Source organism: Ictidomys tridecemlineatus, chromosome X (genome assembly GCF_052094955.1).
Source record: "Ictidomys tridecemlineatus isolate mIctTri1 chromosome X, mIctTri1.hap1, whole genome shotgun sequence".
NCBI classification, from domain to species: Eukaryota; Metazoa; Chordata; class Mammalia; order Rodentia; family Sciuridae; genus Ictidomys; species Ictidomys tridecemlineatus.
The window spans coordinates 14,973,165-15,045,253 of NC_135493.1; the positions used below are offsets into that span (position 1 = coordinate 14,973,165).

General features: G+C 42.8%; 1 protein-coding gene and 1 long non-coding RNA gene across 4 annotated transcripts; one reads left to right on the forward strand and one right to left on the reverse strand.

Annotated features, from left to right (window-relative positions):
• Positions 1 to 23,139: 23,139 nt before the first annotated feature.
• On the reverse strand, positions 23,140 to 34,631 carry Zic3 (Zic family zinc finger 3). 3 transcript variants are annotated; one of them, XM_005325162.5, is made up of 4 exons: positions 34,371 to 34,630; positions 32,946 to 34,169; positions 31,692 to 31,855; positions 28,681 to 30,866 (listed from the first exon to the last, which is right to left on the reverse strand). In XM_005325162.5, exons 2-4 carry the CDS (start codon positions 34,000 to 34,002, stop codon positions 30,687 to 30,689), a joined length of 1,401 nt encoding a protein of 466 aa, XP_005325219.2. In that variant the 5' UTR covers positions 34,003 to 34,169; positions 34,371 to 34,630; the 3' UTR covers positions 28,681 to 30,686. The 3 variants fall into 3 exon arrangements, with proteins under 3 accessions (XP_005325220.2, XP_005325219.2, XP_077890339.1); XM_005325163.4 differs by lacking the exon at positions 28,681 to 30,866 and adding an exon at positions 23,140 to 23,704 and having other exon boundaries at positions 32,946 to 34,631; XM_078034213.1 differs by having other exon boundaries at positions 32,946 to 34,630.
• On the forward strand, positions 34,589 to 37,819 carry LOC144371682 (uncharacterized). The gene is made up of 2 exons (XR_013431659.1): positions 34,589 to 34,758; positions 37,652 to 37,819. It is a non-coding gene; the product is annotated as an uncharacterized LOC144371682 (long non-coding RNA).
• Positions 37,820 to 72,089: the final 34,270 nt, after the last annotated feature.

The window sequence follows — 72,089 nt, forward strand, 5'->3', positions numbered from 1 at the left end:
CTGGCATGCGTGAGGCCCGGGTTCGATCCTCAGCACCACATACAAACAAAGATGTTATGTCCGCCGAAAACTAAAAAATAAATATTAAAAGTTCTCTCTCTTTAAAAAAAAAAAAAAAAAAGAATGAGGTATAACAATGAACTTAAAGTTGACCTATTTGTTGACATGATGGAGAACTTACACAGGTTGTTGGCTTCTTCTGAACTCAACCCTGAAGATGATGCAGAAGTACATATGTGTTGAAGAAAGGGAGGCTGTGAGATCCCAGAATCCAAAATAAAGACTGTGAGGAGCCAGACACTGTGGTGCACACCTGTAATTCCAGCAGCTCAGGAGGCTGAGACAAGAGGATTGTGAATCCAAAACCAGCCTTAGCAACTTAGAGAGGCCCTAAGCAATTAAGTGAGGCCCTGTCTCTAAATACAATATTAAAAAGGGTTGGGGAGGTGGCTCACTGATTGAGTGCCCCTGAGTTCAATTCCTGGTACCAAAACAAAACCTGGGAGGAATCCTTAAGGTCAGAAAAAGTGGTTGCATTCCTTTGCTAAACATGGAGATGGGGTTGACCCTAGAACAACCATCACAACATATTACCATGAATTAATATTTCAATTTTTTCTCCATTTTAATTTCTTTCTTTATTTTTTGTTCTTTTTTTTTTTTTTGTACTGGGGATTGAACTCAGGTGTACCTGACCACTGAGCCACATCCCCAGCCCTATTTTGTATTTTATTTAGAGACAGGGTCTCATTGAGTTGCTTAAAGTCTTGCTAAGTTGCCGAGGCTGGCTTTGAACTTGTGTTCCTCCTGCCTCAGCCTCCTGAGTCGCTGGGATTACAGGCGTGCGCCACTGCTCCTGGCTTCCATTTTAATTTCTAATAGGACAAATATCAATTAATATAACCAACATGAACCAAAGCTCTCTCGAGTCGTTGATGGTTTTTAAGGTACAAAGCCATCCTGAAGACAAAAAGTTTGAAAACAAGTACATCATCACACTAAGCTGCCTCCCATGAGAGATGATATATATCATGTATCACATATATATGTACTAGGATTGAACCCAGGGCACTCAACCACTGAGCCACATTCCCAGCCCTTCTTATTTTCCTCCTTAATATTGTTCTTGTCAGATCTTTTGGTCAACAGCAATGAAAAAGCTGACTAAAACAGTGCCCCTGGCCCTAAGCAACTCAGTGAGACCCTGTCTCTGAATAACATATAAAAAGGGCTGGGGAGGTGGCTCAGTGGTGAAGTGTCCCTGGGTTCAATAACTACCACCACTACCCAAATAAAATAAAACAGCGTCCCTCCCCCACAAATCCATATGGTGGAAAACAGCTATAACATTATGGTGTTAAGAGGTGGGGCCATTTGGAGGTAATTATGTTATGAGGGCTTGCCCTCATAAGTGACATTAGTATCCATAAAAAGAGGTTTCAGGACTGGAGATGTAGCTCAGGGGTAGAGCACTTACCTAGTGTGTGTGAGGCCCTGGGTTCCATCCCCAGTACTGGGGAAAAACAAACAAACAAACAAACAAAAAACAGGCTTGGTGGGGAAGGGTAGTCCTGTCTGAAGGAACCCTGGGCCTTGCACTTTCTACACAAGTGCTCTACCACTGAGCTACATCCCCAGCCCTTCAGAGAGACCTTTTGCTCCTGGGTTACATGAGGAATTTGCAAGAAAGCACCATCTCTGAAGATTCAGCCCTCACTAGTCACTGAATTTTGCCAGTGCCTTGATCTTGATTCCACAAATCCAGAACTATAAGCAATAAGTTTTTTGTTGTTTATAAATTATGTAATTTGGGGCTGGGGTGATATGGCTCAAGTGGTAGCGCGCTCGCCTGGCATGCATGGGGCACTGGGTTCGATTCTCAGCACCATGTAAAAAAAGTGAAATAAAGATATTGTGTCCACCTAAAGCTAAAAATAAATATTTAAAAAATTACATAATTTATTGTATTTTGTTATAGCAGCCTGAATGGACAAAACACTGTTAACAAGGTACTTAAACACTGCCTGTAAAGTGTGTATAGTATCGTTTGAAATTGAACTGTAAACTCTAGGGCAACCAATTAAAAAGTAAGGAAAGGAGCTGGGGCTGGGGCTCAGAGGTAGAGTGCTCACCTGCCATGCGTGAGGCACTGGGTTCCATCCTCAGCACCACATAAATATAAAAATAAAGATATTGTGTCCACCTATAACTAAAACTAAATATTTTAAAAAGTAAGGAAAAAAGAATTATAATTGATATGCTAAGAGAGGAGACAAAATGCAATGATATAACACGTTCAGTTGAAACTGGAAAGGAGGCTGGAGATGTGGCTCAGTGATAGAGCACTTGCCTGACATGAGTGAGGACGTGGGTTCCATCATCCTCAGCATGGTGGGGGATGACCTGGAAAGGGTGGTAATGGTGGCCCACGCCTGTAATCCCAATGACTCAGGAGGCTGAGGCAGGAGAATCACAAGTTCAAGACCAGCCTCAGCAATCTAATGAGACCCTGCCTTAAAGTAAAAATAAAAAGAACTGGGAGGGCTGGGGTTGTGGCTCAGTGACAGAGTACTTGCCTAGCACGTGTGAGGCAATGGGTTCGATTCTCAGCACCACATATGAGTAAATGAATAAAATAAAGGTCCATCAACAACTAAAAAAATATTTAAAAAAAAAAAAAGAACTGGGAATATAGATCAGTAGTAGAGCACCCTGGGTTCAATTATCAGTACTGCTAAATAAATAAATAAAAGCAAAAAGGACAGAAAAAGGGATTAAGACACTATTTGCCCTTATTTTCAGGTGATGGTTGAGCACAGTGGCATATAACTATAAACCCAGGCATGTGGGAGACTGAGGCAGGAGGATTACAAGTTTGAGGCCAGCCTCAGCAACTCAGTGAGAGCTTGTCTTAAATAAGAAAAAAAAAAAAAAAAACTAAAAGATCTGGTGTACCTTAGTGGTAGAGTTGTCCTGAGTTAGTATCCAGTACCAAAAACAAAACAATCAACAAAAACCAAAAATAAAACCAGAAACACAACCTGCATAATGGTTCTAATAAATGCATCAAAGTATTTATTATAATTTCAATATTGTGTCACTTTGGCCCTGGAATCTGATGATCATTTCAGTTTTTTCCCTAGCAAGTGAAGGTTCTTGGTTTTTCATATGCTGAGTCATTTTCAATTACATCCTGAACATATTGAATATTAAAACATGGGACTCTGAATGTTGTTTGATTTCTTGGAAAAATATAAGTTTGGTACCCTTATGTTTCTTTTCTGTTTGTTTTGTTTTTACTTAAGACTGCACTATATCTAGTTAGGATCAGGCTGCAAGTTCTAACCCATCTTTTCTGAGCTGTAGTTTCAGTGTTAGCTCAGTTTTTGGAATGTTGACGGTTGTTATTTTAATCTTCCTTCTATATATACCACACGATGTCTAGTCTGACTAGGAAGTGGTCATACTCCTAGTTCGATTCTTAGAGTCTGGTTTACAACTCAGATGTGCCTAAATGTTCAAAATCCACTTTCTAGAATCTCTTCCTTGAGCTCCCTCAGCATAGTGATCTCCCTGATAACATTCTGGCTCTTCAGGGCCTTTCTTACCAGTCCTTTGGCCAGGAGGCTGGGGCAGGAGAATCAGAACAGTTCTGTTCTGGTGCAGCACTTGCTATCTTCAATATATGGTGCTAAAAGGTAGGAGTGTACCTGAGTGAGTGGGGCAGTGTATGCCTATGATCCCAGGTTCTTAGAAGGCTGAGGCAGGAGAAGGTCATCTGAGTAATCTAGGCAACTAGCAAGACCCTGCCTCAAGAAAATAAATTAAGAATAAATTTAAAAGGACTAGGGATGTAGCTCAGCCGTAGAACATTTGCCTAGCATGTTCAAAAGTCTGGGTTCAATCTTCAGGACTACAAAAAATGCTAGCTATTTTATAAAATATATTTTTCTTAAATTTTAATGTAAAAGTTCTAACATGGATTTAAATAGTCACATAATACATATTCAGACAAGCTTATGTATCCTACTGTATGCATGAATTTGAATCAAGTGTCTAATCTAACTTCAAACTTATAGAATCTGAATAGAGGAGGACTCTATTTGCATTCCTTACATTTCTTTTTTGTATTTTTTTTAAAGAGAGAGAGAATTTTATTTTATTTTATTTTTATTTTTTTTTATAAGAAGAGACTTTTTTTTAAGAGAGAGTGAGAGAGGAGAGAGAGAGAGAGAGAGAGAGAGAGAGAGAGAGAGAATTTTTTTTAATATTTATTTTTTAGTTCTTGGCAGACACAACATCTTTGTTGGTATGTGGTGCTGAGGATCGAACCCGGGCCGCACGCATGCCAGGCGAGCGCGCTACCGCTTGAGCCACATCCCCAGCCCCAAGAGAGAATTTTATTTTTAATATTTATTTTTTAGTTCTCGGCAGACACAACATCTTTGTTGGTATGTGGTGATGAGGATCGAACCCGAGCCGCACGCACGCCAGGCGAGCGCGCTACCCCTTGAGCCACATCCCCAGCCCTCTTTTTTGTATTTTTTCATTCATTCATTCATCATTCTTTCTTTTTTTTTTTTTTTTGGCACTAGGGATTGAACCCAGAGATGCTTTATCACTGAGCTACATCCCAAACCTCTTTTTTTCTTTCAAAGCAGGGTCTCTCTAAACTACTTAGGGCCCTCACGAATATACTGAGGCTGGTCTTGAACTTGTGATACTCTTGTTTCAGCCTCCTAAGCTGCATCTCATAAGCTGCACCATGAGGCCCAGCACACTATATTTCAAAGAATGAATTTCAGTGATAAACTTTATTTCATAGAGATTGCAAATGTATTATGATTGCATTGAATTCATTTAATTCTTATTTGAGATTTAGCTATGTGTATATTTATTTTTCATTTCAAGGCAATATTCTTTTTAGCAAGATACAAAATCCAGAATGATTTAAAGAAGTATAGGTGATATGATATTGATCTTTGTGCTTCTGGAACACAACTCAGTATTAGTAATAATAACAAATTACATTTGAATAAGACTTTCATAATTTCCAAAAGCACTTTAAAAAGCACATCTCTCTTTTGGCCTTGAATTTATGATCCTCCTGCCTCAGCTTCCCGAGTCACTGGAATTACAGGTATGCATCACTGTGCCCAACTCTGTGCTGGATCCCTGTTGCCTACAAATATGATCCATTCACTTGTTATATTATGTTCTCTATCTGCAGATCTAGTCTGATCTCCTATTGTTTCCCTCCTCAAGTCTACCTAGACTGTTCTGGAATCTTTGTTCTGTGGACACAATCGTGTCTCCCTCTTTGCTCATGTGGTTTCCTTTGCTGGAAATGTTCTATGTTTGTCCAATCTACCTGTGGAATCCCACCAACTTTTTAAATAAAATGAGTATTTTTGAATCCTCATGGGTTCCATGAGTCATAAATAGAGACAAGGCAAGGCAGGGATGCCTCATCTCTGTCAGGGATATCGGGAAGCCTTGGATGCCTGGGGTGATTCAATGACTGGGGAGTTTTCTCCATCTGCTTTGGTTCCATATTCATTTTCTATTTACTTTCATATTCATCCTATGTGCCTGTTTCCTATGAGCACCATGAGGGCAAGAACAGGGTTTACTCATCCATTTATTCCCTGAAGCAATTAATAAGGTACTTTCCAGCCAGGTGTCTTGGCCCTTGCCTATAATCCCAACAACTCAGGAGCCTGAAGCAAGAGGATCACAAGTTCAAGGCCAGCCTCGGTAACTCAGTGAGACTGTCTCAAGACAAAACGAAAAGGGCTGAATGGGGATGTGTCTCAGTGGTAGAGTGCTCCTGGGTTCAATTCCCATTATTGCTAAAAAACAAAAACATAACAAAAATCTCTTCTTAGTATATTATACATGCTCCACAGATATCTGTTAAATGAAAAAGAAAACAGAAGTTAGTTTCCTAGTCCTCTATTAAGCATTTTTCAATTTCTAAAATACCCACTAGGGAGAAAACAACACTTTTATTTGACATATACATGTGTTCTGGAGTATCACGACTTATGTTAAACCATAATAACAATAATACAAACAAGAATAGTATTTGGCAGTTGGCAGAGAAGAATCGGGTAACTACTGTGAAGTGGTTATTTCCCATCAGCCATGCATCCATGGATGGTTTGTGAACCATGGTTAATTTAATATCCACACATGCTTATTAGAAGTATTCAGCCTCTTGCTATAATCAACTTGTTTATATATTTACAAGTAATGATTTTCTGGTTATTTTAATTAAGAAACCCTTCATTCATTAAGATCTGTTGACTAATATAATCCCTTCCAATGGGGCAAACTAGTATTTACTGCAGTTGCAGGAAGAGTAGGTTGACAAATTGCCACAGACATCCAGGAAGAGGTCTTGATTAACCTATTATTGGAAGAATTAAATCAGATCAACGTTTTGGAGAGCAGTTTTGCAATATGAATCAAATGATGATAAACTGTGCCTATCCTTTGCCCCACCAATTTATCTTTAGGTATGTATAGTGCAGCAGTTGCTCAAGTATACGAACATAGTGTGAATCAAAGTAGATATGTTTGGAAGATATGTTTGAAAACGACACAAAAAGATGTGTATCCTTGGAGCACTAGTAAAATAAATGATGGTATAGCCAACGAATGGACTGCTACATAGCTGTTAAAAAGAATGAGGAAGATCTCTAAGCAATGACACTGGAAGAAATCCGTGGTATCTTGTTAATCAAAGCAAGTTGCAGGACCATATGTATATCATGCTGTCATTGGTGTTAAAAACAGAAAGACCAACATGTGTTTATAATAAATTGTAGACATTTCAGCAGGACGGGGGGAAGGGAGGGACGGAGGAAAGTGGCAGGGAGAGCTGGGCCCCTGCAGTCTGCTTGCACAAAGCTCTCAGAACTTTCTTTTCTTTAGCACATTCCTACTCTTTTGGAGGCAGATGAGCAGACGGGTACCCTCTGTCTCACACCAAGCCGGGTCTACAGTTCCAGGAGCCCACAGGGTGAGGGGCTGACCCTTCCTCACCGTGAGGATCCGCAGCTGGCAGGCCCTTAGAATGCTCATCCTTCAGTCCCCACCTGCAGCACCATGACAACCCTCTCATTTTTACTGCCCTCAGCTATGCCTTCCTCAAGAAATTCCTCCAAATCCTTGTTTGTCCCTTTTTAGAATTCTGCTATTATTGCCCTGTGTGCAAGTCCCTAAGATGCACGTGGAAGCTTGGAACAGTGGAAATCATGTGTCTTCCACTGGCTGATTGATTATGGAAAGTGAATTTCTTCAGGCTTTGCCAGACCGTGGTTCCAATAGGGTCACAGATCTATACTTCCCTGACATTTGTCCTCAGCTGCTCCTGTGGGACTCTATTCTCCCACAAAGTGCCCCTTGAGTCTTTCTGGGAGGCTCCAAGCAGCACCTCTCTGGTGCTCATGCCTGAGCCCCTCAGCTTTCCAGGTCTGCTACCATGTGGCACACACCATTTCTTTCCTCATTTCCTGCTCTTGCCCCCTGCAGGCACCAATGCCCCCCACTGGGCACCACTGCTGCTTCCACTGGATACCACCGTGTTCACTAGGCACCAGCCTCCTGCAGACACCACTACAATTATATTTCTTTCTGCTTGCCACACTGCTGTGAACCTATCAGTCTCTCGCAGACATTAGCTGTTGAATGAAGGATGACATTCACTAGGACATGCTTTGATTTGCTTTTTCAGTGGTGGAGATAGGTTGCACTGATTTAGCCTCACGCTCTCTCCAGTCACCCTTGGGACCGACGGCAGACATTTGTGAAGTGATTTTTCAAGGCTCTGGGTCCATGGTCCGGAGCTATTGAGTAAAGTAATCCTACCTGCCAGAGTTGCCAGCCCAAATCAGTGGTTCCTGCTCTGATGTGTTTTGATCCTTTTATGGAAACTTCCTATCTCTGGGTCTTCAAAGTTCAAATCCAAGTAGGAGTGGATCTCAAATTTCAAGCAAGTTCAACTCACACCTCAGACAAAGTTGCTTTGTGCCCATCTGCTTGTCCAAGGAGAGTTCCCTAACTCAGTTCTCACAAGGGCAGAATTGGGCAATGAAAGCCATAGAGGGAGGGAATGCTTTGCTTGTAAGGGCTGGCAGGGAAGTGCAGTTAGGAGTGTGAATGGACAAATGCCCCACAAAGCCAAGTGTGGAGGAAGAATGGTCAGAAGATACTTTATGAGTGTTTGTTTCTTAGGCCCGGTGCTTAATAATATTACCGTTCAGATGGTTCCCAGAGGCTTTGAAGTTAATAGCTCCTGGGAAAGAAGTGTTCACACTTGGAGTTCCAATCCACTAGACCCAAGGTCAAGTAAACCTGGTGGTGTGAAAGGCTTATGATAGAGGCTCAAATGGTAGGCAATCTACCTAGGGTTCCTTTTAAAATATCTGACAGAATATTGTATCTTTATAAAAAGCAAAGTAAGTTTTGCATGTTATTCAATAGTCTTAGGAAAAGAAGCACTTTTCAAATCATATAAATTATCAACTTTCTGTGACATCTACTCATTGATAAGATGTGACATCTGTAAGAAAAAAAGTCGATGGGCTGAAATACAATGACACTTTAGCAGCAGACATAACTTTAGAAGTTTCTAAAAGGTAATAGGTGTCAAATTTTCTCAAAGTCTACTCTCATATAAATTTTTTAAAACTTTCAAGACATGTTTGTTCTGTTATGAGTCTTACTCAAGGCAAATACCATAAATAATTATGTTTCCACAGGAATGACAAATATGGAGGGATTGTTTGCCTAACAAAAGATCTTCATCCCCTATAAGTATTTAAAATATATGAGACCCAATTTACACAAAAGTAATTTTTCATCAGTTTCCTCTTTCTATATTTTTTAATAAATATTTTTTTAGTAGGTGGACACAATACGCTTATTTTTATTTATTTATATGTGGTGCTGAGAATTGAACCCAGGGCCTCACACGTGCTAGGCAAGCGCTCTACCACTAAACCATTCCTCTTTCTATGTTTTAAAGATCCCATTTTAAGGGGCTGAGGATGTGATTCAGTGGTTGAGCAGTTGCCTAGCATGCACAGATGCAAAAAAAAAAAAATCGCTCTTTCATAGATTCCTTTTGGCTTTAAAAAATAATGCTCTTCTTTTGGCAGTTTGCACTATTTAAGCCTTCCCATGTGTTCCTCAATTGGTTATGACAGACTGAAGAAGGTGGCAAAGGCAGAATTTACCTCTATTTCATTTCATCTTCACTGATTTTGATTTTTATTTTTTTAAATAAAAGGGGGACTTTTATTAAATAAACTTGGATTTGAACTTTGAAGACCCAGTGCCTCACATGTGCTAGGCAAGCACTCTACCACTGAGCTACAGCCCCAACCTTTGCCAGCCGTTTTTAATATTTTATTTAGAGAAAAGATCTTGCTAAATTGCTGAGGCTGGCCTCAAACTTGTGATCCTTCTGCCTTAGCCTCCCGAGGTGCTGGGATTACAGGTGTGCACCACCACCCCTGTTGTAAAATATCACAATGACTCGAAGTCTAATATGGATGTCTCTCTTTGCCTACATATCACTTTCACATCTTCTGCCTATCAATTTAAAGATATTCTAACATTTCATAGAAAAAACACACACCTATAATCCCAGCAACTCAGGAGGCTGAGGCAGGAGGATCACAAGTTCAAGGCCAGCCTAGGCAATTTAGTGGGAGTGCCTGTCTCAAAATAAAAAGCTACCACTGGGTTGTAGCTCAGTGGAAGAGCACGTGTCTAGCATGGACAAGACCGGGGTTCAATCTTGAGTGCTGCAAAAAACAAAAACATCAAAAAACAAAAGAAAATACTAAGGAGTGGTAGTAATACTTTCACCCTAGAGAACTGGATTCTAACCTGTGTTTCAGAGTTTGACATAAATACAGATTCCAGAAGCTCACCACAGACCTACTGAATCAGAATCTTTGGGAGTATGTGTTGGGGCTCAGAACACGATACCCCCCAAATACCTTGACATGCTGAGTATTTTAAGCTGAAGGAAATAGAGAAAACCACAGAAGGGAAAAGATCTCCCAGATCTTCTATTTTGAAGACCCTCTATGCCTGGAGGAAAAGAATGTTCTATATAAATATATGTATGTGTGTGTGTGTGTATATATATATATATATATCCCCAGTCCTTTTTATTTTTCATTTTGAGACAGGGTCTTGCTAAATTTCTGAGGCTGACCTAAACTTGCAATCAGAGTCACTAGGATTGCAGACATGTGCTACCGTGCCTGGCAGAAAAGAACGTTCTACAGAGAGGCCAAGAAGAATCTGAAGAGTTTCTTCCCACCCTGCCTACTGATGATTCATTGGCCTGATTCTCCACTCAGAGGGATTGACAGTGAGATTCTTCATTTCCTTCTGGGGGAAATCTCACCTCTCATCTCCAGATAACATGACCCAGTCACAGAATCACTAGAGTCTAGAGTCCGTTTGCCAAAAGCTTACTTATTTAATCTGGAGTGATACCAGGTGAGGCCACCTTTCATCTAGTCTAGCCAGCACTAAGCCAAGTACAGCTCTGGTGCCTGTCATAGCCTTTCTTCCAATTTAAGGCACATATCCTTTGCCTCTCCACCCCACATCTATTGGTAGAAAATCCCTCAGCAAAAAGACAAGCTCGTCTCCCCCCCAAAATAAATCCAAGCTTAAGCCATCTTTAGAAAAGGCAAGTTTTCTAACAGTAGGAGCGAATACTTTGTTGAAACCCAATTTACATCACCAAACGTCTCAATTAGCATCTCACTCTCAAGCAAATTTCCTCCAGAACAAAGACTGAAGGCTTTAATGACAAAAGAAGCTCATTGAAATGGAGTCCCCCAAATCAGGCCAGGACCTGAATTAAGTCCCTCATTTAACCTCCTTTCTCAAACCTACTAGTTCAAATCCGTCTTCTTCCCCAACCATCCCTGATTATCCTGAACCACCCGGATGGCTCTTTCCAATGTATTACAGAAGATACTATCTCCACTGTTCACCTGCCCATTTCTCATACAGGGATGGCCTTGAGATTGTTATTTTTAAAATATTTTTTTAGTTGTAGATGGACACCTTTATTTATTCATTCATTCATTCATTCATTTATTTTTATGTGGTGCTGAGGATTCAATCCAGTGCCTCACACGTGCCAGGCAATCGCTCTACCACAGAGCTACAGCCCCAGACCTTGAGATAATTTTTTTTTAAAGAGAGAGAGAGAGAAAGAGAAAGAATTTTAATATTTATTTTTTTAGTTATCGGCGGACACAACATCTTTGTTTGTATGTGGTGCTGAGGATCGAACCCGGGCCACACGCATGCCAGGCGAGCGCGCTACCGCTTGAGCCACATCCCCAGCCCTGAGATAATTTTTGTATTACTGATTGGATCTGAACTTTGAGTTCTTTTGTTATTTAACTTTGTGTATGAATGTCTGTCACCTCCACCAAGGCCACCCCCATTTGATTGTGGTGAGCTGTTTAAGGAATGCAAATGACAGCTTCTTTCCGGCCTTCCACACCCAGTTCTGTCTGTGCTTATCACCCAAGTAATGGGTGAGAGCAACTGACAGAAATAATCTAAAATGCCCTGCTGCTCCCCAAAATGTCTGTGAATTTTATGTCATCAGTTCAATTCTCCCTGAGGCCACCAGCGTGAGGCCACTTGCAACTTTGATCTGACTACCAAGGAATGGGTGCTCCAGTCACTTTTATTTTAAACTACTTCCCAAGGAGTGCATTTCAACTGAGAGTGTGCAATGCATGGAAAAGTAATTAAGTTCCATAATTAAGTTGCAGGCAAGTGAGGAGGGACCTAAGTATCAAGCTAAGAAATTTGGACAGAATTTGATAAACAATAGGGAGCCATTGAAGGTTCTTAAGCAAAGAGATGTCTGAATCAGTGTGGAATGTTAGGAAGATTAATATGATAGCAGGATTTAAAACAAGAGAGTCCAACTTTGTGGTGCAAGCCTGTAATCCCAACTACTTGGGAACCTGAGGTAGGAAGATGGCAAATTTGACGCCAGCTTGGGCAACAAGGGAGGCTCTATCTCTGAAAAAAAACTAAAAATGGCTAGGGATGTGGCTCAGTGATAAGAGTGTCCCTGGATTCATTCCCCACTACCAGGGATGGGGTGGGGGTGGGGGTGGGGGTGGGGTGGTGGTGAATAGAATGGAGACTCAAAGCAGGAATTGGGAGCAACCAAAGACAATAGTGTAGGTAAAACACTAGTTAGACTGAAGGAAGGAGGTGGAAAGACAGAAGAGAAGGGAATTAATTATAAAAATATTGAGAAGAAATGTCAGCGTAATCCTCAAGTCAATTCCTAAAGTCAAATAAATAAAATAGATAAAATGTCTTTTTCCCCCCTTGTGACAGAGCTACTGTCACCTTACATGGACTCTTCCATTAGATGTTTAATTTTTTTCTAAGGAGCACAAGTATTTAAAAGTCATAACTAGAATTATTCAAGCTTGGAGCACAGTCACAATATTATATGTTCAGGGCTGAAATATAGTAAAACATACCTAGTGTCTCCTTCTGGTTTGGACATTTCAGCTTGAAGAATGCCTAATGCCAAAAAAAACTGAAATTAGGTTGCTGTGGGTGTAGTGTAGAGGTGAAGCTCTTGCTTAGCAGGCCTGAGATCTTGGGTTTTAGCCCCAGCACCCCTCCACACACAATTGAAATTAGAGACCAATTTGAATCAGGGACCAATTTTTTGTTTTTGAGCTGAGGATCAAACCCACCAGCTAAGCACTTAGCTACACTCCCAGCCCCAGGAACCACTTTTTAAAGTAGCATGTTATAGAATATAAGAGATATTTAACTTGTGGTCAACACAGGAGTTTGGACCAAACCTGGAAATTTATTTATTTATTTTTATTTTTAATTTTTTTTTACAGAGAGAGAGAGAATTTTTTAATATTTATTTTTTAGTTTTTGGCGGACACAACATCTTTGTTGGTATGTGGTGCTGAGGATTGAACCCGGGCCGCACGCATGCCAGGCAAGCGCGCCACCGCTTGAGCCACATCCCCAGCCCAAAACCTGGAAATTTAAACAAAAAAAAAGGGGGGGGATTGCACGTATCTTTTGCTTCTTAACAAAGAACTACTAATTTTAAAAATATCTACATATCTACATCAACTTTTCAAAACCCTGATGCAAAAACACAAGTCATTTTCATTCTTCACTCTGCCCTTCCCCATCAACTCTCCTGTAGCTGTAATTTTTAATTCTAGATCTCTCTGGATTATTTTCATTTTTATACCTCCAGGAGCATGGTTAGATGCTATTCATAGACATTTTATCCTATGACACCCCCCACCCAAATAACAGACTTACTGTGTACTGTGTTTTACACATCAAATGTCTTTCAATAGCTTCAAATATTGGGTCCCCTGAGATTCCTAATGTTCCAATAATGCATTAAGCACATTGTGGAGGTACTGAAACCACAAGAAAGGAATTATGACATTATTAATACAGGATTGAAGATGTGTTCTTCCATTGAGGGGAGGAAATGCAAGCTTATAAGGCACATATGCTCCACTTAATTCTCTGATACCAAGGAATCCTGGAGGCCTCACCATTCATAATTAGCATAGGGCCTGGCTCCTCAGAGCACCCCTCCGACTCTCCTGGGGGTTTTCTCCTATTCCAGTAAGTAGAAGGGCTAAAACCGAAAAGGTTTGCAGTTGAAATGGGAAGTTGTCCTGTTTTACTGCATTCTGGAAGCCCTACTGTACAGTGCCTCCACTTGGTGTGCCTATTGTAATCAAAGCCATGTGTGAATGTTTATATTTTAAAGATGTTGTACTCCAATATGTTCCAAGTTAGGGCTTTTGAAAATACTGTTGTAGATTCCATACAAAGCTAAAGGAAAGCCTCATCTTCCCATTGTTACATTTTAATTAGTGAGACCTGTCATTACAACTTTTTATGATGGAAAGTATCAGGCTTTTATCTTACTTTTGAGCCCTATTCTGAAAACAGCAGAAAAGGAACTGAAAAGACAAAGGAAATTGCATTTTATGGAACAATAAGGAGAGTCTTTAAAAATCTGGGGAACTTCACAAACTGCCAATGAAAACACTTGGAGGCAGCTCCTCTAAGAAGGGGGCCAGTTTACAATATTAGCAGTTGTCCACTTTCATAATCCTCTCCAGAATCCAAGGGACAAGATTTCATAGCAACAGACTGCTTGTAAAGGTGACTTTTCAATTGCATCTCTTAAGATGTACGGATTTAAAGATGAATTCCAAAGCTATTAGAAAGGCCTTGGTTTATCATACCTATGTTGTATTTAACATCAGGTTGGAGTTAAGTAACAAATACTTATTGCATTTTATTGCAAATTCAACATATTTATTTCACTATTTGCTTTATTTAAAATATTGCTTTGAGGGGCTGGGGTTGTGGCTCAGAGGGAGAGTGCTTTCCTAGCATGCATGAGGCACTGGGTTCGATCCTCAGCACCACATAAAAATAAAATAAAGGTATTGTGTCCACCTACAACTAAAAAATAAATATTAAAAATATTGCTTTGATTAGCCAGGTACAGTGGAGCATACCTGTAACCCCAGAGACTCCGGAGGCTGGGGTGGGATGATTCCAAATTCGAAACCAACCTCAGCAATTTAGGGAAGCCCTTTCTCAAATGAACAAATGAAAAATAAAAAGAGCTGGGAATGTAGTTCAGTGGTTAAGTGCCCTTAAATTCAATCCCCAAGTCAAAGAAAGGAAAAAAAAAATGAGGACAAACAGGTATTAAAAAATTGGAAGATTTACAGAATTAGCCAGTTGAGGCACTCTGATTAGATGAGCTGGATTTAGCTGACTTGACATTTAAGCAAATAATGCACTCAAAATGTTCTCAGGAAATGGTAACATTTTTTAAGAGCTAAAGAAGTCAGAAGCCACAGACTAAAATAGGACTTGCTTTCTGATTTGGTACAATTCTTTTCTGCAAACACTATTTATGTAAACATTATTGTACTTTGTCCTCAAGAGAGAAGAGGCCTGATAGGAATTAAGGTGCTGTTTGGAGGAAATGTGTTTTCAGAGCACAGGAGACAAAAATACTAACACCAGGTGGACAGTTCAGTTTTTGTTTGGGGAGTAAATATGATTGCTTAATGCTAAATAAAATAAAATAAAATAATACAAACCTATGTTCCTTTATTGGAGTGAAAAATAACTGGCTCCTTCTAAAATACTTTTCCTTAATTTTTCCATTATTATTTAATTTTGTTGGTTTACTTCACATCTCTCTTGGACATCAGAGTTTTAAACTTAGGTAAGGGGGAGCTTTAGGGCTGGGGCTGGGGCTCAGTGGTAGAGCGCTTTCCTAGCATGTGTGAGGCACTGGGTTTGATCCTCAGCACCACATAAAATAAATAAAGTTATTTAAAAATTTGCAAAAAAAAAAAAAAAAAGGAAGCTTTACAAAGAGGAACAGAAGAACTGGAAGGGGGTGGCCAGGGGTGGCCAGGGGTGGTTCATGAAAACAGATAAACCAGTCTGATGTGTGTGTGTGTGTGTGTGTGTGTGTGTGTGTGTGTGTGTTTGCTGGAAATGGAACCTAGGGCCTCCAGTATAGTAGGCAAGCACTCTACCTACCAGCCCATTTTATGTTTCATTTTGAAACAGGGTCTCACTAAATTGCTGAGGCTATCCTTGAACTTGCCATCCTCCTGTCTCAGCTACTGTTACATTTCAGCACCACCACACCCAGCCACTTGGTTATCATACCATCATCTGACTACGTTGTGAGTTAAAATAGAGAAGAATAAAAGAAACTTTCTGTGACGTTAATTCAGGGTCCCTGACTATCACTGATCCTGCAGAGAAATTTTGGTATGTAGCTCATTATTTATCCAAACTGCCTGTATTGAAAAGACACTGCAGAAAGCACTCTGTTGCTTAGAAAATGCACATAAGCAAAGGAAGAGTCTCTACTTGCTGCATTCAAACAAGTATTTTCTTTTAACATATTAGAAAAAAAAATCCTTTGAGCACCCATAATGTGAAAAGTTAACTTTAGAATTGGCTTTTCCTTCCAACTCACACTGTTGTAATGTCTGTCTAATAGAAGTATACAGGAATGTGAAAGAATTACCGTTCTTAATCATTACAGAAAAAGCAAGGGCATTATTTTCCGATTCAGGAAGTGCTAGGAATGTGTAAGACAGCACAGTATTTATAATGTTACCATTTTTTAATATGTCATGATCATTGACACAGAAAGCTGCAGAAACCTGGAGGAGGACTTTTGGCATAATAAATGGGAAATGATCAGGAATACAAAAAGGCTTGGATTTTGCATTTAAGTTAAATGTTAAATCAAACAAACACATGCTGAGGAATCTACCCCCTGCTTGTGGATACCAATTTGTCCCCAGATCTACTCTATGTGTCTCTGAGTGGTTGGCAGGTAACACTGGCAAAATTAGGTAAAAAGAATTGAAACAATTGCTCTTACTGGAAAAAAAAATTGCCTCAGACAAAAGTCATTTTGTAGTTTGCCAATTGAATAGACCACTGGATATACTGAGTCTTAAACTAACCAGTGAACAAATAGCTAAATGGATAGTAAAGTTCAGGAATTTTGATTTTTATCACTTTTTATAAAACATTAGTTCCAAACTTTTGTAGCAGATTCACCTGAAACCATTGTCTAAAAGCAAGACCTGTAGACCTTGTCAGTTAAAAGTTTGTTTTCATTTATTTATGCTTAGTTCAAGGAATTTTGATGTAGGTAACCCATAGCCCACAAGTCAGGCTAAACCATTACCATTATACTTCTGTGGAAATATATAAATAAGCAAAAAGTAAATGTTAACTAAGGTACACAGTATATTCTATGAAAACAAACTGAAGGCATTCATTCATTCAACACTTGGTTATTGGTGGACATTGCAACAACACAAGAACAGAGTAGGTGCAAAATTCACACTTTCTTTTTTCAGTACTGAGGATTGAACCCAGGGCCTCCAACATGCTAGGGAAGCACTCTACTGCTGAGCTCCAGCTCCAGCACTTTTAAAAAATTTTGAGCCAAGCATGGTGGTGCACCCCTGTAATCCCAGCAATTATGGTGGCTGAGGCAGGAGGATTGCAAATTCAAGCCCAGCCTTAACAATTTAGGGATACCCTGTCTCAAAATAACAAAACGCATCCCCAGGGAAACTGGGATGTAGGTCAGTGGTAAAGTGCTCCCGGGTTCAATCTCCAGTAGAAAAAAATTAATAATAAATAAATAAAATAAATTTTATTTTGAGCTGGAATTTCACTAAATTGCACAGGCTGGCCTGGGACTTTCTACCCTACATCTGGTATTACAGGAACACTTTTTTTCCTTATTCATTCATTTATTTATGGTATTAGGGATTGAATCCAGAGGTTCCCTACCACTGAGCTACATCTCCAACTCTTTTTATTTAATCTTGCTGAGTTTCCGAGGTAGTCCTTGAACTTACAATTTTTCTGCCTCCTAGCAATATTTATACGGACAAAAATGAAGTTGAAAGTTAAGAAGTTATACAAATAGCTGTGTGTTATAAAAACAAAGAAAGAAGAAGAAGAAGAGGAGGAGGAGAAGGAGAATGAGAATGAAGCTGGTGTGGTGGTGCACACCTGCAATCCCTGCTACTCAGGAGGCTGAGGCAGGAGGATTTCAAATTCAAGGCCAGCCTCAGTAATTTAGCCAGACACCTATCTCAAAAAAAAAAAAAAGCTGTTATCATTATACAACACCAAAACATCAAGTTGATTTAATGAATTACCCATTTTAAATGTATATAATAACTTCATGACTAATATTGAATGATTCCTGACATGACTGATGTCTAAGCTTCCATTAGATAGAACTAGAGTTTTTAGACTAGCTAATGAATTCAAGGAGGAACATAGTGAAAGTGTTCACTGAGAACACTCTTCAAAACTTAAACTAAATCAGTTCCTGGAATGGTACTCACATTGTGCCATGAATTTAACCACTCTAGAGAGCAGGGAAGCCCATGACACACATACACACACAAATGGGCCTACATACGACTCAAGCTTGAGGCCAAAATTCAACATGAGGATCAATGAGGATCCCTGCTTCTTTCATTCTAATCAATACTTTAAAAAATCTACCATAAATATTTAAATCACTCAGTATACACTTCCCAGAGTAGTTGTTACATTTTTCTAGCTCTGAAGAGATGGGCTTTATTTCCATTTTAGCTAAGCAATTCTCTTTCTTGACTACCAGAGATATCAGTTTTGAATACTAGACTACTCGAATGTGTACTTTTAATCTAGGCTAATGTATATGTGTGTATACACAGCCACAAGACTTTTATTTAACATCACATATGCACCAAGTGAGTTTCAATTAGTGCAGGCTACAGAAGGGACCCTCCCCCATCCCAACAACAACAAAAAATGCCCAAGGCCAAACCCTTAAAGAAATGAGTGCAAATTAAAAACAAATGCACAATTACCTTTTCAAACTGATTTCATTTTAATTAACATATTTATACTGTATAGAGATACTCAATTTATAATACATAGAAGCAAGTGAAGATTTCATAAAATATTTACTGTGCATCAAGATTTGGCATTTATCAATTATAATTTATTTTCTGTCTTAATATTTGTCTAATAGAAAACTATACTGGCTGGGCATGGTGACATACTCCTGTAATCCTAGGGACTGGCTGAGGCAGGAAGATTGAAAGAAAGTCCCAGGCCAGCCTCGGTAATTTAGGGAGACCCTGTGTCTAAATGAAAAGGGCTGGGGGTGTGACTCAGTGGTAGAGCCTCCTTGTTCAATCCCCAACACTCACACACACACACACACACACTAAAAAGAAGAAGAAGAAAGAAAACCATACTGGCCTTTTTAAAACATAAATGTATTTTGGGTTCTGTGTGTTTCACAGTGCTGGGACTCAAACCCAGGACCTGACACATGTGAGGCAAGTGCTCTACCACTGAGCCACAACTCCAGCTCTCAAATGTGCTTTTAAACTTTTTTCTTTCAAAATACAGAAGTGGTTATTGTCCTGCATTCTAACTTTCAAGTAGTCTATTCCTAGTGTTCACTTATCCAAACTGATTACACTGTTAATAGGAGCATTAGGGTTTAAATTCAGTGTTAAAATAGTTGTATTATGAAATTAATCAATATGTAATTACAGGGAATCTAATGGAGCCAGATGCATGCAACCCAGACACATGCAAATCAGAGATTAAGACTTCCTCAGTTTTATGCATATAAGCAAATTATGCAGTTAAGCAGAGCTCTCTAGTGAATGAATTGCATCCATTTTTACCAGTTGGACCATGTAATTTTTCATTTCACCGGTTCAGAGAGATGCTTTGCAACACTGAAATCGGTGTGAAGTTTCAAGAACCCATAACAAAGATAATAAAAAAAAAAGTCCTTAATGTTTTTCCTAAATTAGGACTTCATTGCCCTTCCCCACTCAATTTCTTTCACAACATGGTCTCATCGGAAAGTCTTCTGAGGATGCTTCCTTGCAGTCTCATTCAGAAGATTAAACCTAGTGCCTTGGACATAAAGATTGTGTTTCAGTGTTCAGTAATGTAACACTCAATGGAAGAAGCCTCATTTTCCATCCCTGAGATAACAGCGAATCAAGCTCAAAAATCATGGAAGGCTCAGAAATGATCAAGGAATAGACGTCTGATGGAACAGATGCGCAGATGCTATGCTAGAAGAAAAGACGAATGCTGAAGTGCATAATGATTTTGAAAAGATTTCTTTATCAAACATGTCATTTGTTTGAAAGACCTGAGTTGTTGGTATCAGATGTGGGATATCAGCTTGTTAGCAAAGTGAAACATGATGGCAGCTAGATGCTGGCGATTGATGAGTCAATTGAAATCACTGATGCTCAACTGAGTGTCTTCATTTAATATGTCATTGGTCAGAAGTTAACTAAACACCTTCTGTTTTCGGTGATCACCACAGCCAATAATGTGTCACATCTCAGTGTGGCTAAGGATTTTTTTGCAAATGATACTAAAGTCTCCAAAGAAATGATATTGACCGGCCAACAAATTACATACTCTGTTGGTGATTAGCTACAGAGATATGAGTGTGGCTTTTCTGTGTAAGTTCTGACTGGGTAACATTAGGGAATCATTTATGAACAATTTTCATAGCCTGGATTGTACCACAAATAGCCTTTTATTATTGACTTGGGGTTTACAGAGGAAATTGTTGGCTATAACATTTTCATCATTTCACCAATGAAGTTTCTGAGAACCTGATTTAAAAAAAAAATTAAAATGACAACAGGAACAGGCACACTTCTCAAGCTCTGAGGGTGTTCTGCTGTCCCCTGTTCTAAGGGAAAAGGCTGTGCTGATCGACTTGACCCCTGGGACTTGGTGAGATCTCACCTACAGGACTATTCAGCCATGAGTGGTACTCCAGCACTGCATGAGACAGAGACATTCATTTTGAAATTGGTCATTTATTATAACCTTGCTCATACTTGGTAACAACAACAAAGACTCAAGGAAGTTGAACATGGCTGACCCCCATATCTAATGGGCAGGATAAATATGAGGTCAAGAAGAAAGAAATAGGCAGGCAATAAACTAGGGACAAAAGTCATAATGAAAAGTCCCTTTGGTCTCTGGACAAAAGCCTTTATTATCATTCAGCAGTACAGCTCTTCTGTGGATCTCAAAGTCTTCAAAACCCATAGGAGGGAAAGTTCCCATTCAGATGGTCTGGGAAGAGGTGTGTGTTGCTTGTTTTTCTTTTCTTTTTGGTGCCAGGGATTGAACCTAGGAGTGCTTAACCACTGAGCCACATTTCCAGCCCTTTTGAGCTAGGGTCTCACTAAATTGCTTAGGTCCTTGTCAAATTGCTGAGGCTGGTCTGGAACTGGTGAACCTCCTGCCTCAGCCTCCTGAGATACTGGGGTTACAGGTGTGCACCATCACGCTCAACTTTGTTTAGTACATAAATAGACCTACAAAAAATTCATAATGCCCAGCCTTTCTATAGTGTTTTTCAGTAAAGTTGTCATTTTTTTTTCTTTTGACAGAGCTGAGGATTGAACCCATGGCCTTACCCATGCTAAGCCCATACTCTACCACTGAGTTACATCCCTAGTCCCAACCCTCAATTTTTTTTAAACATAAAACAATCAGAGAACTCTTTAAAACATAATGAAACTAAAAGTATGGATGTTAAGTAATAAGACTAGTGGCTGATTTTTTAAAAATTTTTATCTTAAGTGAAAACATCTCCTAAGGAACCCTTAAGCTTATTATAAGGATGCTGACATTGTTCAAAACAATTTGGGACACATCTTTTGGAAATGATTTCAGGGCTAGCTTTCAAGCCCTAGAAGAAAATCAGTCCCATTACTTTATAGGCACACTGGTATAATACTAACATAAATTCAATGGGGGAAACTGAATAATTTAAGACATAAGATTTAACCTTTTGTTACACGTGAGTATCAACTTTCACATTGTAAAATTGTCACTGAATTTTAATGTAAGAATCAAGTTGTTGATTAAAGTAAAATTTTTGTCCAATTAAAGGTAGACCATTAAGCTATCATGTTTACAGATTTTAAGTACACAACTTATTTTTATCTAAGAATAAATGTATTGTATTCACTAGAAGATAATGAACAATAGGCATTTAATAATATTTTAATTTTATGTATTTAAATATTCATAGCTATGTTCATAAAGCCACATGCCTGATCTAGTGATTATGCTTATGAAATGCAGTATTTCTTAGATGTCCCAAATCTCCATCCATTTTCTGAAAACTGTATTGATTTGGGCCTCAGCACAAACCACTTCTTTTTTTCTTCCCCACATTTCATTCTATGGTTTTAATAAAATATTCTGGAATATTACAAGTAAGAAACTACCCAAAAGCAAAACATGAGAATTACCTGCAAGGGGAAAAGAAAGGAATTAACATTTTCTCAGGAACTACTCTGTACTCTGTGACAGGCTCTTTATAGACATTTTCTTGTTTAGTCCTTAGAGCAACCCTAGGAGGTACGATTATTATGGTGTAGCTGGCTCATGCACAATACTGTATCTTACCTTTCCAAGAGGTTTTTCAACAAAACCATTATAATTCCCTACTGCCTGTTTGAAAGAACTCAGTGCTTGTCCTTAAAAACAAAACAAAACAACAACAAAAATCTACTGACATTGTTAGGGGTGTTTTTTAAAATGACAAGTGTTAGGGCACTGAGAACCAAAGAATCAGTCTTCCTTTTTTGGCTCTTCTATTCTTGATGTAAATGAACACCAGGAATCAGAGGGAGATGAGCATTTTTCCACTACTTAAAAATTACTATCTCATCAGTCTACTTACCAGAGATTTTAATAAAACTAGATCTAAAGATCCAATAGCAATATATTCTATCAGGCTGCAATTTTACAATACTTCATCATGGCATAATCATGCCAAATAAATAAAATGATGGCCATTTACAGATTATATTCGATTATAGATGTTCAATTTGAGAAATCAAGTATCTGGAGTTTGAAGAATTTCTCTGAAGTGTCTTCATCTTCTCTAGCACTACAATTAATGACAATTTGTATTTTAATAACACCTATACTCCATGATTCTGTTAAGTGTTCTAATCAATGGTTGCCAAGTTTTCTGTCCCAAATACCACTTCCGGGCTTCTGAATAACATACATGGTTTCTGGATGCCACTTTTGAGATTATCTTCAGCTTGGGCTTTCCTTTTCTTTCTCACCAAAACAGTGGTGTTCAAATACTCTTTTTTCTCCAAACTCCTGTATCTATTCCTTCCTTCTAATCACTCAATCAATCCTTGCCTCTGAATTCTTCCCTGACCTCCCCAGCACCTGGTGAGACCCTTCGATGGGGGAAGTGAGAGAACAAAAACAGTTGGTTGGGATTTGGTCAAGGGGTTTAGCCCCAGTTGATTGCTGTGAGAGGCCAGTATTTTTATACGATGAAAAAATGTGAACAGAGTATAAATTGTCCCAATTCAACAGGTTAATCAAGATTATTTAGGGGTTATAGTTATCACTATAATAAAACAATATTCACAAAAATAATTTGAATGGTTTTATTTAAGTCAAACAACAATTGCAGGGATCCTGGGCATTGCTTTTGGAACATCAACATGTGAAATTAACAAATCCAGTATTCATGTTTCTAGTTTTAAACACTTCAGCTCTACATGTGGAATGCAGATACTCAAAAAAGATTTGCAACAATGCACAAGATAATGCACACTGGGTTATGAATTAGGCCAGTCTTCACCTCCATCTTCCCATTTATAAATCCTAAATTGGAGGGGGGAGCATTTTTTGCTTTTTCATTTCACAAATGATTGTTCAACACAGAATAAAATACACCCAAAGAAGAAAATAGTCTTTTTATACCTAGGGAAGAAGCCACTACTCTTAAAATGATCACTTCAAGGTAACAGACATCCAAATTGATGTGGTTTTCTTTGAAACCTCATCAGTAAATCATTTCTTGCACAGTAGGTTCGGCATTAACCCTGCATTTAGGATAGGTAGTGTTATGGAGGGCTGGCTGCTGCATACCAACGTCAGTATCAAGTTCTTCGTCAGGAATTACAGACTGTCCCGGATACCAAGCAGGACAACACTGGCAAAAAAACAAAAAGTGAACTGCAGATAGGTCAAAACAGGCCACAGTTTTTCACAGAAAAATGTCATGTTACATGGATATGCCATTTTAAATGTTAGTTTGTGATAGAACAAGATGGAATCTTGGATTTTTAACAACTTAAGTTCAAATGGTCTTTACATAGGTTATATTTTCATCAAACACATTAGACAGTGTATACACCCTATTAGAGATCAAACATTATAAACTTGCCATCTGGTGAAAGCTATTTTTATAGTTTCTGTAAAGCTTACAATTCTCTGCATCAGATTAGTAAACAGGTTGAATTGTTATCAGATTAAAAATATACAAAATTATTTGGTCTGTTAGATGCTTTTTAAAGAACCATGCTATCTTCTTTCCTTTTAATAGATGTTGTTTATCTAATTTTCAAAGAATTTACATTCCTATGTTAAAAGTTACCATTAGACCCAGTGATCTGAACACTCCCCTCTTTAAATGCTTCCTGCAAACTGAGTGTTTTTCAAGCTGTACATTTCAATAGTTATAATAAGAAACCAAAACTCAGTGAGAAGTGCCCTTTGGAGACATCATTCAAACAAATATGAGAGCTCTTCCAATTTATCACTTGCCTAGTTTTGCAGAAATTCCATTCACATAATCCCTATGAAAATCAACCAGTTTTACCCTATCAAATGACCCAGGAACACCGCAGGTATCCAGGGGAAACAATTCGCCAATGTATCTTAGCTTGATTTTAAAGTCAACTTACTAGACAATCCGGGCTCTGTAATTCTTAAAGGGACAAACTCCTAACTGGATAAGCTTTATCAATTCAATAAACTTTTTGTTTTCCACACTTTTGGTATCAAGAGAGTTAAGCAGGAAAAAGCTCAAACCTCAGGGTTCAAACTACAGCATGGAAAAATAAAGCATACAGCAAGCACCATTTATTTCCTTTGATCTCTCAAAGATGTCAATACACTATTCCACTGAGGGGGTGGGAGTAGTGGCCGAGCCCGGGAAGGAAACTTCGCCCACAGGAAAGAAAAAAAAAATCAGTTTGGTGGCAATTTCAAAACAAGTTTCCAAACTGCAGAAGAGGCTCCAGCCCCTTCAACTTGCAGAAATCATACATAAGAAAAGGACAGAAAATACTACAGGGCGTGCTTATTTTAATTGCTGGGGGTTTCCAATGCAAAGCACGACAACTTAAATGCATAGTCCAAATTCTTGCTCCAAAGCCGTCTTCTTTGTGCACTGAAAAGGAGGAAAGACAACCCCATCAATTGTTCTCTGCAGATAAAGGCACTGTTTTGCAGATTTCCCTCAGATCAGGGCCAGCCGGGCTAATGACCTGCCCACCCACCTGGGGCCCTTCCCAAGGTGGCCCTCGAGAACTGCCCCACACCTTCAGGAGAAGCCCGACTGCTTGACACTGGGTAACTCCAAGAGAGGTGTCGTTTCGTTTGGCGGTTGGTCCCCACGAAGCCGCAACCAGGAAGAGTTCGAGCCACTTATTTGCCTAGAGGAGCTGGGGGGTCAATCACCACACTTTTGGAAAAAAAAAATCCTCATTTTCCCCCATCATGAAAGAGAATTGAAGGTGAATCCGCGGCATTCCCCTTCTACCCCCTGCGGAGAAAACTGGAGCTCTAGATCCCAGAGCTACTGGGGTTTCTTTCACAAAGCATTAAGGCAGTAAAGCAAAAGCTGAATGAAAAGTTTTCGGGATTGTGACCTACCCCCCCACCCCTAAGCTAAGACCACTGGCTGTTGTGATACACACAAAAGCTACGATAGTGCCGATTTTCACAGGACCACGTTTTAATGAGATATGCAGAAAACCGGGCCTGGGCAACGTGTAGGGTTCTAACTCCCAATGGCACAAGTCTGTTGGTAAGTCAGGAAGATTTATTTGGAAAGGATGCATACGCGCTCCCCTGCTTACTGGCTCCGCCATTGTCCCAAGGAGAGAAGAGTGTTTTTAGGGGCTTTCGCATTTTGGGGGCTCGAAGGTGCTGTGAAATCCCGCCAGGGACAGGGTAACTCGAAATGGCATCCCCTCCCCATGATAACCAAGGGGAAATGTTTTAAGTTTGCCCAAGAGGGTGAAGTGGCCTCCGGTGGGTTTTACACCCAGGTCCCGCGGGAACCCCAACCCCCCCCAAAGGGCACGCCAACTTCCCACGAGAATGCCCAGGAAGAACTTCTTCGCTTCCGTTTTTTTTCCCCCCACCCCTCCTAATAATTCTGTGTTCGACCGCCACGACCTACATTCTCCCGCGAGCGCCCAGAGCTGCGGAATAACAAGGGAATTTAAACGACACAACAGTTCGGCAGCCCGTAGGTCTGCGTTTTGCTGCGCTCTGCGGGGGTTCGCATCCGGCCGCCATGTTCACGACTCGAGAGCCGCCCCCAAACCAACCCCCCTTCCCACATCCCTCGGCTCCCCTCCCTCCCTCCCGGCTCAGCCGAGGCCGCCGTAGCGCTGCAAAGCCGCTTTCAACTCTACCCCCCACCCCCTCGCAGCAAAATCCGACTCGACGGCTGCGGGGTGTGCGCCTGCGCACGGTGGACGCGGGAGTGGGGGTGGCGAGGGGGGAATCCTACGACCCCCGGCCGCGGCTTGAAAAGGCAGGAGCCACGGGGAGCGGGGGAGGGGTTGGGGCCTGGGCCTGAGCCTCCTCTTTCCTCCCAGCGGGTCCCCGCTCAGGCCCTGGCCCGGCTCTCACACGTGCGCGCTAAAAACCCACTTCAAAGTCTGTACCCGGCGCGGGGGCGGCCCCCTTTGGGCCGGCACTCGGGCTCCGGCTCGGGCTGCCAACCAGGCTCTGGGCCTTGCCGCCCCCTCCATCCCAGGCGCTGCAGATACCGGAGCGCCAGCGATGAACCCCGGGAGCCGCGAGTGGCCTTCTTGTAGACGAGTACCACCCTCCCCACCCGGACCCCACCCCCACCGCTTTAGAAAAATGAATTGAACACAAAGTTTGCGGCCAGCGCTACGCTATGGCCTTCGGAGCTCACCATTGTTTGGGCTCGTATTGACCCCAGGTCCGGATTAGGCTGCGGCTGATTCCTGCTTTACAGCCGTGCCGGGCTAATGAGGCCGGGAGGCGATGGGGCGCGAAGCGTCCTCGGAGCCCAGGCGACCGCCGGCTTACGGCCGCCAAGGGCCCTGTAGGTGGAGGTCAAAGGGTCAGCGGGCAGAGACCTCGAGAGAATTGACCCTAGGAAATGAGGTCCCCTCCTCCCCGCCCGAGCCTCAACCAGGACTTGCAAGAATTTGGTGTGTGGACACGGATCCTGAACGTCCCAACTAGGGGCTTGAGGACTGTCGGACCACTGTCGCGACTTCCGAAATGTCTGGCCGCGTCCCGGGCCAAAGTCCGATGGGAGACCTGGGCTTGGAAGGGCAGAGGCTTGTGAGAGAAAACCAGCCTAGGTGTCGGGAGAACCAGAGCACACGTCCTTCAGTGTATGGGCACACCGATGGCGATTTTTTCAGAAACGTAATGTGTTAAGAGCCCCCTTAGACTTTCTCTGGTTTGTTTTCGGGAGATTGTCTTAGAAAACGGGAAGAGGGAGCCGGAGGAGACAGAAGCAAAGAGAAATCAGGCGGGGAGAAGGGGGGAGGGGCAAGAAAGTCCAGAACACACCAACTTTCCAGGGAGCCTTTGTGAGCAGAAGTCTCCAACCTTCGTCTAGCTAAGACCGACTGCTCTGCTTAGCCTGGATCCTGATCTTTAACCTTCCCAACTGGATGAAGGCCAGACTTGTCTTGCGTGGAAACAGCTCTGTAAATAGCCACCTCCTCTTTCCCCACTAAACAGTGGGAATCACCCATTTTGAAAAAGATAATGGATTTTAACAAAGGTCCTACCAGGTGCAAGAAGGAAAAAAAGGAGTAGATTACTAAGAGCCTAGCCCCAGCTACTAGCTTTAGCATTTATTATTGGGGGAAGAGGGATTGTTGTGCTTGTTCTTTAAATTATTTCCTGAAAATTCAAGAATGTAAATAAATGTGCATTCCCAGAAACAGTCTATGAGAAGACTATCTATATAAAGTTTTCTATAAAATTAATGTGTTCTTTGAAAAATGAGAAGGGCAAACGACATACTTTTGAGAAATTTGCTGTGCCCAAATTAGAGGTAGTCATGTAGAAGAGCAAACTTTTATAGTCTCTTAATATTGGTTACCAACATTGCTATTTAATTGGCATTTTCCTCTTTTAGGACATTCACAATGCTTTCCTGAGAATTTTATGGTGATTTCAAGCAACTAAGAAAAGAGGAAATTGTCTCCTAAGGAGACATTTAATATATTTAATTGGGGAAGGCAACTTTCTAAGTGAATCTTGCCCCAACCCATCTTCTTTTAAGGTTAAGTTAGGTTGGGGGTTGGGGGAGACGCATGGAGAAAATAGTAAACTGTGAAAGTTCATTGCATATGTTAGGAGAAAAACACACATTTATATTTCACAATGGCACACATTTAAAGCTAGTCTTATGAATATACACTTTCTGAAAACTTGATGAGAAAACTTTAAAATGTTTTAAAACGTTTAAAATGGTCTCCAGTTTGAAGTGAAGGAAAAATCCTGAAATAGGAATCTGGTTCAGCACCTTCAATGTCAAGGTCAAGAATGGAATGTCTGGGTGGGGAGTGGTAGATTGACCTGGTTACCTGCTCATTATAAGTGGAGTCATCCCAATCTCTCTGTTCCTGACATTCACACAGCCTTGGATATAGGTGGAGTAAAGTGCAAAAGACCCCATTCTCCACTAACAAAAAATTGCCTCCAAAGCAATTTGCAATTAGAAACTGTCAATAATTGTCTGTTGACAAAGATCAGCAGAAAACAAAACAGATTGCTTCAACTGTATCCAGGGAATCAGAGTTTCTTTTAATCATCAGAAATTCTCTAAGCATTTCAATTTTTGGTTGATTTATTTGAACATGAAAAAAATATTGGGCACCAAATACAAAAATGTTATAACATAAATAAGATGTGCCAATACTTTATTTCTTCAAAAAGAACAATCAACAAAATTCTAGAATTGAAAATCATTATATATAATACCAAATTGACTGCCACCAAAAAACTCAGAGCATTGCCCCTTAAAGAGAAAGAGGTACTTAAGCCTATTCATTACATTTCTAAATACTTTACAATTCCTTATCTCCACCTTCTGTAATTCATGCAGAGATTGGGCTCTCAATAACAAACAGCACCCTAATAAAAAGGTCTCAACACTCTACCCACTCCAACCCCCCAAAATAGTAATCAGTTTCTTTTCCACAGAACCATTGCAAAAAGAACTGTTTGTCCAAAGGAGTTGCTTCACTGAAGATTAAATGGATTGTTAACATTTTATCACAAAGCAAACAACCATTTTTCATTGTTATTGATTTTAATGGAAACAATGCTCTTAACATCTTTGCCTACAAAGAATGAACTTTAAAAATAACATATTTTGCAAATGTTTTCTTTCCATAGTATCATTTTGGAACTGCTGCAGTTATTACACCGCTATATAAATGTTATGAAAAATTGTGATAATTATGAATTGAACTATATACAGCAAACAAATCAGCCTTTGCCTTCCAATATTTAAATGGACTATGGTTCTTTTAAGAAGCACTTTCACCATAAGTAAGCACTGCTCAACTGGTCTTGCTCATCACCACTGTTCCAGACATACACTATCTTTTGAAAATATATAGAGCTAGATAGATTTGATAGGCAGATTAGATAAATTCATAGATACAAATGCATATAGGTACATGGATGATCTCTAGATAGAACAGACATGCATCCTGCCGCAATTTTCATTTTTATGTAAGGTAATAAAGAACTAAGGGACATAAAGCTAATTAGGTTACCTTATGTTTATATATGTAGGGCAGGGATGATTAAATCCAGCTTCTCAGTCTTTGAAGTACAAGATTGAGATGTCATGGCCACTAACTGAATTGATCAGTAATATTTGATTTGCATGCCGAAAATCCAGGACAAACACATTTAAACTCGCAGTTAAACAACCATCTGAGCTAGAGATAAAGAAAAGAGGGTCCTCCCAGATGGAAACTGACACTATAAGGAATCTATACTGCAATAGAAAAATAATTTAACAATTAAAAAAGGGATCTGAGTGAGTTATAAATACCAACAAACAAGATTCAATTTGCTCATTCTCCTCTTTGTAGAAGGAGGCTGTTACAAAACAAGAGAAAAGAGTCAGTGGTTCAAAAATTGTAAATTGTGTTCTTCTTTCAAAACAATAAATTTTTAATGCTAAAGCAGTTATAATCAAAAGCTGTACAGAACTTGTTAGAAAACATTTATCCATAAATATTGTTCAGTTCCCGGCACTTGCAGCAATAATTAAATTACAAACGATAAATATGGCATCAACGGATATGTATTTACAAAAAAAAAAGTTATTACAAAAGGCAACTGTATACTAAACGTCACAATCTGTGTAGAGTAACATCATATCCTCAGCCTGAAAAAATACTGAACAGTTTCGACCCCATTAGACAAAGATACATTCACAAGTGTAATGCTTTGAAGAAAAAGTTCAAGACATAACAGGACTTTGGCATGGTTTAAGACTGTGAGAGTTTAAACAATCACCACTAAGGCGAAGAAGAAATTCCATCAGTTTTAACATCACCACCACCAAGCCTTCTATAACTTCCTCAAGAAACAGGACAAATGTTAAAATGAACTGAAGGAGTCTCAGAATGGGGTATGCAGAGAGCAAGAGGAAGGGGAGAAAAAAGCAGTGAAAAGATTTTGTAAAAAATCCTTCAAATGCCAAAATGTATTTTCTAATCCTGAGAAAAGGGCATGGCTACTTTGGGATTTTGCCCAAAACCTTCCTGGACAATTGCAATTAACAAGATGTAGCCCTATGTATGGCCTCTTGCTTTAAAACTCCATTTCCATCTGATTGGTCTCAGTTTTCTTTTTAAAATGCATTTTGGTTGTCCTCAGACGTACCATTCGTTAAAATTGGGAGGAAGTCCAGGGTTGTGGCTGGTGCTAGTTTGAACTGCAGAAGGGGTTTTAGTGGTATCTTTACTGTTTGCAGAAGCTATAGCGGGTGGAGTGGAAGATTCATAGCCTGAACTGGCAGCAGGGGAGGAATCTGACCCTTGAGATTCATGAACCTAAAATTAACATGTATATATTATAATGAATATAATTCCAACCGGCAATGTGCAAGCAAAAACAAGAGCAGAATTTGAGCACTGTAAGAGCAAGACCGCCCAGTGACCCACTTAACATTTTTTTTTTTTTGCTGCTGTTGTTCTTTTTTTATTTTTATTTTCCATATTACCCATGTCTAGAAAACCTGGACATATTCGTCAAAAACGAGGTTCCATACTAAGGCATTATGGAAAAGGAATAAAGCACTCCATTTTAGTCCTGCCACTTCAAAAATGCTGACTCCGTGGATGGAGTAGGTGAGCAGTTACTCTGAGGGACCCCATAAAATAGTCACTCCCAGCCCAGGTTTCACCAAGCCGCTTCCGGCTTGGGGAAGCAGGTATAGAGAAGAGTGGCACAGGGACCCTGGACGCTGCCTGCCAAGTCTATAGACAAATGTGTGGGAATCAGACCGTGCTCCTCGGCCCCATTGTTTTATCCAAAGCCGAAGAGCAAATGAACGACCCTCCCCCGGGTTCGGCGCGGCCACTCTCCATTCCCACCGCAGGCTGAGCCGGCAAGAGGCGGCCACTGCAGCCTCAAGTCCAGGCGAGCTCGGCTAGAGCTTCCCAGTAAACAACTGATAGTTCCTCCACTCTCTCCCCCTCCCAACTCTGCTCTCTCCTGCCCCCCCCATCCCCAAAATGGGTTCAAGGTGTCACCGCTGCAGCAAATCGGATTTAACGTGGAGGACAGAGGGTTGGCAGCGCGGGCGCTTCCGTTCCGCGGCCCAGTGTCGGGCCGGGTGTTTACAAACCGCCGACCGCTAATAAAGAGGTAATTACCTTCATGTGTTTGCGCAGGGAGCTCGGGTGCGTGTAAGACTTGTCGCACACTTTGCAGATATAGGGCTTATCCGAGGTGTGCACATGCATGTGCTTCTTGCGGTCGCTGCTGTTGGCAAAGCGTCTGTCACAGCCTTCAAATTCACATTTGAAAGGTTTCTCACCTGCAAAATGTAAAAATGCAAAAGAGAGAAAATAGTCAGGGCCGGGAGCTTCCCAGAGAGGAGCAGCGCGAGACTGAGAGCCCAGCAGTCTTCCCGGAGGGAATGCAAACTAGGGGAGACTGGGACATCATTTTTCCCTGGAGAAAAAAATGGAGAGGGTTGGTTGAGTCCGCTGGGCTGGGAAGGAACGGGGCGGGAGTGGGGCAGGGCCGGCCCAGAACCTGATCATCCCTTTGTTCTCGCAGGACAAGAAAGCTCCTGGCTCCTCAGAAGTTTCCCCCAACTTGTGGTTCCACTCTACCGGGCCATGTTCAGCCACCATCACGGCGATGTAACCGAGCCCGGCGGGACAATGGATCGGGGATGGGACAATCCCATTCAGTCGCTTCTTTGTACCTTTTAATTTGCCTCTTTCACATGTAGCGGTTTTGCCAAGTCCAGTATTAAAAAGCCTGGGCAGTGGTACTTAGTGTTCGAAAACAGAAAAAATACATAAATCCAGGGGCTATAGACAGTTTTACAAGATGCTCTGAACAAGCCACGAAACTGTGGTGCTTTTTCTACTTTAGCTTTCCTCCCGGAGGACTGAACTGAACCAGGAACTCCAAATAAAAATAGTTTGACAAAAGTATCAGTCATTTAATTAGGAGATGTGCCAATCAAGTGTAAAAAAGAGCGGAAGTATCCGAAAGTTAGTTTTCATTAGCATTTCTATGGTTGCCTTCCTAGAATGTGTGCCGAGAGGCTAAATCGCTTGTAAGCAATACGCTCTCAACACATTCGGAGTCTCTTCATAGTAACCCAGAAAGGGATACAAAAAGAGGCGGCGCCAGTTTGTTCCCGGGCGCGAGAAGGTCCCAATTAGTTCCTGAGACTGCAGAGCAGTCGGCCCGAGAAGTTTGAACTGGGCAAAAGTGCCTCAGGTCAGGGTGGGCCAGGATGGAGGGGCACTGACAGCGCTTCATTCCGGAACGGCCTTGGCAGGGCGCCGCCCCTCTTCTCGGCGTTCACCCGCGTACCCTGCGTTCCAAGTCCGCTCGGTAGCCGGGTTCCCCTAGCGAACCCCTCACCCACCTGTCTTTCCCCTTACCTGTGTGGGTCCTCTTGTGGATCTTGAGGTTCTCAGAGCGGGCAAAAATCTTCCCGCATCCCGGGAAGGGGCACGGGAAGGGCTTCTCGCCCGTGTGTACTCGGATGTGGTTGACCAGTTTGTACTTCGCCTTGAAGGACTTGCCCTCGCGGGGGCACTCCTCCCAATAACAGACGTGGTTGTTCTGCTCCGGGCCCCCCACATGCTCCATGGTGACGTGCGTCACCAGTTCATGCATGGTGCTGAAGGTCCGGTCGCAGCTCTTCTTGGGCCGGCTTAGTTGAGCTTCGTCGATCCACTTGCACGACAGCTCCTGCTTGATGGGCTGCCTCATATAACGGAAGAAGGCGCCCGGCCCGTGGTGGGCCGCCACGTTCACTCCCATGTTCATGTTCATGGGGCTATAGTTGGGAAACTGCGCGCTGGCGGCATAGGGGTCCGTGCGCGGGCTGGCCACCGGGCGGTAAGGGTCAGGACGGCCAAACAGCTCTCCACGCAGCCCCAGGTGGACCTGGTTGTTGTCCACGTGCCCTGTGGGCGACGGGTGCCCAGCGCCCTGCTCATGCAGCCCGGGAAAGAGCAAGTAACCAGGGGGCTCAGGAATACCAGCTGGAGCGTGCAGGCTGCTAGCGGAGCCAGCAAAGAGCCCATGCTGCCCGCTTCCCGAGGCTGCCTCGCTGAGCCCAGAGCCGCGCTGGCGGAAAAGAAAGTCGCGCGTGGAGTTGAAGGCAGCGGACGCTGCGCCGCCGTAGCTGGGTACCTGGCTGGCATGATGATGGTGATGGTGGTGGTGATGGTGGCTCAGGGCGTTGGCGTAGCCCGAACCCTGCGGCGTGAAAGCCGAGCTCTGGCTGGAAGACAGATCGTGTGCCGCGGCCGGGCTGAGCTTGAAGGCAGCAGCGGCAGCAGCGGCGGCGGCAGCGTGGGTTGAGTCCCCGAAGGGATTCAACCCCATGCCCGCCGGCTCGCGGTTGGGCATCTCGTGGTGGCGCGGCGCGCCAAAGCTGCCCACTCCCAGCCCGGGGAACTGCGGGCCTCCGTCCAGGAGCATCGTCATAGGTGGGGCGTTCTGGACACGGGCGATCCGGTTTAAGTGAGCAAGGGTGCAGGAGAGGGAGATTTTCGAAGTGCCGTAGTGCCGTAGGGAAGGCGGCAGCCGGATACAACTAGGACACCGCCAAGGCGCTACCAGGAGCCGCAACTTTCCGTGGCTGCGAGAGTCTCCTGCAGAGGGATAGGAGGGAGGAGGGGAAGAAAAAAGGGGGGTGGGTTTGAGGGAAAAGGAGGAGGGAGGAGAAGGGAGGAGGAAAGACTCTGGGAGTAGACCTGGTTTAACAAACTAACAGGAGCGCACAAAGAAAAATAAGCTAAATAATAAGTGGAGGGCGGGGTTTGCCAATCCTGTCCCGGGCACCCCTCCTCTACCCGAGAGCGCGGAACCCTGGGGCCAGGAGGCTGGATACCGGCCTCCCGGCTGGGCCGCTCCAAATAGCGGAGCCCGATCGCGGCCGACAGGCGGGCAGCGGGCAGCAGGCAGGCTCGATCTTCGCCGCTCCCCTCACGAGTCCCAGCCTCTTCGCCTCCAGAGTAATGTCCTTGGACTGATAAAGTCAATCACTCACTCCTCTCACATAAACCGAGCGGGAGGCCGGGCGGCGCGCGCCAATGGGGAACCAGCTGGCCTACGGTCACCTGACCCCCGGCCCAGCCGCCCATTGGCCGCCGCCACACTGATTGACAACGCAGAGTGGAGAACATGGCAGCCTGGGTAGAGCGACCGCAGCTGATTGGGCAGCTGCCGGGCGCCTGGCAGGTGAGGCGGCGGCTGCCTGGTGTCCGCGAGTGGGCTCCGCGGGGACTGTGCGGCTGTGGGGAGCTGGGGCCAGGCTTCAGCCGGCAAGTGGCGGGGCGGAGCTGGGCCTCTCTGTGACTTCTTCTCGGCCCCAAGAGGGCCCGAAGCACCCCTCGCGCGCCCTTTACCCGCTTTGGCTAAAGAAACTCTTTGCCCAGTGAGGATCTTTTCACCGCCGCGCCTTCTCCGTCGGCGCGGCGTTCGATGTCCAGTCCCGCTTGCCTCCCCCACCTCCCGAACCTCACCACCTTGAGAACGTTCTTCCTTGGTAGCTGCAGGGCGCAAATGCCAGCGTGAGCGTAGCAGTTCCGCGCTCCTGGCCCAGCTGCTGCTTCCACCTCACACGCCACTACGAGTATAAGGTCCCAAGACCCCATACCCAGGCCGGGCCATCTCCCTGCCCGTGGCCCCAGCTGGCGGCAGCGGTCCAAGGCCCAAACGCGAGGATTGTAATTAGACCCGATCTCCTATACTTCCTTCTGAACCAAGCTTTGACCCTTTAGTTTGTGAGTAGCAGTTTTACTCGCCGATACCCACTTCCCCCAGCACACACCAGACACAACACAGCAAACGTACAACACAATAAACTTAAGCGCACAGCAGGAAACACGAACGCAGCACAGTAAACACAAGCACGCCGTATGAAACACGCACAACACACTAAACATGTACACAACATAATAGTAAGCACAACCAATAACAACGCTACACACAACACAATAAGCACAGGCACACAACTAGACACAATAGAGTAAATATACATAATACCAAACACGCACAAATACTAGATACGCACGGAACACATTGTACGCAAAACACAACACACAAACACATAGTAAACACACTAGACCCACACAGAATCAGCGTGGTTTCCGTATCACTGGGCTAATCAGCTTTGAATTCTCAACATTTTCAAACGCAAAAGCAGGGAGGGGGAATGGGGACTGTGAGATGGAATTTTCTTCCCTCTGAAGCCTGAGCTTTGCTCTCTTCTACTCCTACCGGGGAAAGCACGTAGTGATCTAGGGAACTGCTTACCCCTTAAGGATTTACTTTCCCTGGGCGTGTGTTGGAGTCGCCCCCCGCCGCCGCCCTCCGTCTGGTGCAAGGTCTTTCTTGGACAAAAATGACCAGGTTCAGACAGGGTTATAATTCCACTCAATTTTCTGTCTACCAACGCATTTGCAAAGAATGCAGGAGAATGAGAGTAGGAAAAAAGACCGAGAGAAAGATGGCTGTGATTGTCACATCTCTAGCGGGGCCGAGCCCCAAAGTCTGCGCCTTGAGGCAGCCTCACAGCCTGGCCGCCATCTCTCTGTAGGAAACAGAACATCTGATCAAGTTCAGAGGCGCCAGGAGAGACCGCCTCAAGCAGCGCTTTATAACTGCAGTCTTTCACTTCCTGCCCCCCAATCTGCCTGGCCTGACCAACACTTCACTACCTTCTTTGCCAGTTTGCTGGGGGAAAACCCTGAGGATACCACATCTTACTGTAGTCGCCCCTTCCCATCAAACTCGCCCCAATCTCCCTCCACTTCCAGAGCTCTCTCCCCAGGTTGGAAGGTGAGTTCACTGCTGACTTAAATTATTGCATCTACCGAAAACAGGCTCTCCAAGAAGGGTTTCATTGTCGCTCAGCAGAGGGTTTCTTTGCGGGGCTGGGGGTGTTTCAAAGAAGAATAAATATGCTTAAATCATGCAAATGAATTCTCTAGAGTCAGGTTTATAAAAAGGGAAGATTGCTTTTCTTTCTTTTCCCTTTCTCTTCATTTTCCCCTTTCTTTCCTTCCTTCCTTCCCTCTACCTCTCTTCACCTCCCATCACCCCCCACCGACCCTGGGCATGTTGCTGGTTGGGAAAAGTTTGGATTTCCTCAGAGCCCTTTCTGGGAGAGTGATTCTTCAGGTTTGGGCACCGGGAGGGGGCGGTTGTCCTGCTTTGGCCCGGTCAACCCTCAGTGAGAATTTCCGGGTGTCCCAGTTGGTACCTGGATAAACGAGGGCCTTGCGCGCTTGGGAGTCAGGGAAGGCTACCCCGCAAGGGAACGCAGAAGGGGAGCTGCCGCGAGAGCCTAGCATTCTCCTTTTTTTGGGGAGGAGTCTCGAACGCAGGGCTTGAGGATGTTGCCGCGTCTGACCTACCGGGTACCCAATGTCCGTTTTGATGCAGCCACATTTCGATAATTAATTGCCTCCAGCACGTGCTCTGTAGTCCCTGGAACAAAAAGGCATAATTCAATTAGATCATCAGCCGAGAAGTGGGGAGGTGGGGGGGTGCTTGTTAAGGGGCAGACCTGAGGCAGTTCTGCCAGGCCAAAACCCTGGGTGGTGGAGCTCTTCCCGGGGGCAGCCCGGCCCATCCCGAGTGTGTGGTTCTGAGGGGGTGTCCTTACTTAGTGAAGCGCTGGGGTCCAGGATGCCCCCAAAGAGAGGAGGAGGCTGGGGGCTTTGTGAACAGCAGGGTAAAGTCAGGCCATTTCGAATTCCTGTTTCGCTTGGTCTGGGCAGAGCTTTCCTTTTTGGGGAAGGGGAACCCTGACTCTTAAAACTGGATAGAAAGGGACATCTCTCCAGAAATTGCAAATCACCGCATGAGAGGGGGGAGAAGAAAAGCACCCCTCACCACTCAAAAGCAAATCACTGCTAAGGTGAGGGGGAAAAAGTTAAGTGGTTTCTCCTCCTCCCCAAACACGGTTTTTGGAGGACACCCTGAGAACAACTTGGGGGGACAGGAGGCTTTGGGGATCTAAGTCTGAGAGCAGGGTGATGGCTCAGACAGGAAAGAGGGAAGGAGAAAAGTTTTTGCACACAGTCTAGGACCAGGCAGGAAGAGCTCTCTTCTTTTCATTTTTCAGGTGGAGAGAGGAATCACAGCGCTGGGAAGGGCAGGACCACTGGAACCCCGGTGGTGATTCTTATTTTACGCTATAACCGAGGCTCCCTCAACAGCTTTGGCTTACTGGGGTTTACATGTGTATTAGGTAGCCTAAATTAACCAATAAATCTCTTTTATGCATCCCCCAGTTGTATGTGGTCTGGTCTAAATATCCACTTGTCTGTATGGATAGGAAATATAATGGGATCCTTTCCCTCACTCTGGGTTCAAATAGTAAATAGGAAAAAGATTTATTTTTACCCCCAAATCTAAAGCAATAAATAAAACTAGAGAAACTGATCATTCCAAACTAGCTCAGTTTTTGAGTCAGAGTTTTAGGATCTATCCTGAAGAAGTAGGAGGAAAAGAGAATATCTTAGGGATAGTAGGATAGAACTGGTTTCTCCGAACAACCCAGAACCCCCATCTACAGCGCTTTGCCTTTCCTTCCAGCCTCCTGAAGAACAAAACATGTATAGCACATTGTGTTATCATGCAGGACTTCTTTCTAAACCCATTTTCTGTGGTGGACTTGAAATGATCCTAACTCGGAGACCCAGCGATTTTCTTTAAGTCCAAGGGAAACACTGCGGTCTTTTCTTCTGTTTTGTATTTAGAAAAGACTTGCAATCTAACACTCCCAACATTTTAAAGACCCTTTAAACCCAGCAAGCGGATTTCCGTTCTGTCAATGCTTCCTGATTTATTTCAATAAATGAATCTTTGAATTCAGGAAGGGAATTATTCCAAGAAGCTGAATTTGGTGCCCCTGCCTCTCCCTAGTGGAGAACAAAGTGTTTCTCGTTGAAACATGTCCTTGAAACTCACCATTATTCTCACTTTTTTCCCCTGGTAAAGGACACTTTTTTTACATAAATGCCTACCCTCTCTTTAGAGTTCCAGATCTTTTAAAAAGAAAAACTGCAAATGGCAATAAAAAATGAAGGGGGAAGAAAGCTGGGGAAAGAATGCATTTTTAACTCCTCTTTATTTTTATGCTAAGATAAAGCTCTTAATTGGCTTCCGAGGCTGAGCTGAACGATCTCTGGGACCTGCGGACACACTCTCCAATCGCTCTCTGAACTCCAGATTTTATTGACTACATGAGAGTTTTCACTATAGTCCCATCATTTGACAAATATTATATAAGCCCTCAATACCTTTAAAATTCAATAGAGAAGGAACAAATAGATATTGTTTATCAAACCTTTTTACATATCTGTTTTGTCTTTGTCCTCTGCAGTTCAAGGCATATTGTTGCCTAATGTAATGAAATGCAAACCAAAGGAGAATGAGACATTTTCATTGTACTTGTCAATCAGGGCTATGCAGACAGATATATACACTTGAACTTCAGAGATACAGGCTTAAGTAAATAGGGCTGAACTTGGAGAAGGAAAGCTGAGAGTTGAATTAGAGCTTTTAGAGCTATCAGAATCCAGTTTGGGATCATGAGGGGAGTCCCTGAAATAGAAGAAGTGGAGTGAAACCCTAGGTGGCAGGCAGTGCTTATGAGCCAAGTGTGGGTGAAAGGCTCATGATGATCTGTGGTCCTGGCCCTCTGGGTCCTGTTACCAAAGAGTATCTTTACTGCTCTGTGGGTGTCCAGCTGTTAGCCTCCAGTACCAGTGTAACTCCTGATGCCAGAAGGGCAAGAGGACATTCCCTTTCTAGATCAGAACACCTTAGAGGAGGGAAGTACCCAGGCTAGGGGAGAGGCAGATCCAGGCAAAAAACACAGAAATATGATGGCATACTGGATTTGTTTACAAGTTTTTCCTGAGAGACCCAAAGAGATGGGATGAAGAGAAAGGATTTGGGGTCCCAACATTCCTGACATTGGACCCAAAGTTCTTACTAAGTTTCTAAATGTTCTATTCACTCTTTTTGTTTGTTTGTTACTGGGGATTGAACTCAGGGGTACTTGACTGCTGAGCCACATCCCCAGCTCTATTTTGTATTTTATGTAGAGACAGGGTCTCACTCAGTTGCTTAGCACCTCACTAAATTGCTGAGGCTGGCTTTGAACTTGTGATACTCCTGCCTCAGCCTCCAGAGCCACTGGGATGATAGGCGTGCATCACCATGCCTGGCTAATGTTCTACTAATTCTAAAATGTAAATGATGCTAGCTCCAAAGCTAGTAAAGAGAAGCCTTGGACTATCCTGAAATATTCGCCCTTTCATTTCTCCTTTGAGATTAAATCCCAAACCCAAAGTGGCAGGGAAGTTATCTCTGGACCATATCATGGTTTCTAGCAGTGATGTGCATCCTTGGTACTTAGGTCTAGGGCCATCATTTCCTGATCCAGTTCTATTTAAACATTCCATCTTTCTTCCCTCCTCATTAAGGGTCAGAGACTACATTTCCTGAATTATCTTTACTTTTGCCCAAGTGGAGAATATGAATTCCTGACCTCTAAAAATGCTCTCAGACTCCCAAGGACCTTCATTTAGTTCTGGAATGGTATTTTGTAAAATCAAATTGCCTGTTGTTTTTGCACTTGGCTTGGGGTCATTCATGTGGTCCTTTCCTAGTGAGAAGATGAGAGGCAGGGGCTTTGATATTAAAGCATCAGGACCTCCCTTTCTTTCCCCTTTTCTCACCTACTCCCAAAGAGGACAAAGTGGGGGTGAATTAGACTAATATCTGGTTTGGACTTGAATGACAAACTATGGACTGCAAACTACAGGCCAGATCTGGCCCATAGCCTGTTATATTCATATGGCTCCAGGAGACAAGAATGTTTTAAAAACATCTTTAAAGGGTTAGACATAGAAAGAGGGGAGGAGATTATGCTACAGAGACTAAATGTAGCCTGAGAAGCCTAAAATATTTTCCATTTGGTCCTTTACAGAAAGTTTGAGACCGTATTCTCAGCAGAGGCTAGATATTCTTAACTGATAAGTTTTTTTTTTTTTAAAGAGAGAGTGAGAGAGGAGAGAGAGTGAGAGAGGGTGAGAGAGAGAGAATTTTTTTTTTAATATTTATTTTTTAGTTCTCAGCAGACACAACATCTTTGTTAGTATGTGGTGCTGAGCATCGAACCCGGGCCGCACGCATGCCAGGGGAGCGCGCTACCGCTTGAGCCACATCCCCAGCCCTGATAAGTTTTATTAACCATCACCCTCCTACTTTTTAATATTCATTTTGCACATGGTGTGAATTCTTTTTCCAGTCTCACACCCCAATTATTTCCAGGGATCACTTTGGTTTGGAGAAAGGTAAGAAAGTAGTGGAGGGAGGAGGAGCCCCAAGGAGAAAGAGGGGATGAGAAGAGAGAAGTGAGGAAAAAGAGTTGTGAATATCTCAATCAGTGACTAGGTGACCTCTGACCCTGAGGGTGGTTTTATTGTCTTTCTCCTTTGGCTAGAGATACATGGTTTATTGACCCTTTCTGCGTGACTGAGCCCTGAGGGGCAACCACAGCTGCCAAACCAAGCAAGGCATTTGAGTCCAAGCAGAGGCCCCTAAGCAGCCTGCCTTCAGGAAGCCAAGGGGAAGTGACCCCAGTTCCCTAGGCATGGGGAACTTTGAGGAACCAAGAGGTCAGTCCCCTCTCTCCCAATCAACTGCCCCTCATCAGTGAGGGCCTGAAGTTTGCCCCTTTCCTCTTTCTCTCCCAGAAACACTTGCTCACTTTCTCCCAGGAACAAATGCCAACAGTCAGTAGACTAAGGTTTCCTCTGTGCACCTCCCCCCTTCATACTGTAAAGATAGGCTAGGCTAGGGATGTAGCTCAGTGGTAGAATATGCTTTATTTAGCATGCCTGAGGCCCTGGCTACCACCCCCAGCACCAAACTAATTATTTAATTAATTAAGGTAGATAAATTTAAAGATTCCAGGGTGCTTCCAACACCCCAGCTTGCCAGGTGCCTTCTCTCCTTTTAGTGTAGCTTCCTATTTTCTCCTCCTCCTTCCTTCTTCTCCAACCTATCTGGAGTTTCTCTTTCTGGGCAGCATATTTCCTCTTCCCTTCACTCTTGACTCTCAGACTCAGTTTTGTTAGATTGCAGTTTACTTTTTGAGTCTGGCCCAGGCTGGCAAAGAGTTACCCCCCCTGGCCCAGGTAGCCACTCCACTCATGTAAAGTTGCCAAATTTGACACATAACATTCAGGACATTCAGGTACTTTTGAATTTCAAGTGAGCAAAAAAAAATTTTTTTTGACTACCAGGGGTTTGAACCCAGGAGGGTGCTTTACCCACTGAGCTGCATCCCCAGCCCTTTTATTATTTTTTGTTATTTAGAGACAAAGTCTTCCTATGTTTCCCAGGCCAACCTCAAACTTGCAATCCTTCTGCCTCCACCTTCCAAATTCCTGGGATTACAGGAGTGCCCTGCAGATAGACAGATATATATATATATATATAGATTGATTGATTTATAGTCTGTTCCAAATATGGCATGAGACAATTACACTAAAAGATTCTCTTCATTCTTTATCAGGACTTTGAATTTAACTTTATCTTATAGCAGTATGGTCTGGATGGGCTAAATAAATTATCACATCAACACAGCTCTTCTAGCCTAAATGTGGCCTGCCTACATGCCACCTGCTATGGAGGGTAAAGAAAGGGGCACTTCCTGCACCTAAGGTTTCCCAAAGGTGTTATTTGCAGGAAAATCGACTTAGAGACAAGGGCAGCCCAGCTTCCCTTTCCAAGGAGAGCCTGTGGGAAACTCTAGATCCTGCTATGCAGATGTGCCCTTTGTGTTTTCAGAGGCCTACTGGGGAGATTGTCACACTTGGGCTGACAGGGGGTGTGATCAGTCCCACCGGCCTCTGCCCTAGACCCCTAGGGAAGTTCCATGTAATACCCACCAGGCTACACTGCAATCTTTGAGGGTCAGTAAGCTGAGGACCTTGAGACTCAAGTACTGCAGGCTTCTGAATGCAGTGTGTTGACCTGATCCTCCTGTCGCCCCCACAGGACCTGAAACTCGGGTATGCCCTGTGCGTTCTTTCCTAATTTACTCAGGCTGTAGAAGCCCAAGGCTCCTTTACCCTTATCTCGCAGGGTTCAAGTTTCATGCGGGCCGGTCCCCGGAATCCTTTGTGTCTTGCCCCGCCCCCTCACTTTAACCTAGCCGACTTCAAAAATAAAGAGCCTGGAAAAAAAAAAAAGAAGAAGAAGAAGAAGAAAAAGAAGAATTAGAAGAATAGAAGCTCCTACTCAGGATGAACCTTTGAGGATGAGGATCCTCAACAAGTGGAATTCCCTAGACTGTGGTGGTCACTCTCTTTAGCCCGGTTCAATCCACAACCTCACTTTAATCCACACTGGCTACGCAGAATCTCCTCTGCAGGCACCCGGAGCTAAAGGTCACGTTTTCTGGAGGACCAAGCCAGAATGAAACAGGCTTGTATCAGTAAATAATCATTTTCCTCCGCCCTGGCTTCCCACCCCATATCACACATTGCATTTTGTAGCTCAGTGTTAGTTCCAAGGGTCGCTCAGAAGGCTTAAAAAAAAAACGTTCCGCCCAGGACCGCCAGAGGCTGAGGCAGGAAGATCGCAAGTTCAAAGGCAGACTTCGCAACTTAACACTACCCTCAGCAACTTAGCGAGATTCCCATCTCACATATTTTAAAAAAAATTTTTTTTGTTTAAATAAATAAGAAGGTCTGGGAATGTGGCTCAGTGGCTAAGTGCCCCTGGGTTCAATCCGTGGAACCAACAAACAAACAAGTACCAGAAACTATTGCTTAAATACCCGATTCTACTTTAGAAAAGCTAATTCTTCCTTCTTACCTCCTCTTCCTTCTTCTTTCCTCCTTCTTCCTGAAGTGCTTTTAGCCTCTAAAGTTTTTTTGGAGTGAAGAGAGTTTTCACCACCTACAGATGCAAACTGGAATTCTTGGTGGTTTATATAGTCCATATCCACTGTGACGTCTGTATACACTGGCCAATCTCCTCCAGTTTCTAATGTGCCCTCTAGGAAGCGAGGATGACCTATGTCCTTGATGCACCCACTAACTTCCACATGATCTGTCAGTTTTGTGGTTCTCAGAGAAAGATATTGCAATATCTAGTGTTCTAAATTTCACACCCTCCTTGGAAGGGGGAGGTTTTGCCACCTTCTGTTCTGGAAGCAAGAGAGTGAAGCTAGGGTTCTATTGGCCCCCAGGGAACCTGGGGAACCCTGGCTCCACTTTGGAAATTCCTGGGGATCTTTGAAATTTCTAGATACCCAGATCTACCCCAGAGCTTTTGACTCATTTAGTCTTCCGGGGGAGTGCCATGTGACAATTTTTGAAGCTCCCTTTTGATTTATAATTAGGAACTACCATGCCAGAGTAAGTAGCTGAGTAGATGACTCTCTGGAGCCTCCCACCCTATAGCCTTCCTAGGCTTATTTCTGTGTGTGGGGGTGGGGGAGGGGGGAGGAGTACTAGGCAAGTATTCTACTACTGAGCTGTACTCCCAGCCCTGCAATTTTCAATCTTGATCCTGGCATGACCACCCACATCTGAGGTGCTCCAACTAGATGTCCTCTACAAATAAACTTGGGGTTCCCATCCTAGACAGTTATCCCCATCTTTCCCCTTCAGATATTCCCATAAAGAAAAATCTCATCTTTAACTTCTGCCTCACTCTCCTTGCTTTCTAGAAATTTCCTTTTATCTTTGTCTGAAGTGGAAGAAATCAAGAGATTCTGGTCAGGAAATGGTTTGTACCGGGCCTGGATTTATTTATTTATTTATTTATTTTCCTGCTGTAACAGGATAGCAGTTCCACTGGAAGGCAGTGAGGGATGGAACTGCTTAAAGAATAGGATTGTTCTCTCCATTTCAGCAGATCCAATCCTGGCCTATTACTTAAAAGAAAGGAGAATGGAATGGGAGTGGGGAAAATTCCATTTCACTCAGAATGTTTCTTTGTTACCTTTTCTCCAGCCCTAGGTAAACTCCCCAGGATTGGTGAGGGAAGCCTTATGCTTCTCAATATCTAACTGGAAGGAACAAAGCTATTTATTTATCTTACAATTTGGTTCAGGCTCCAGGGACATCTTCCTGCAGTTGTGGAAAGCAGGAAGTGATGGGACAAGTGGTTGAGGTTCAATTGCAGAGTAGCTTGAAACTGAACCATTTTTTCCCATAGAAAACCTTTTTTTTTTTAAAGCCACATGAGCAATATGTTGGTTGGCTTCATTCTTCAAAATATTTATAGCTTTTATGATACATGTAAGACACTATGGAGTACTATGGAGGAGATAAGAATAAATGATGCCGTGATTCAGTTATGCATATAGTTCAGCAAAACATTTTGGTATCCTGAAAACAAATGCTCGGGTTTGAAGTTTAAAGACACATATTTTGTGAATACTATGTTGATTACTTAAAAGTATGGGGGCAACTACTTGCGCTTCTCTGTTTTTATATGAAGATGCTTCTTTTGGCCATGTCTTTCCCAACCCAGATGTGTTGCTGGTGTTTGCTGGGACAAATACATAAGCAGAAATGTTATAGAAGTGTCTATTTTGGGGTGAAGAAAAAAAATCAGCCTGAGTTCATTCCTTTTAAATTTTGGGAGTGACTTCTTCCATTAATTTTCTACTTTTGTCCTTTTCTGCTATATAGTCTTCAAGCTCAAGGACTCAATTTGATATTCTTTACATTCTGCCACCCTCCCTTTTGTTTTTGGTACCAGGGATTGAACTCAGGTTCGCTTGACCACTGAGCCACATCCCCAGGCTTATTTTATATTTTAGTTAGACATAGGGTCTTACTGAGTTCCTTAGTGCATGGCTTTTGCTGAGGCTGGCTTTGAACTCATGATTCTCCTGCTTCACCTGCTGGGCTACATCTACATTCTGGCCCCTTTAAACAAAAACAAAAACATATTTTTTTGTATCAGGGATTAAACCCGGGAGTGCTTAACTACTGAGCCACATCCCCAGACCTTTTTATTTTGAGATAGGGTCTTGCTAAGTTGTTGAGGCTGGTTTTGAACTCCTGATCCTCCTGCTTCAGCCTCCTGAGCCACTGGGATTACAGATGTGAGCCACTTTAAACAAATTTGGAACAGTTTGAGACTTCTTATTCTCCTTAATCCCACAATTCCATAATTCTCCATAACACATAGACAGAGAGCACTTCTTTGTTCACCATTTAACTTTTTTTTTTTTTTGTGGGGGGATACTGGGAATTGAACAAGGGTGCTTTACCACTGAGCTACATCCCCAACCCTTTCCTTTTTTAATTTTGATACAGCGTCTTGCTAAGTTGCTGAAGCTGGCCTTGAACTTGCAATCTTCATGCCTCAGTTTTCCAAGTTGCTGGGGTTACAGGCATGTGTCCTCTGAGGATAATACAATGGAGAAAGTATAGTTTACACATGCTTTGTAATACAGAATTTCTGATCCATAGAAATGATGTGCTAAATGAATTGCTGTGACCATTGTTTCAAAAGGCCCATTCAATTATTTCAGATGCTACTTTCATGTTCTATTACTCATGGAGTATGTACAAATTATAAATGGAGTCTTTGATCTCAAAGACCATAAATATCAGATATTTACACAAATTACAATATTTAAATCCAAATATTAAAAAAATATTTGGTAAGTGAAATGATGGACCTTGCCTTTTCTAAAGAGAACCCACATCACAGACCTCTTTGGGTAGTCAGACCATAGAGGCCATCAAGGCATCAGGCAGCTCATCTTGCTTTTTATATCATTTCCTTGAATGGAAATACATTTGAAGGGAATTTTCATCTGAGCAAAAGGTGAAAAAGAAGCATCCTAGCAATGAGATGGCTGTATTCATTCCCATCTCCAATCTCCCTGCCTCCATGCTGAAAACCTTGGTTCAACCCCTTCCATTTTCAAATTCAGTAGAAGGACCACATTTGGATATGAGAGGAGGGCTTGTTACTCAGCCCCTCAATTTACTGGTTATATTTTGTTTAGGAAGCCACATCTGTGTCCCTCATCTTCTCCCCTGTCTCAACAGACTCCTCAGGATTATATTTTGCATTTTCAGATCTCACCAGCAGAATTAACCAAACAAAGCCCTCTGATCTTAAGGCTACATACAGCCTGCCCTACCATCACTACCTACAGGCCTGAGCAGCAAATATTGCTAAAAGATTGCTTCACTGGGCACTCAAGGGTTGGGCTGAGGTTGAAGATGGGGGGGTGTCTGTGGGTGGGTGTGCGTGGGGGGGGTTATTGGTGAAACTGAAGGCTGCAGGGATTCCCAAGAAATAAGCGTGTAGTGTGAGTGTGCGAGTGTTAAGAAAAGGCCTTGTTAGGCCCACAACACATCTCACCATTAGCTTCTCCCTCGCCTTTCTTGAGGCACCACTTACGACAGCGCCTGTGGCGCCCGCGCTTTTGGTGAGCGCGGATGCTTGTGCAGGCTTCTCTTCCTGTTGGTCAGGAATCTGAGGATCCCCTACTTTGCGATTCAGGGAGTGTGAAATAGCGGGAAATTGGAGCCCGAAAACCAGGAAGAGAGCAAGGACCCCGTATCTCATCCTAGTGCCTATCTCGGTCTAGCACCCCAGAGTCGAAGTGCTGGGGAGGAGGGACATTGGCTGTTGGCTGGGGGAAGGGGAAGAGGAAGGGGATTGGAGATTGGCGGTGAGCCCGAGCTACTTGGACAGCTATCCTTCCATTCGATTCCTGGTGGGGAACCTCCTCCCCTTCCTCACCTCTTCCCCTCCCTCTTCCCCGCCTCCGTGGGGTGCTCCCTTTCCAAAGCCCCAAAGCCTCATTTCGTCTATCCTGGCCCGGAGGGCACAGGGACCTGGGATCATGGCTCTGAGGCCAGCCAACCCTTCCGTTTTTCCTAAAGGGAGTGACGGAACGCAGCTCCTCACCTCCCTTCCTCGCCCGCCGCTGCTCAAGAGGGGCTGTTTAATTAAAGGGGAACCCGCAATGTATACGTCAGATAAAAGCAACGTGCAGAATAAACTAATTAAAACATTGTGTTTGCAACACATTTTATTTCTCTCTCTCCTTTTTTTGATCTTCGCTGTGTTTTAAAGAAATGTCATCGCACCATAAAGCGAGCCGTGAAACGCTATTTCCTTATAGTGTGCGGCGCTTTTCAAAGGCTAGTGTGATATATTTTAGAAAAGAGATCCTGCTGTGAAAGCTTGCGTGTCTTCCCTTTACCAAACTAAGCTCTTGTCAATCACGCCGAGCCCGGTCCAATCACCGAGATCCTTTTTGGAAAGCAGCTCATCCCGCTGTGCTTTTATACCGCGATCCGCAGCCTGTTTTGATGCATTTTTACCAGCACGTCCAGGGAAATGAATGATGAGGCCGCGGACAGTGCAGGCCCGGCTCCTCAAGCGCCCGCCTGTCCCTAACGAGGCGCCGGCGCATTGTGCGCCGCACAGACTTTCTCACGTGGCTATCACTTCGCTGGGTTACCCCGACGTCAATTCGGGTCAAAGTTGGGGAACCGAGCTTACCAAGGCCTCTCGATCTCCTTTACCTGACCATGGTAGACCAGCTGGGCTTAAAGCCGCCTTCCTGGCCTGTTTGCCCAGGAAGGCAAAAGTAGGTGCAGCCTTTCGCTTGCCTCGACCACCAGAAGTCGTGGGGGCCCCTAAGACTCATCTTTAAAATGCCGCCTTCCAGAGCTGTGAGATGGGCAGGAAGGATTCAGGGCCGGCAGTCCCCTCTGAGTAAGAGGTGCCTCTATCTCGCTTTGCCTAGGGGGTTAGGTTGAAGCTTTGGCAGGGCTCCTCTCTCTGTGCTCCTCTCTTTTCCCCAACATGTGCACAATTTGGGGGTGATTAACCTAGCCTTCCAGACAAGGCGGTCCCGATTCCGGTTGGGGCTACACTCACAGAGCTCTGAACGAGAGGCCCAGCCAGGAGGACCGAACGGTGGCCCCGGGCCGAGCGAGCCTACAATTCTCCAATTGGGACGTTTACCGGCCTAGCGGATCACCGAGCCACCCGGCAGAAGCGAATGGCCTCGAAAGGCCGAGTAAGAACCCGTAACCACTGCGGAAAACCCATGGGAGAAAATGCCTATATTTCCGTGCCTCCCCTGTATGTAAGGATAGGTTGGTAGCGCCCGCCAGACCCAGAGTTCTACAGATTTCCTCCCCCACTCCAACCAGCCCCGGTGTAGTCGGCCTCCACCAGGGCTGCGGGAGCGGGTGATGTGGAAGCTTTTGATCCTCACATTGGCTTATCCGATCCCTAAGGAGGCTTTGTGGTCCTCTTTCCCGGCTGCGCTGGAATCCTTGCTTGTTTTTATTTCCAGTTCCACTTCGAACTTGAACCAATATAGTGCTGACCGCTAAGGTCTCATGAGAAGAACAAGTAAAAGTTGTGTGAGATTTATGTTTGTAAAATGGACCAAACTGAATATAAAATACTGATCTAGTACAATTCATCTGTCCATTCTTGCTCTCTGGTTGGTCTCATCTGTTTCATACACACTTAAAGCACATCCGTGAGCCTCAGATTACAAGCGCCTTCGGATCCCAGGTTCGATTTCCAAGGGACAACCCCACTTCACCCCCACCGCCCGCTTTTCCAAAAGGACTTATTTATTGGTAGAGGCTTGGGTTCTTCCAGGAACTGAGGGCAAAAGGAGGGGAGTGCTCAACTTCCCCAATTTTCGCTCACCTTACCAGACTTTCTTTCGTTGGAAGGGAAATAGCTGCTCACCCCGTTCCTTCCCGGGGTCTCTGTGACAACTACATCCTCAGGCTGACTTTATAATGAAGAAAGGTGAAGAAACCTCCTAGCCCCTTTAACGTCCTGGTCTCTGGGTCTGATCCCAGAGATGGGAAGCCAGCTAGCTGGAATCCCCGCCCAGTTCTGCCGTGCGCTCCAAGGTGGCCCTGACTGTCCAGGGACTCCCCTCATCTTTTCCCGAAAACCCTGCCCTGCGTAGAACAGGCCCTGCAGGTTCCTAGCATCTTAAGAATCCTCTTTGCTTTCATTCTTGCGCTGGACAGCAGGGCGGAAGACCCCCCTTCTCCCAGTAAGGAGGAAAGTTCTTCCTGCCTAGTTCATCCGGGACTTGCCCCAAAAGCTTGCCTGGAAGCCTGTCTGGATCCAAGCTCCCCTTCACAGCTTTGTGAAACAAAGCGTGGGTTTTCGCTGTAACCTTTGGCGAAGTGTAAAAATATGATAGTGACCCTGGATCGAGCGCCGGGGGCCACAGGAGCTTGTGCATCATAGGATGTAGGCTCCAGGGATCTCTTCTGCCTCCCTTTAGCAAAATGTCAGGGACTGGGATTTTGCTGTGATTCCCAGATTACGCCAGTGCCTATCTGCGAGCTACAGATCACACGGAACTCTTTGAAATGCTGGGTTGCAGTGGGAGGATCGCAGTGTATTTGTGGCATAGATTTACGTTAAAAATACATTCCGGAAAATATTGTTCTTTTGATACAGGGAATTACCTGTTGACGCCAGTGAACACATTATTACCCTCTTTCTCTATTGCACCGCTGCTCCAGGAATCAGGGGTGGACATTACGGTTTCTATTTCCAGGTGTAAAACAGTGTGAGTTCGACGGCTCCAATAGGTGGTTTGCCAAAACTCGGGACTGGGAGAGAGCACTCACGCACAAATCGGCAATAAACCACCCGCCTCTGGGAAGCCTGTGGCCTCCGGAAACCTGGTGGAAAAGTAAGAAGAAACGCTAGCCCAGACCCGAGACGCAGCTGCTGCCTGCCGCCCGTGGCTGGAGCTAAACCCTCAGCATACGCCCTTTCTGGGCTCTCTCTACGGTTGGAATACTCGACCTGTCCTTGCTGAGGGCCCCGGGCCAAGCCAGAAAGCCTAGACCAAATCCTGGACCCCGCCGAAACAGCTGTCGTTAGCTTTTTCTGCCGGCAGCCGCGCTCTCCCCGGCTCGCAGAGCCCGCCTGCGCCAAACCCCGCGGTTCAGGCCAAACCCGAAGGAGTGGCTGGCAATGAAGGCTGAGGCCAGGGAGCTCCAAAGATTTGCTACTGCCTGGACAAGCAAGGTGGCCGCTGCCCTTTTGATCTATCTCTTTTCCGGGAGGGTGGGACATATGAAGGTGTAAGTATGTGTGTTGTCTACCTTTGAGATGGAACCGTGCCACATGCCATTCAAACAGGAATCAGGAGCTGGCTTCCAGTCTCAGCTAGACTCCTCCAAGTTGGTCAGTGTTCAGCCAATCCTGGCCACTGTCCAGGCCTCACTTTCTACAATGAAAACCGTGGGCTCCTTCTAGTGCATCTCTCACAGTACTCAGTCTCTTGTCATAGACTTGGGCTATATTTGTGGGGTAAATACATGGACTCTTGTTCTTCTACCTTAACCTCATCCTACATGTTTCTAAAGCCTTCCTTTGAGTCCATCCCTCCTCTAAACAGGCTTGCTAGCCTCTGTCCTCAGAGCCCTGCTCAGGAGGGAAGTTTTCCATAGCAGTAGTTGGAGATTGCTGGGGTCTTGGCAGGGCAGCCTTCCCATCTACCTCATCCCCTCAGGAACTGAGCTTAAGGACACCTAAGACCAGGGGTGGCCTCTTGGCTGCAGCAACGATGGGGTAGAGGATCATCCCCACTCTGCCTGACCTTCCTAGAGCTTTAACTTAAAGGGATGGATGGCTGCTTTCTGAGGTACAAGGGCGGCTTTGTTCTCCTACTGCCTATTCAAAAACGGCCGTTAAATGTTTAGGAATCCTAAAAATAAAGCCATCTAAGACCCTGCGAAGAAGGGAAGGCCTATTCCAAGTTGGGCCCAGTGGGCTCCTGGATGTTCAAGGGTGAGCAGATGCAGGACTGCTCACTCTCCATGCAGGACTGAGATCACTTTCTGGTGAAGAAACTGGTGGACAAAAATATTTTGTCTGGTGGACAAAAATAGCTTCTTTCTGGTGCAGAGACACCATTTCTTCACTGTGGCCTCGTTTGCTCCTCATGTCAGAGAGGGGTGAGATATGAGGATTCCAGTGGTCCACTAAGCCCCAGCTCCGTGTCACCTTGCTCTGGCTCCTAGTGTTCACCACTACTCTGTTGCACTGCTACTGTCCCCACATGTCCCCGCTGCCACTTCCCAGTCCTTGCCTTCTCGGTTCACTTTCTCCTGGCTTGGAGCTGCCCACCATATTCCAGGCCAAGAGGTGAGTTGGAGGAATGTGTACTTTTCCTGGGGTTGAGGGTGCAGGAAGAACATACCTGTGGAAGAGTGCTAAGTACAGAAGGCCATCTGACCCTCAAGGGCCCTGGCACACCCCTTTTCTGCTCTCTTCACCTTCTAGATCTTCAAAGTCTGTCCTCAAAAAGCCATGTTTTTGTTTAGTTCTGTTTGTCCAATGCACCGATTGGCCCTTTTGCCCTTGGCTCTTGTAACTTTTCTAAATATCCATGTCCAACTAGTTGTCCCCCACTAACATCTGTTTTCAGTCAGATCAAAGTTATCTTTCCAACTGGTCTTCTCACCTCCTCTTGGACTTTTTGCTCATTCAGAAGACATAGGGTAACCTGAGTTCTCCAGGAGAGCAAGAAAATAGCTATTTAGCACTTATTGTCAGGCTCGGAATGTAAATTATCTCAAGAAATCTCTACCGCAATCTGCCTCGGTTAATACTGGTATCCCCCATTTTACATATGAGGAAACTGAGGAATAGGGCTGAGGTGGCTTACTTCCAAGAGTTCAGAATCAAGTAGGCCCCTCCCTCCACTGACCCAAGTATGAAGTCTCAGGTCTTAACTGGTCTTCCTTTCCTCCTGAGGCTAGAAGAGATGCGCCAACATCAAAGGAGAAGCTTTGAGAAGGAGACACCTGACCCACAGAATCTGACTTCAGTAAATTCTTGCTAGGAATTCAAAGATTCCATCTAGGTTGTCACTGACCAGCAGTGGTCTTTGGAGGGAGAAACTTCATCTCTCTGAGGTTCTTCCCCATCTTTGAATTGGTAATGATAATTTCTTGCCTCTTCATTGAGCCAACATAAGAATCATCAAAATGTCACTGATACTGTCAAGTATAAAGCACTGTTGAAATTAGTTGATCCTGGAGTGCGGGGCATGACAGACTTTTAGTCTGCACAGCATGCAGGTAGGGAGGGCGGCCTCTCTGGGAAGTTCCCTCACATTCCTATGAGGTCCTCTGAAGTACAGCTGGCGTGGGCTGGAGGTCACTGCGACTAGCCTGAACATGCACAGGTCTGTTAGAGACTTAAGGGGTACACCTGGCAGAATACAAGTCGCAGCTTTGCAGGAGTGAGGCTGTTAGGAAACTGTTTTTTGTTGCAAAGCACCAGGTGATGCTGGGTGGCATTTGAAGGTTGCTTGGGTCCTCATCTAACTTGCATCTATAAAATGCATGTTCAAATGTAAACAAGGTAGTACCTACACTGGTTCCCAGTAGCCATTCCTGCAGTCTTGTGTATATAGGGAGCATTTGGTAGAGAATTCCAGGGTGTGCCTGCTTGTACCACTGTGGGAGGAGCCTCTCCACCCCAGTGGCTTGACCTTAAGTGTCCCTAGCTCCCTGCAGAGGAATGGATGCAACTGTCCCCTCCCCCATCTCCTTGGAAAGTTTAAGGCAGGAAAAGCGAGGTGCTTTTTGGCTCACTGGAGTGAATAAATATTGATCTGAAACTGGGTCTTTGTCATTTACTTAAAAAAGTTAATGTATTTGGTGCTTTTTTTTTTGACCAGAAATTGAACCCAGGGGTGCTTAACCACTGAGCCATATACATCCCTAGCCCTTTTAAATATTGTATTTAGAGACAGGATCTCAGTAAATGGTTCAGGACCTCGCTAAGTTGTTGAGGCTGACTTTGAACTTGCATCCTCCTGCCTTAGCCTCCTGAGCCACTGGGATTACAGGACTTGCCACTTTTCCCAGCTACTATTTGGTGCTTTATACTTTTTTTCCTGAAAAAAAAAATACTGCTCTAGTTTTGATGTGCATGCCTGAGGGGATGAAGGGCTGATGTCCTGAGGGGCTTTGGGACAAGAATGTAACCACACTCTGGGGAAAGCCATGCTATTAGTTTACTCAGGCATGGGAGACAGTGACCTATCCAGCCTACACCTCCAAAGATCCCATTCTTACAATTTTTTTTTACAAAGAAGATCCCATTCTTTTTTTTTAATGATGAACAATATATATTTTATTTTACTTATGTTTCAGTCTTTTTCAGAAATATTTTATAGTTTTCAGAGTAATTATCAGAAAGTTTTATAGTTTTTTTCCCTTTTTTTTAAAATTGGTTGTTCAAAACATTACAAAGCTCATGATATATCATCTTTCATACATTTGACTCAATTGGGTTATGAACTCCCATTTTTACCCCAAATACTGCTGAGACCTTGGCAAAATACAAATTGCAGAATCACATTGGTTACACACTCACATTTTTACATAATGGCATATTAGTGACTGTTGTATTCTGCTACCTTTCCTATCCCCTACTATCCCCCCTCCCCTCCCCACCCATCATCCCTCTCTACCTCATGAAGATCCCATTCTTATACCCTCTGTGCCAGCTTGGTTTATGGGGAATGCAATCTGAACTCTCCACACCTCATCAAAACACTCTTGTCTCAGTCTATCTCCCCTTTTCTGTTTTGTCTCTTTATTGCTCTCACTCACACATACTTCATTTATTCATGCATTCATCTCACTTTCTCAGATGTCTAGTAGTCAGTTCATGGGCTTTGGTCTCAAACCATTCTAATAAGATTTGAATCCCTACATCTTTCCACTAACTGGTTTCCTGACTTGGGACAAGCAACTGAAGACTCCAAGACTCAGTTTCCACATCTGTGAAAGAAGGTGCAGAATAGTGCCTACCTGAGGGGTTTTAGGTGAATTAAATGAAATGGAGTTGAGTGGCACAAAATAGTGGCCACTATTAATATGCATAAAGTAATGTCTAATAGAGTAGTTTCCTCTGTAGTATGTCAAATCAGGCAAGGTGGCTTAAAGGAGTATTTGTGGAACCTTGGAGAGAAATGGACAGAATGAAGTTACTTTTAAAATCTCATCAATACCAGTTTATGATTATGACACCTTATCCCACCTGCCATCATACCAACTAATGACAGATGTTGTTTTTTTTCCCCCTCAGATCCACAAAGAGCAATTCCATTTACACCTGGAGATGCTCTAACAGCTCCCATCTGTCTAGTCCTAGCCAGGGCCGCCACCCCCACCCTGTATAATATGGCAAGTCCTTCCTTATCAGTGGTTCATCATTATACAGGGTAACCAAGGACGCTGCCACAAAGGGGATATGGAGTGATAGAATGACTTTTCCCTTCTCTTCCATTCTAATGATACATCCAATGTATCATCTGGTGGGTGAAGTGAAGGTAAGAGAATTATCAGTAACAGCCTCCTACGTGTGAGAGAGATCAGAGGTCAAAACACACCTAAGGAGTCGGTGCAGTGGTGCACACCTGTCATCCCAGCAGCTCAGGAGACTGACAGGAGAATCATGACTTCAAAGCTAGCCTCAGCAACAGCAAGGTACTAAGCAACTCAGTGCCTTGTCTCTAAATAAAATGCAAAATAGGGCTGGAGATGTGGCTCAGCAGTTGAGTGCCCCTGAGTTCAATCCCCAGTACCAAAAAAAAAAAAAAAAAAAAAGACACCTAAGGAATTTGAAGTGAAAAGTGACAAGGGAGGACTCTTTGGGCTGTCCTTGTGCTATTTGCATGAGGGTGGAGAGATGTGTGGAACTCCTGTAAATTTCCACCTCTCACAAAGCACTTTGAGACAAGGTAATGGCTCACAATACCTTCAGTTGGCCTGGGGCTAGAGTCCTGCTTGTGTAAGAGTCTTGGAAATGCGATCTCAAGATAAGAGGGTAGGGGAGTAGAGAAAAAATTGGGCATCTGAATGTGCTCCCCTGACTAGCCAAGTGACCTTAGACAAGTCACTTAAGCTATCTGGGTTTCTGTTGAGACAGTTGGACTGGATGATCCCTACAGGCCCTTTCATTCCTAAGAATCTATGACCTCAGTTCTGTGTAAAAAAGTCCAGATCCATCAGCATGAGGCCCTGGATTCAATCTCCAGTGCTGTGAACGAAAAGAAATGAAAGAAAGAAAAGAAAGGAAAGAAAGAAAAGAAAGAAAAGAAAGGAAAGAAAGAAAAGAAAGGGAAGGAAGGAAGGAAGGAAGGAAGGAAGGAAATTCAAGATCCAGTTTGATAGCATTGAGAGAGTAGTTGGGTAGAGCTAAAATGGAACAGAGGTGGAGGTCATTTCTAGGCCCTTTGTACTGTTTCTGAACAGAGGGTATTTTCTAAGAAAGGAATAGATGAAAAATCTCCATAAATAATTACTTCAAGAATTTAGAACAATGGGGCTGGAGATGTGGCTCAAGCCATAGCGCACTCGCCTGGCATGCGTGCGGCCCGGGTTGGATCCTCAGCACCACATACAAAAAAAGATGTTGTGTCCGCCGAGAACTAAAAAATAAATATTAAAAAATTAAAAAAAAAAAGAATTCAGAACAAGAGGAGGTATTGCCTAACAGAGAAAACAGAAGCAGATTACTATGGTCTGGTGAAGATGACTAGACTTCTTTTCCTGGGGTCATGATGATCCCAGGTTTCAGCTGAATCTGTCAATCATAGTTAAAGAATCTATGAACCTTAACTACACCTATATTGGACAGTGTTTTATGCCTCTGGGGAATTATTCTAAACTCCTGTGGTTTTACTTGACCTTGGTTAGCCTCACTGTATGGAGTGGTCTGGTTCTTTAGGGAGTTCACTGGTAGGAAATTAGATGGGATCTTTTTCTTTCCATCCTTTCTAAGGGAGAGCACACGTTTCACAGACCTTCTGGAATTATCCGCAGTTACCAGGTTTGCAAACTTAGCCAATGACATCTGTAGCAGCAACACATCCCTTTCAGTGTATGAGCTGTGGGTGAAGTAATCCTGGAGTTTCCAAATGTCCATCCACACAACCAAAATATATCCACCACAAGGAATAGTTCATAGTCAAGGATAACCACCTAGCATACAAATAATGAGTCATATAAAATATATCTCAATGAAGAAAAATATTTTGGTGTACTCCTTATATTTGGATTTGGTTTGTATCATTTAAGTTTTACTAAGTCTCTGTAATATGTACTTCAATGCTCATTTTGGAATCAATGGCTTCCTAAATTGAAGAGACCCTCACTTGAGTCACAACATATTTTCAACTGAGTTTTAACAGTTGTTAAATTTCTGTCAAAAAGTCTGAACATATGTGTGAAGAAAGGAAAGAGAATTCTAAACTGTTCTCACACTAAACTGTGATGATAATTTAGCCCATAATTCTATTCAAGTGAACAGTTGAGTATTTGGATAGGCACCTCAATGGACTCAGGAGAAATACAGCCTTCTTGGATTCTCCTTTGCTTTGGACTTCTGAGGAAAAGAAGCAGCGTGGTTAGGATAAATAGCTCTAAAAATATCATGGCTTTGCCCAGGCTAGCAAGGACAATTATGTGGTTTTGGCCATGTGAGTTCAGTGTCCCTGGCTATGCATGCTGCATGCTCAGATAGTTGCTTTGAATATAATTTTGGAGAAATGGCACTTTGTTATTAACAGTCTCTTTGGTCTAAATGGGCAAAAGACTCCTTTAAACCTCCAGGATCTACATTTATAATCACTGGCACCTGGGCTGATCTATCAGGTTGATAAAAAATGTTTTGGTAGGTATGAACATGGAGACATCTTTCCTATTGTGCAGTGTTTTCTTTTCTTTTCTTTTCTTTTGGTACCAGGGATTGAACCCAGGGGCACTTAACTGCTGAGTCATGCCCCTAACCCCCTTTTTATTTATTATTTTGAGACAGATCTTGCTAAGTTGCTGAGGCTGGCTTTGAACTTGTAATCCTCTAGCCTCAGTCTCCCAAGTTGCTGGATTTACAGGCATGCACCACCACACCGGTTTGTTCAGTGCTTTCTTACTTGGCTTTTTTGCTATGATTTCATTTCCTAATTATTTTTCCACCTCATTTCAACTGCACATGAATACCATCTAAATATATTTTCTTAAATAAATGCATTTAAAATTCTGATCTGAGATGTCCTACCTAGTAATGAGACCAGAAATATTTGCTCACAATTTTCTTTTGGTACCAGGGATTGAACCCTGGGGAGCACTACCACTGAGCTACATCCTCAGCCCTTTTTTTTATATTTATTTTTTAGTTCTTGGCGGACACAACATCTTTGTTGGTATGTGGTGCTGAGGATCAAACCGGGGTCGCATGCATGCCAGGCGAGCGCACCACCGCTTGAGCCACATCCCCAGCCCCTCACAGCCCTTTTTATTTTGACATGGTGTAGCTAAATTGTTGAGGCTGACCTCAAACATTTTAAAAAAATTTTTCTTTGTCCTTTTTAGTTATACATAATAGTCTAAGGTATTTTGACAAGTCACATATACATGGAATCTAACTTCCCATTTTTGTGGTTGTACTTGATGTGGAGTTACATTGGTCATGCATTCATATATGAACATAGGAAAGTTATTTCCAATTCATTTAACTATCTTATTCCCATCTCCTCTCCCTTCCCCCCACTCCACCTTGGTGAACCTCCCCTTCCCCACCCCCACCCTATTGTATGGCCTCAAACTTTTGATCCTCCTGCCTCAGCCTCCCAAGTCCTCGGGATTATAGTCATGTACCACTGCACCCAGCCTTTTTGTATCTTAAACCTGCCTTTGCAAGCAAATATTTTAAAATGAAAGGATCCTTTCAAACAGTATCCCGAGTAACTCAACATCTTCAGATATTCATGCTTAGAAAGAAAGCAAAGTGGACCCCAAGGGTTCAGGTCAACTGAAATACTATCACAAGAAAATACTATCACAAGAAAAACTCCATATGGTAGGAAATCCCACTGATGGCTGGATTTCAAGCACTATTTGTTGTAGCTGAGTGCCTGTACAGCAAAGGAATTTGGCATCAGCCCACAGTTTGTTCTATCAGGATTTGACCTGTTATTGGAGCTAAATTCTAGGTCTCTGTGGCGCCTGACTAGATTGTAGATGGAGTGTGGAACAGGTCCACTCTCCACATAGAGCTGCCTGCAGGCACAGTTGACAGACCCAGGCAACCAAGGGCAGCAGATTCTGGCTAATCCTTGATACTGCTGATTGAAACTATTCCTTGGGTGGGCTGTGGCTGTTGCTCAGTGGTCGAGTGCCTGCATTGCATGTGTGAGGCACTGGGTTCGATTCTCAGCACCATAAAAAATAAATAAATAAAGATATTGTGTCCATCTACAACTAAAAAAATATATATATAAAAAAAAGAAATTGTTTCTTGGGTAAACGAAACACTGGTGTATTGACTGGCGATGATGAAGAACCATCATTAACATTCATTCTAGGATAGAATGATTCATTCCTCTTAATGGTAATAAACATGTTCTAGGGTGAGCATCCATTCTAAGGAAACTTAAAATGATATTTTTTTAAAAAAAAGCATCAGGAGATCTCAGTATAAAACTCAGAAAACAGGGACAGTTATGAAAAAAGGAGTCAAGTCCCTGGACTGTTTTTTTATTTTTTTGGTACTGAGGATTGAACTCAGGGGGACTAGACCCTGAGTTTACATGCTTAAAAGATGTTGAGTAAGGGTTTCAGCTTGAATCCATCCCATTTATTGATTCTTCATTTTATTTCTTGCACTATAGGGGTCTTATTAAGGAAGTTGGGGCCTAATCCAACATGATGGAGATTTGGGCCTACTTTTTCTCCTATTAGGCACAAGGTCTCTGTTTTTTGTTTTTGTTTTTTTTTTTTTTTTTTGATCCTCCTGTCTCAGCCTCCCAAGTTGCTGGGATTACAGGCATACACCACAGTGCCAGGCCACTGGACTGTTTTTAACCTAGACTTCCCAAACTGAAAATAGTGAGAGGAAATGAACTGGCTAGTATACTCAAAAACAGTTTCAAAGAGCTTTGAGCCGGGCAAGGTGGCACTTGCCTGTAATGTCAACAGCTCTGAATGCTAAGGCAGCAGTATCAAAAAAAGCCAGCCTCAGTGAAAGTGAGGTGCTAAGCAACTCAGTGAAACCTGTCTCTCTATAAAATACAAAATAGGGCTGGAGATGTGGCTCAGTGGTTAAATGTCCTGAGTTAAATCCATGGTACCCTCCCACCCCCCAAAAAAGCTTTGAGTCAAAGGGGGACGGAGAGGAGTGAGTGGGGCAGTATCATAATAAGATAATACTGTCATTCCAAATAAAAATAATGCTGTATCAATTTCTTCCTTTCAGATTGCAGGACAAAGACATCCATGAGTTTCCTCTCTCCTACATCCCTTAATTTTTTTTTCTTGTTATCTGCCACTTTAATATATTAATTTTTGGAGTTTTTAATCATTTCCCCTGTTGTACTTCCTCAATTCATTACCATTTCCTACTTCCTCCCCTCTAATACCTTCAAAACATAGGCATTCCTATTCATTCATACAACTCTAAGTTCATGACAAGCAGATAGTTTTACATGCTTAAAAGATGTTGAGTAAGGGTTTCAGTTTGAATCCATCCCATTTATTGATTTTTGATTTTATTTCTTATGTTATCTATTAAGGAAGTTGGGGCCTAATCCCACATGATGGAGATTTGGGCCTACTTTTTCTCCTATTAGACGCAGGGTCTCTGGACTAACTCCCAGGTACTTGATCCACTTTGAGTTGAGTTTTGTGCATGGTAAGAGATAGGTGCTTAATTTCATTTTGCTGCATATATATTTCCAATTTTCCCAGCACCGTTTGTTGAAGAGGCTATCTTTTCTCCAATATATGTTTTTGGTGCCTTTGTCTAGTATGAGATAACTGTATTTATGTGAGTTAGTTTCTATGTCCTCTATTCTGTACCATTGGTCTACCAGTCTATTTTGGTGCCCATACTATGCTGTTTTTGTTACTATTGCTTTGTAGTATAGTTTATGGTCTGGTATAATAATGCCACTTGCTTCACTCTTCTTGCTAAGGATTGCTTTAGCTATTCTGAGTCTCTTATTTTTCCAGATGAATTTCATGATTACTTTTTCTATTTCTATGAGAAATGTCACTGAGGTGAATAGAGAGCCTACAGAATGAGAGCAAATTTTTACCACACACTCACATCAGATAGAGCACTAATCTCTAGGATATATAAAGAACTGAAAAAACTTAACACCAAAATAACAAATAACCCAATAAGGAAATGGGCCAGGGAACTGAACAGAAACTTCTTAGAAGATGATATATAGTCAATCAACAAATATATGAAAAATGTTTAACATCTCTAGCAATTAGAGAAATGCAAATCAATACTACTCTAAGATTTCATCTCACTCTAGTCAGAATGGCAGTTATTAAGAATACAAACAACAATAAGTGTTGGTGAGGATGAAGGGAAAAAGGCACACTCATACATTGCTTGTGGGACTGCAGATTGGTGCAACCAATATGGAAAGCAGTATGGAGACTCCTTGGAAAACTTGGAATGGAACTACCATTTGGCCCAGCTATCCCACGCCTCAGTTTATACCCAAAGGACTTAAAATCAACATACTATAGGGACATAGCCACATCAATGTATATAGTAGCACAATTCACAATAGCTAAACTGTGGAGCTAACCTAGATGCCCTTCAGTAGATGAATGGTTAAAGAAACTGTGGTATAGATACACAATGGAATATCACTCAGCATTAAAGAGAATAAAATCATGGCATTTGCAGGTAAATGGATGGAGTTGGAAAAGATAATGCCAAGTGAAGTAAGCCAATCCCCCAAAACCAAAGGCTGAATATTTTCTCTGATATGTGGATGCTGATCCATAATGGGAATGGGGAGGCAGAGCATGGGAGGAATGGATGAACTTCAGATAGGGCAAAGGGGAGGGAGGGGTAGGGAGGGGGAATGAGGGTAGGAAAGATGGTGGAATCAGATGGACATCATTACCCCAAGTACATGTATAAAGACATGAATGGTGTTAACTCTACTGTGTGAACAACCATACATGAAAAACTGTGCTCTATATGTGTACTATGAATCGAAATGCATTCTGCTGTCATGTATAACAAATTAGAATAAATAAATAAATAAAAAAAAACATTGAGTAAAGAATGTTCTACTGTGTTGTTCTTAGGAAAAATCCATACCTAACATTGACTCTCAGAATGAGGAATAAAATTCACTCATTCAATTGTTCACTGAGCCAGGCATGGTGGTGCACTCCTATAATCCCAGCAACTCAGGAGGCTGCAACAGGAGGATACCAAGTTTAAGGCCAGCTTTAGCAATTTAGCAAGACCCCGTCTCAAAATAAAAATTTAAAGATAAGGATTGGGGATGTAGTTCAGTGGTGGAGCACCCCTAGATTCAATCCTCAATACCACACACACACACACACACACACACACACACACACACACAGCCCAACCACAAACAGCTTGTGGGCTTGCTGCGCAGTTGGCCTACTGATTCCTGCCTAGAAGCGGCTTCGGAATAGTGGAGCAGGGGAGTGAGTTGGGAGCAGGAGACAAGCCTGAGGCCCTGTGGACTCCCGAATATGGGCAGGAAGGCCCTACCGCCGCAAGCCAGCATTAAGAGGAGCCAAGGTGCGCCCACCTGTCACCCCTCAGCAGCCAGGCCTGGGCACCACATGCCACCTGCTGCAGAAACCCACTCCACTTAGCATTACAACCCCTTCCAACGACCTCAACCTCCAGCTCCTTGGCCTGCGTGGAGCAAACGAAGTGGGGCAGACTTGAATGAAAGGTAGGACTTAAGAATTGACCAATAGCATTAGTACGATCCCAAATTAATTAGCATGAATTTGGACCAATAAAGCTCTTACATTTCCAAACCCTAATTAACATAAATTTGGACCAATAGCAGTGAACCAAGTACTGTATATAACTGTAGATTAGCCCATTTCGAGGGAGAAAACCGGCTCTGGCATACCCTGGAGTTCAGTTCCTGTTTCTATTCTTTAATAAATTCTACTTTTATGCTCATTCATTGGAGTTTATTGTCTCTAAGAGCTGCATCATTTTTTTCTGCTGCAGAGTCATGCAACTTTAGGTAGACCCCACTGCTGGGAATCAAGTTTCATCTCAAAACTCTAGCTTCTGGTTTTAGTGCTATTATCTGTCAGGCACTGCTGGGATGCAGAACTGAATGAACAGACAGCCTCTGTCCTCAAGATGCTCACAGCAGTGGGAGAGATGAAGAAGGAAAGAAACAGTCAGAACACCACGGGCTGCAAAGATGAAAAAGGGGAAACAAGTCTTTGCTTAGGATATTGATTAGAAAAGGGAACAATACCAAATGATCCTGTCTTTACGTTTTTATTTTTTTTTAAATCAGGAAAGCTCTCAAGTTTATTTGTTTACTAAGGTAAAAGATTCACAACCTAATACTTACCATTTTATTTATTTTTTTTATTTTTTTAAAAAAAATTTTTAAGAGAGAGTGATAGAGGGAGAGAGAGAGAGAGAGAGAGAGAGAGAGAGAGAGAGAGAGAGAGAGAGAGAGAGAGAATGTTAATATTTATTTTTTAGTTCTTGGCGGACACAACATCTTTGTTGGTATGTGGTGCTGAGGATCGAACCTGGGCCTCACGCATGCCAGGCGAGCACGCTACTGCTTGAGCCACATCCCCAGCCCCCTAATACTTACCATTTTAAACTTATTTATTTTTTGGTACTGAGGCTTTAACCCAGGGACCAGGAGCACTTTACCACTCACTGAGCTGCATACCCAGCCTTTTTTTTAATATTTATTTTTTAGTTTTAGATGGACAAATTAATTAGCATGAATTTGGACCAATATTTTATTTATTTATTTTTATGTGGTGCTCAGAATCAAACCCAGGGCTGCATGCGTCTGAGGTGAGCACTCTACCGCTGAGCCACAACCCAGCCCTTTTTATTTTTTATTTTGAGAGAAGGCCTGCCTAAGTTGTGATCCTCCTGCCTAAACATCCCAACTCACTGGGATTATAGGAATATGCCACCATGCCTGGCTTGAATACTACTGCTTTATCAGATATATAATTGGCAAACATTTTCTTCCATTCAATAGGTTGTCTCTTTTGTTTACTTGATAGTATCCTTTGGTGCACAAATGTTGTTCTCAATATTATTGAAGTCCAATTTATGTTTTTAAAATTTTGCCTGTGGTTTTGGTGGTATATTCATGAAGTCATTCATTGCCCAATTAGATACCATAAATATTTTATTCAATATTTTCTTCTAAGAGGTTTATAACTTTAGGCCTCTCACTTAGGTCTTTGATTCATTTTTAAAACAGATGTTAATGTGTAATAATATATTAATACTATGAATGGCATTTAAATGCTTAAAAATGCAAGTTATGAGAGAGTATTTACAGAATTTCCAATTTATTTTATTTTATATACATGCATTTTCCCCCTTAATACTGGGAACCTAACCCAGAGGCACTTCACCACTGAGCTGCTTTCCCAGCCCTTTTTTATTTTATTTTGAAACAGGGTCTCACTAAGTAACTGAGGGTTTCACATGGTACCCAGGAACTTGCTATCCTTCTGCCTCAGCCTCCTGAGTCACTGGGATTGCAAGCATTGCAAGCATGTGCCACTGTGCTGGGGTATAAATGTGTATCTTTAAAAAGTTTGTTATTTATGTTATATATATAATAATTGAAGTGGATTCTGTAACCAAAACCAAACAAAGAAACAAGCAAACAAACAAAAGAATTGAATACCAAGAAACAGGGACTAGAATGGTGGTTACCAGGAGCAGAGTGAAGAGGGAAATGGGGAAATATAGGTCAAAGGGGACAAATTTGCAGTTATATATAATGAACATGTCTAGAGATCTAAGGAACAATAGAATGACTATCACTAATTTTATATTATAGTTTCTATAATTTAAAATGTATAGCTTTACATAATAGTAAACCTACAATATTGTAATAAAAATATTGTATTCTATACAGGGCATTTGTGAGGAGGGTTGAGGTGTAGCTCATTCCTAGCACTGCAAAAGAAAAAAAAAAGACAGTAATTACACATATGTAGATCAAAAAATAATGTTGTATACTTGTGATTCATTTTGAGTTACTTTTTCTATACAGAGTAAAATAAGGATCAATTTCATTCTTTTACATATGAGTATTTCTTTTCCAAGAACCATTTGTTTCAATGACTGTCCTTTCTCCATTGAATGGTTTTGATACCCTTGACAAAAATTAGTCGACCATATATATAAGGGCTGGTTCTCTTTTGAATCTGTTCCCTTTTTACCATCATGATCTTGTTCTTGAGTCTAATGAACTGGAGAGGGAGATATGATGTTTATAAAGCTTGAGATTGTTGTACAAGACTTAAACAGGATAACTTTCTCATCCCAATTTATAGAGCAGTATGATTTAAAAAAAATATGGTCTTCACGTAGCAGGTACACCCTTAGCTTTGCTGTATACATTGTGGGTGTTCAAAGAAGTATTTGTTGAACAAATATTAAAATCACATTATTCACTCAGTAACAATATTGTAAAATGCAATTTCTGTGTTTAGAGGTGTCTCAGTTCCTATAAAAGCAAATGAAATTTCTCAAATTAGAATCTGACATTTTCAAATATTCTGATAACTTCCTTGCTTTAAAGGAGTTTTAGAGTTTCAAAAAGTTCAAAGAGTTCTTTGATTATTATTCTCTCTCTCTCTCTCTCTCTCTCTCTCTCTCTCTCTCTCTCTCTCTCTCTCTCTCTCTCCCTCTGGCCTTTATGTTATACAACACAGTGCAGACCCAGATCTCTCTTTGATAAAGCTGCTATTAATCTTTCTCACACCTAGGAAGTGAGTACATAATGACACAGAGTAAACAGATTTCTTCATATTTACACTTCATAAACATGAAGTGGTAATAGATTAAGCTGTTCTTTCTTTATCAGTGACTATAATACATTAAACACTTCACAAGCCAAACACAATACTGTATTTCAATAATTTTTCTTTCCACATCCACATGTGACAACATTCTCAGGTGTTCAATGGAGTAGATGTCCCATACTGTCACAAAGCAGAGTCTTTCCTGAAAACATGCATAGCCCAGTTCACTTCACTGTGATCCTGAAACCATTTTCAAGAACTCATATTTGAGGGTGGCCCCCTAGTGATTTCCTATGGGCAGATAGTAGGGCCTGCCTAACGGCCCATTTTGTTACTGACTGCCAAGCCTCCATCAGGGAAGATCGATAGTTGGCATGGCAACGAGCTCGTTTCCCCAGAAATGAGCTCCTTTTATTAAATTTTGCCAGCTATTGATCAATTCCTTATCCACATATCAAAAACATGACAAGCAGTTAATGAATCATAGATCTGGTTGAATTAAATAACAACAAAAATATTCAGAGAGTTAAGGGTGAATCTTTTTTTTATGAATCTGTTCCAAGGATTCTAATGTAGTGACTGGTATAGCATAAATCCATGTGTAAGGATATAGATGTACCAACGCAGGAAAATGGAATGAATAAAACACTTTCATAGTAATTTTAAGATTGAAATTGGGTCCCTCCCTTTTGAAACTTTAAGACAAAGCTACTTTTCATACCATGCATGCCCTTATTTTCCAAGTTTTATGCTGAAAGATAGAGTGCTTGGCTAATCTGGGGGCAGGCCTGGACATTTCTTTCCTTTAACTATTAATGGTGCCACCACTCTTCTTCCTGCAATTTTATGCTCTCAGGCTCTGCGCGTGAAAGAAGAGTTCGGAGAAGAGAAAGGATCCCATTGTGAAGAAGAATGGTCAAGACCATGGAGATGGTGTTGACTCATTCCCTTCCCATTTTCCTTTCTTCTGCTTCCTTTCCATTTCCTGGCCACTCAGCACTTCTCTTCAGCTGATTTTCTCCAACCCAAATAGAAGACTGATTTCTCCTCTAAGTAATGCTTTTAGTTGAAGATCCTCAGGGGTTCATCCTCTTTCTTCCATTAACCAAGCTCATGTCACTTTAAAGAGTGAAAATAGCTTAACACTCTGGAGTGTCCAAACTGCAGATTAAAAATCACACAAAGGGACTTAATCATGTCAGACAAGTCACAAAGTCCGTCATGAAAAATCATGCCTTAAAAAAAAAATGATGATGTCCAACCCTTATTTACATGAGGGAAGAACAGTTCCCCTCCCCCTCAGTTTCTTCATATTGAATTTAGTACGATTGCAGTTAAGGCTGGGGCTATAGCTCAGCGGTGGAGCGCTTGTCTCGCACATGTGAGGCACTGGGTTTGATCCTCAGCACCACATAAAAATAAAAAAAGTAAAGATACTGTGTTCATCTATAATTAAAAAAAAAGATTGCATTTAATCTAAAATCTGAGGGTATGGTTTAGTGGTAGAGTGCATGCTTAGCATGAGTGAAGCCCTAGGTTCCATCCCCAGCACTGCAAAAAATAAAAATAAAAGAATCAAATCTTATTGCAATATCAGATTATCACAGATCTAGGAGTCAGCTCCATAATTCACATCTATAAACTTGGTATCATTCAAAAATTGCCAACTTCTTATTTATTCACATAATATAGAGTACAGTAACACTTCATGACAATTGTTGGGAAAGGCTAGTTGGAGTTGTGTGTTATTGTGTGAGGTCTAGTTATATAAGGATTGATTATCATAAATAACAAAGTTCCTTAAATAATGACCCTATGAAAGGAGCAGCTTCAAGAGCTCTGGCAGGGATTTCAAACCTGAATTAAAATGGACTATTTTGCATAGGAAGAATTAGACCCCACATTACTGATAAGTGATTTCATTATGTCTGATATTATCAAAATGACTGCTAGAAGAATTAAAAGTGATTGGCTGCAGAGTGTAAGTGGTGCCTATTTGCTTCTTGGAGTGTCCGGGAACTTTAAAAAATACAACTGACTAAAAGCAAACTAAATTTAGGATATATATATATATATATATATATATATATATATATATATATATGTTGAGAGCCACAGCCAAAGGGGCCCCAGCAAACTTCCAGCTGCCGGCTGATGATCCAGCTGCCAGCAAACTTCCAGTTGCCGGCTGATGATTGGCTCACAGTGGCCCCAGCAACATCTAGCTGATTGGCTCCTCTGCGGTGATGTTCATTGGGCTGTTTCCCTGCCCTTCAGACTGCCAGCTGATGATTGGCTCACAGCGGCCCCAGCAACATCTAGCTGATTGGCTCCTCCACGGAGCTGCTCATTGGGTGACTTCTTTGGCTCTGCCCACGCAACCCAGCCAATCGGCCTCAAGAGCAGGAGGATTGTGGGAGGTTGAGAGGCTGGTGTGGGGGAGAGAGGCTTGTGGAAGCCGGTGGTGGCAGTTGGGCTCTGAGGGTTTTTCCCTGGAGCGGTTTTGTTTGGCGTTTGTAGTTCTAAAAATAAAGTTAGTTTCTTTTTGACAAGTGGCTCCTGATTTGTGCCAAGCCAGACTTCGGCATATATATATATACATACACACACACACACACACACACACACACACACACACACAATGTTTTACTGGGTATTATTTTTTAAGTAGTGTTCTAAGTATCATGTGTCATCCCAGTGACACAGGGGCCTGAGGCAGGAGGATCACAAGTTCAAGGCCAGCCTCAGTAACTTAGTGAGGCCCTAAGCAAGTTAGTGAGACCCTGTCTCAAAATAAAAGAGCTGGGGATGTGGCTCAGTGGTTAAATGACCCTGAGTTCAATCCCTGGTATCAAAATAAAAACAAAAACAGCTTCCACCCCCCAAAAAACCCACTGAGTAATTCAACTTAAAAATAAATGTGTCTTTAAGCATCTATTATGAACAAAGAAAATGGCACTTAGTCCCATGGGACAAAGCTACTGACTTATAGTTTCAGAGTCTAAAAATTTGTACATATACAATAAAGCCACATAGTGGTAACAACCTCAGGTCCTTAGAAAAAATATCCCTTTAATGTTGGACTAATCTGATGTTTTTTCGTGAGCAAGTACTCCAGCCTGTTAGTTCAAGTGGCTATGAAACCAGAGTTTTGAGAAACTCCATTTACTGCTTCTGCTGGTAGATGGGGTTGCACAAGCTATAGGGCTCTCTAGCAGAGAGAGAGAAGAGTTACAGCTTTTAATGGTGGGCCATGCCCTCCAGTATTGCTGCAGACTCCAGCAACTCATCTTCAATTTCTTCTTATTTCTAGTTTCTCATCTTGTGAATTCCAAGAATGCAATACGTAGACCAGAATGAGTAAGTGTGATGGTAAGTTTTATTGAAGAATAGTAGCAGAACTCTTGCACTACAAGTAAGGATACAACAAAAGATTTTCTCCCCTTGCGCTCAGCTAGGGGTTTATATAGCACTTAGTTCACTGCTATTGGTCCAAACTTATGCTAATTAGGGTTTGGGAACATACTAACGCTATTGGTCCACTCTTGAGTCTCATTTAGGCTTGCATTTTCTCTTGAGGAAGGCAGAGGGTAAAGTCATTTATTACGCATGCTCAGTGGGGTGGCTGGCGCTGCAGCGCTGGGTAAAGTTGACGTCTGCAGCGGGCATCCCAACTGTGTGCAAGCCAGGCTGCCATGGAGTGACAGACTGATCGGCTTGCCCTGGTTTACCTTGTCATTGACTGGCTGCGCCTCAGGCCTGCCATGCCGGCATGGCAGGCTCCACGCGGTCATGAACCATGCTTGCCACCCGTGGTCCAACCCATCCCAGCAGCTGCTCTGTCACTCTGCTGCCGCTTCTTGGCAGGGACCAGTAGGCTGGCTGCCGAGCTTGGCAGCTAGGGAGCCCTGTCAGCTGTTGTGGCCATTATCTAGCCTGGATGTGTTTTTGCTTTTGATTGGGGTCTTGAGGCATCTGGGAAGATAGGTTTTGCTGCCATCCCCGTTTGATGGCTACAGTATGAACTCCAGTTTAGAGACTTAGTTTAGTTAGCTCTAAACCCCAGCCCAAACCACTGTTCTTCATTCTGAAATTTCCAGGGTAGTGCCTAGCACCCAGTAGTTGTACAACATATGCAGGTAAAATCAAAAGAACTGCATCAAGAGAGGTTTATAGGGCTGGGGATGTAGCTCAGTTGGTAGAGTGCTTGACTTCACGTCCAAAGCCCTGAGTTCAATTCCCAGTGCCACACATACAAAGAGAGATTTATAGATGAGTCTGGGATGGAGGGGAAAGAGCATGGGGAGTGGTAGGGGTCATTCTGAAATCTCTGTTTCATACTGTTTGCAGCTTGTTTTCTTCAGTGACTCAGGGGCCTAGAATAGCCCACCTCTGTTTTCTTGGGGGCAATATACTGGGTTTATACAATAAACAGTGGTTTGGGCTGGGGTTTGTCTTAGAGCTAACTAAACTAAGTTGAGGTAATAGGAGTCACATTGCATCTGGGTTGGGTTTGGGGCCTGGACTTGATTTAACAAGTGACATGCAGACTAATGACATGGTGCCAGTTCTGGGTCTTCAGCCTTAAAAATACCTGTTTTTGTGTTCTTGGGAGCCTTGAGCCACCATGTGAGAAGTACAGCTACCCTGCTGCAGCAGACATGTGGAGAGTCTGCACAGAGAGAAGAAGCTCTGAGACTACAAAAAATGATTCCTGTTGTGGTGACATCTGAGCTGAGTGTAGTCCTAGCTGCCCCAAATTTGATTGTGTGTGGCCACCCAAAAGACCACTGGTAGGACCTGCACAAGGACTACATAGACAAACCCCAGCCCAAACTAAAAATTAGGAGTGAATGAAGTGATGGCACTGGAAGGCCATTAAGTTTGGAGTAGCTTGTTGTGCAGAAATAAATAACCACAACATTTCACAAGCAATATCCAGAGGACTCGGTTATATACAATTGGGAGCCTTTTAGAGTAGATTTTGACTCCCAACCTCTCAGTAAGGGTAGAAAGCTGGTGCAAATTATAAAATGAGTCTTAGTTTAGTTAGCTCTAAGGGATATTCTTCTTTAGCCCAGCTCAACAGAGAGAGCTTGGAGCAAGGAAGCTACAGGGTAAACTGAGAATATGTAAAGTAAGCTCAGATGTCTGGAGTGTTGTGTCACCACTAGAGGATATTCACCAAGACTTGCAGCCTGTAACTTGAAGGCTGTGGTGGAATGGGTGGGGGGGGTGGGCATGTGAGTGTTAGGGTGGTAGAGGATTGTTATTTATAGAGCACTGTTGGGTGCCAAACATCATGCAGAATATTTTTAATCGCTTCATTCTAAACCTTAGAATAATACTGTGAGGTAGGCATTTTTAAGTTAAATACTTCAGACATATAGATAATAAGACAGTCCAAAACTGTGTACCTGTCTCCTACTTCAGGAAATAAAAGTATTGAAATATACTTGAAGACCCCTGTGCACACCACCATGATCACATTTATCTCCTTAATCCAACAGAGGAGGTAACAACTTTTTTTTTTTTTTTTTTGTACTGGGGATTGAAACCAGGGACACTCTACCACTGAGCCACATCCCCAGCCCTTTTTATTTTTTATTTTGAAACAGTGTCTTGCTAAGTTGTTGAGGGCCTCCTTAAGTTGCTGAGGCTGGCCTGGAACTTCTGATCTTCCTGCCTTAGCCTCTGGAGTTGCTGGGATTACAAGTCTGCACCACCACACCTGGCTCAATTTAATATTTTCAAATTTAAGACGGAGAGTTAGAGAGAAATTCAAGCATCTTTTACTATCAGGTTCTTATAACTCTTTGGATTTGCTTGTATTCTTCATAGTTATTAAATGCAAATCACTTACACATAGTTTGTATCAGAAAATCTTAGTACCAATAAGGTCATTGATACTATTAAAAAGTAGTTAATATTAATCAATTTTCTTAAGTAATGTTTTACTTTGTAGCACAGCTGATGCAACTGATTGTGCTATTAATGTTGGAAAAAAATGCACACAAACACAAGAATTAATGGATTTGCTTAAACTATGGATATAACAAGACATATGTAAGGGCCAGGGAAGATGTAGCTTAGTGGAAGAGCACTTGTCTAACATGTTCAAGGCCTTGGCTTCAACCCCAGCACTGAAAAAAAAAAAAAAGAAAAAGAAAAGAAGCAGAACAAAACAACAACAACAATAACAACAACAACAACAAACCCGAGGCTTATATAGACAGATGTATAATTGCTAAAAAAGAAGCGTTTACCTTGAAATGGATGGAATTGTGGAAGTTTTTCCTAAGGAACAATTCATTTGGTTGGCAATAATAAATAAAATAAAATAAAATGAAGGAGAGGAAAAGGAGATTAAATTTGAGAATAATGGAAGAAATGCCAAAATAAACCAATTCAAGAATATTCATGCACTTATTCTATTTTTTTTCAGTGTTTATTGTGGGCCTACAGTGGTGTAGATGTTAATCCTGTCCTCCTGGAGATTAGTAGTGAAGAGAAAGAGAATAGGCATTAAATATCTAACTCTGCAGTCACTGGCAGATTACAATTGGATATATGCTATGAAGGAGAAGTATGGAATACATCAATGAAGTGGAA

Excerpts from the sequence above, each read along its gene's own strand:
- Zic3 (XM_005325162.5), bottom strand. The coding sequence starts at position 34,002 with ATGACGATGCTCCTGGACGGAGGCCCGCAGTTCCCCGGGCTGGGAGTG. Across the intron at positions 31,856-32,945 it reads CCACAAGAGGACCCACACAG|GTGAGAAACCTTTCAAATGT; the intron begins GTAAGGGGAAAG and ends TACATTTTGCAG. Across the intron at positions 30,867-31,691 it reads CCCTGCGCAAACACATGAAG|GTTCATGAATCTCAAGGGTC; the intron begins GTAATTACCTCT and ends TGTTAATTTTAG.